General features: G+C 37.9%; 1 long non-coding RNA gene across 2 annotated transcripts; it reads right to left on the reverse strand.

The window, feature by feature from the left end:
* Positions 1–441: 441 nt before the first annotated feature.
* Positions 442–24,054, reverse strand: LOC143689497 (uncharacterized). Of its 2 annotated transcripts, XR_013178803.1 has the most exons (4): positions 23,909–24,054; positions 4,857–4,998; positions 3,086–3,481; positions 442–537 (listed from the first exon to the last, which is right to left on the reverse strand). It is a non-coding gene; the product is annotated as an uncharacterized LOC143689497 (long non-coding RNA). The 2 variants fall into 2 exon arrangements; XR_013178802.1 differs by lacking the exon at positions 442–537 and having other exon boundaries at positions 3,024–3,481.
* Between the last annotated feature and the right edge of the window lie 48,035 nt (positions 24,055–72,089).

The following is a 72,089-nucleotide window of genomic DNA, read 5'->3' on the forward strand; positions in this document are numbered from 1 at the left end:
GTAACAAAGGTACCCACTAATTAAAATTGTGAACAATAGGGGGGTTTATCAAAATACTGTGTTTTTTACATGATTTTTCTTTAAAGCTACACTTTCTATAATTACAAACATTTTTTAAAATAGGACATATTTCAAAGGCCTGTGCTTTGTGCATTTTAAATGCGGTAATCCATGTTAATTATTTCACACAATGCCTGGAACATAGAATGTTACAAAAATAGTACAACTATTAAAAATTGTTATCATCAATTCTAACATGTTCCGCACCAGTGCAATGTGATGGTATTGGGGTGGTGTATGGGAATTCTGTATTTTGTGCATGATTGCTTTGTGAACCCACGACTTCTCTAATAAAAAAATAACAATAAAAGAATTTTTGACCGCAGGCATATACTCAAACTTTATTATTTTGTTCATAACACTTATGTCTGGAAATGATTTCTGGCATGAAGTAGAGGTCTATGTAGACATTTGATTATTCTAGCATCATTTATTAAAAGGAGTTGTTCTTTTCCAACTGCTCCAATACAATGATACCTTTGTCATAAATGAAACATCAGTGTGTAAGTAGACCCATTTGGTGGTTTTCTACTCTGTCCAATTATTATATTTGTCTAGCCCTACAATAATGATCAATTGACCTAGTAACTTTTAATAAATATTTCTATCTGGTAGGAGAGGTTCTCTTCTTGTAGAATCATATTGAGAGTTCAGAAATAGACCATCATATCTATGGCCAATTGATTTTTATAGGTACTTTTTTTTAATTGTGAAAAATAATATATACAACAAAGCAATATACTTCAAAGAACACTGCAACAATTAGCTATAGAACAGATTTCAGAGTTTAGTATGGGTTACAGATCCACAATTTTAGGTTTTTCCTTCTAGCTGCTCTAATGTACTGGAGGCTAAAAGAAATATCAATTTAATGATTCAGCAGTCATACTCATTTATTAAATCCTATCTTCTCTGTTACAACTCCACCTTTTCATTTGATTTTTCTCCCAATCTTCAGGAGTATTTGGGCTATTCTAACTTTTTCAGGTTGAAAGGGGCTGTTGATAATATGGGACAATATGTCAATACTATGTTGTGAGAATGGACGATGGAACTAGTTGATGCTCTGGAGAGGCTGGCCCCCTCTGGGCTTCAGGACATATCTGGCCTAGGAGCCCATCTGGAGGTTGTAGGTTTCTGGAAAGTAATCACAGTGCATGGAAACTTCGTAGAATATCAGATGGACCTCTAGGTGTTCTTTAGGGTTGGAGGAATGGTTCTGGTTGGTGTTTGGCAGTCAGTGGTAAATAGCAATGTCTAGTGGAAGCTTATGTAAGAATAGCCTCCAGAGTAGCCTCTCAACTCTATTTGACCTCTCTTAGCCACTGATACCTTATTTTGTTACAACTCTTTTCCCCATTTTGGTCAGGAATGACCAATTATTTTTGACAAGAATGTTAAATCCACTCAATGGGAAAAGATAAAGTCTCTTTAACAAGTGGATGCTGGGAAAACTGGATATTTACACACAAAAGATTAAATGAGGACTTTATTCTTCTTGGCACATTGTACTGGATGCAAATTCCAGTAGAACGTAAAATAGTGGTGCTAATAATGGGTTCTACTGTCTTGTTTCTGATCTCAAAAGGAAAACTTTCAGTATCATCATTAAAAGTTAACTTTGCTGTAAGTTTTCTGTAGATACCCATTATCAGATTGGGAAACTTCTATTTCTTGTTTGCTAAGTGTAGAGATTTTTGTTAAAAACAAAATTGCATTTAACACTTCATTTGCATCTGATGAGATAATCATATAATCTCCCCATTCTGTCAATATGGAGAATTATAGCGATTGATTTTCTAATGTCAAACAATGATGTATTGATGGAATAAATGCAACTTGATCATAATTTATCCATATATGTTGCTAAGTTCTGTTTGCTGACCTTTTTCATTTCATTTGTGAATAAAATTTAGCTGGCATTTGTCTGCAATTCTTTTAACGTCCTTGTTGAGTTTTAGAATCAAATTTATGCTGGCTTCAAAATACATATTTGAGAGTGCCTCCCCCTTTTAAATTTTCTGGGATAATTTGTGTATTATTGACATTATTTTACCCTTCACATTTGCTGGAATTCCATAGTGAAGTTGTTTGGACCAAACTTCAACTGTGTATTTAATGTGTTTAGTCATTATCGGAATATGCAGATTTTCTATTTTTATTTATATCACCTTTGCTAAATGTGTGCTTTTCTACTAGTATTTGTTAAATTTATTTGCAGATTCAAAGGCATCGGCATAAAGTTGTTCATGTCCTCTTACTACCTCTTTAATGATTGCAGGCTATATTTATGCCTCCTAGGTTAGCAGTTATTTTCTCCGTTCATTTTCAAGGTTTAATTTCATTATGATCTGGCTTCAGCTGCTTTAGTTAGGAAACCAGATGACAGCTGTTGCTCTTTTTAAGGTAATCTGATTTGTCTGGCTGTTTTTAACATTTTTTTTTAACTTTGTTTTACTTCAATTTTACTATGATATGTCTAGATTGTGGGGGTGTATGTGTGTATATGTGCATGTGTGTGTGTGTATGCCTCTTTTGCTTGGTGGGGGGGTTGTCCCTGGGCCTTTTGTCTTTCAGAAATCTGAAGAATTCTCGTAAATATGCCCGTGCTCTATTCTTTCTCTCATTTTTTTTCAGGAACTATTATTTCATATATGTCAGACCATCAGTCTAATATACATCAATCTCCATATTTCTCTTTCTCTGTCACTCTGTATATATCTCTGGCTAAGTCTCTCTGTCTCTCTCTGTCATTCTCTTCTCTCAGGCCCCCCACCCTCACAAATTTCTCTCTCTCTGTCTCTTGTTTTTGTGTTCATTGTTTTTGTCTCCCTTTGCTCCAGCTTATTAGTTCTCTCTTTAATCATGTACAATCTGCTGTTAAATCCATTCACTGTTTTAAATTTCAGTTATTGCTTTTTTTCATTTAACTTTTCCATTTGATTATTTTTCAAATATGCTGCATCACTTTTTATTGTTTTTCATTCTTGTCAAGGATTTTCTATCTGGACAAGAGCATACTGACCTTCGTTAAAATCTGTGACATATGGTTTCAATGTCTGGAAACCCAGTGGTTCTTTCCTTTTGTTCTGGTGTTTTGTTTTCTGTTTATTCATGGTTATGTTTTCTTGTGTCCCAGATATAGCTACTGTAGGAAAATTTGAGGGCTAGGATAAATGAGCTTTGTTTTCTTCTTCCAGGCACTTGGGGTCACTCGCAATCCAGGATCACTTTGGTTTCCAGACCATGGGATAGCTGGTTTACTTCTAATTCAACCTTCTATCCAGTGTGGTGCCCTTTGGAGTTCCAGTTCCAAAATGCAGGGGATTTATCAGTTCTCCCAACAAGACTTGATCCTATTGGATATGCCACTAATCTGTGGCTGAAGAGCATCTTCAATCAATGAAAATACTAAAATTGCCTGTAAGGAAAGTAAGTATATGCTTTGGGAAAGAGAAAATAGGAGGGCATCTTAGTTTACTTGTAAAAGTAACAGAACCCACATTCTTCAGGGAAAGATATTAAAGTTAAACCTGAAATAACATTTAATAGCGTGAACATGAGGTATTAGAGGCAGAATCATAGAACAACTAAAAACACAAATGACCATAGGTTGTCAAAATGTCTTTCTCTTGAATCCCTTTCGGGTAGAAACTTCTCTATAGGTAGGGTACCACATAGTGAGAGGAGGTGTCTATAGCTGCTATGCATGGGAAGATGTCAGCAAAAAGAAGGGGCAATAGAGTTCCAGAATGACATTACACATAACAAGGAATAACTTATCAACTCTCATCAGTTGTCTTTCAGGTACGTATCTTTCCTCTGGAAACAATCTAGGAGACTTGCCCATGGCCTCTGGGAATAAGTGGTACTTATATTTGCTTGTATGGAAGGCTAGTTTCTTGGACCATAAAACTTCACATTTTTATATTATAAATGTAAGGGCATATTTCCAGTCTCCCCAGTGAGCTATAGGAACATGAAACTGTTGGAGAAGGAAGACTCATAATCTACAAACATTTTGATTTACGCTGTATACCTAACCTAAGTAAAATTTCTTTCTTTTCTTAATAGAATTCAATTTTTTTATTTCAGAAAAATCCAGAAAAGCATACATCTAAGATAATTATTGTCTATATTTGTATAACTTCCAGATTTTATTCCATGCATGTGATTATTATTTAATAATAAAACTTATTATATGAAGCAATGATACATAAGGACTTCCTTTTCACTCAGAATCATAACATGAACTGAATAAATATTTCTCTCTATAACTTAATGGCTGAAAAAAATAGTAACAATGACAACAACAAGAATAATGATGAATTTTCCTAGTACCAGGCATGTGCTAAGTAATTTACATTCTCTTTTAAAAACATGATTCTCATAATAATTCTATGAGGTTGGTATTCTAGCTGACCAAATAGATGTCCAGATCCAATAAAATATACCCCATACACATACAAAAAACGTGGAGTATAATCAGATGTGATGTATATCACTTTGTGGACAAAGCATAGAAGAATGATCTAAAATCTCCATGAACTGTCTTTCCTTCTCTGGTGAAACGTGCAAGTTGAAATTATGGCATTACAATGTGTGAATCCTCCAGCAGCCTGGCCCCTGAGCAACTGAAGGACTCAGCACCTCCATCCTTCACTGATCTGTTTTGAACCTGAGGCTTGAACAAAAAATCAAACACTTCTTTATGTGAAGTGACTGAGATATAGGTTTAAGCTGTTACCACACAAACATTTATTTATAGGAATTAGGCAAAAATTAAATCCATTTACCTTCTGACTCAGCAATGCCATTTCTCCAGCTGTGGTTTTAATTAACAAATCTGGACTGCTGAATACAAGCTCCAAACACATATAAGCAATGAACCAGCAAGAAAGGAATCTTGAGAGCTCTTTTATCAGAGAGGCAACAGGGCTGACGAAACAAACAAATAAACAAAACATAGAGCTGGGTACCAACTGTAGCCTTTGACTTGGGGGCTTGGAACTGGCTATGGAAAGAGATTTATTTATTTGTTTTTCCTTCTTATTCCACTTTTTTTTTCTGTATGGTGGGGGTTACATTTCATTCTTTTTCCATGTGAGTTTCCTGTTATTGCTGCACCATTTATTGAAATGTTTTTTTGTTTTTTTTTTTTGGAGGGGGGAATGTATTGTCTGGGAATCAAGTTCAGGTCTCCCACGTGACAAGCAAGAATACTACCACTGAACTACCCTTGTACCCCCACTTTTTTCTTTTTAAAACTATTCCAAGTAGCTTATTAGAGAGACCTCAGCATTTTCAATTGTCAGCACTGACCCAAGCAAGGGTGGAGTTAAGATAGGTCTGGGAGACAAAGTACTGAGTCAAGTGAAGGAGATAATTGCCTAAAGGTTGTATCTTCCCCAAGAAGAGGGGAGGCATCTTAAGTGGTGACCCCTATTCAGAGAATTCAGACACGATGGGCTGGAAAAGAGTAACAATCTCAGCCAACCTTCTACTTCAGCCTCTGTTTCCATCACGTACCTGGCATAGGCAGGTCTACTGAGAATTAAAGGCACCACACCACTTTGCCAGTGGAACACTGTGGGTTGAGAAGTACCACATGCTGGGTAGGATAGAAAAAGCAGAGTCTCGAGGATTCACAGGAAACTTTGACAACAAAATGGCTTCACATGTGAATTCTACCAACCATTTAAGAAAGAATTCATACCAATCCTGCTTGGATTCTTCAAGAAATTGAAGAGGAGGGAAGGATACCTAACTCATTCTATGAAACCACCATCACCCTAGTACCAAAGCCAGACAATGATATTATATTTCTTTAATGACTATAGATGTATAAATCCTCAACAAAATTAATGCAATTTGAATCCAGCAGTGCATTAAAATAATTATATGCCATGGTCAAATGGGATTTTTTCCAGATAGGCAAGGCTGGTTCAACACAAGAAAATCAATTAATGTAATACACCACATTATAAATCACAGCAGAAAAATCACATGATCATCTCAATTGAAGCAAGAAAAGTGTTGACAAAATTCAACATCCTTTCTTGATGAAAACATTTCAAAGGATAGGAATAGAAAGGAACTTCCTCAACACAATAAAAGGAATATATAAAAAACCCACAGCTAACATCATACAAAATGGGGAAAGACTGAAGGCTTTCCCTCTAATATCAGGAACAAGGTAAGGATGCCCACTGTCACCTTTGTTAATCAACATTGTGCTGGAAGTTCTAGATAGAGCATTGAGGCAAGATAAAGAAACAAAAATCATCCATATTGGAAAGGAATAAGTAAAACTTTCACTGTTTGCAGATGACATGAAACTACATGTTGAAAATCCAAAAAAACAGCAACAAAAAAACTACAGCAAAGTTATAGAGCTAATAAATGAGTACAAAAAAGTGGCAGGGTACAAGAGCAACACCCAAAAATCAGTGGTGTTTCAATAAGCTGGTTAAGAGCAACCTGAGGAGGAAATCAAGAAAAAATTCAATTTACAATAACAACCAAAAGAATCAAATATTTAGAAATAAATTTAACCATGGCTACAAAGATCTTTAATACAGAAAGCTGTAAGAAATTGCTAAAAGAAATTAAAGAAGAACTAAAATAAATGGAAGGACATACAATGTTCATGGGTAGAAAGACAAAATATAGTTAAGATGTCAATTCTACCCACATGTTTTTACCGGTTCAATGCAATACCAATTAAAGTCCCAACAACTTACTTTGCAGAAATAGAGAAACCAATAACCAATTTTATTTGGAAAGGCAGGGTGCCCCAAATAGCTAAAAATATCTTGATGAAGAGGAACAAACTGGGAGGTCTCACACTACCTGACTTTAAAGCACATAAAGCATAAAGATAGATATGTGATCAATGGAATTGAGTTGCATGTTCAGAAATAGACCCTCTCATCTATGGACAGTTGATCTTTGATAAGGCGGTCAAGTCAACTCAATAGAGACAGAGCACCCTCTTCAATAAATGGTGCTTGGAGAACTGGATATCCATACCCAAAAGAATGAAAGAGAAGGGTGGTGCTATGGTGGCTCAGTGGCAGAATTCTAGCCTGCATGCTGGAGACCTGGTTTTGGTTCCCCGAGCCTACCCATGCTGAAAAAAAAAGGGGGGGGGGGGAATGAAAGAGGACCCCATCCCACACCTTATACAAAAATTAACTCAGAATGGATCAAAGACCTAAACATTTTGGCTAAAACCATAAAAGTTTTAGAAGAAAATGAAGGGAAATATCTGCCTGTCTTGTAATAGGAGGTATTTTCCTAGACCTTACACCCAAAGTATAATCAATGAAAGAAGAAATGGATAAATAGGATTTCCTAAAAATTGAACATTTTTGTACCTCAAAGGATTTTGTCAGGAAAGTAAAAAGGCAGCCTATGCAGTGGGAGACAATACTTGGAAACCACATCTCAGATAAGGGTTTAATATCCAGAATATACAAAAAGATTCTACAATAAAAAGACAAACAGCCCAATTTAAAAATGGGCTAAAGAAATGGACAGACACTTTTCTGAAGAGGAAATACAAATAGCTCAAGAATATATGAGAAGATACTCAATCTCACTGACTATTAAGGAAATCAAATCAAAACCACAATGAGATATTGTCTTACATGTACTAGAATGGCCATTATTAAAAAAACAGAAAACCACAAGTGCTGGAGAGGATGTGGAGAAAGAAGCACAGTTATTCAGTGTTGGGAGGAAGATAGAATGGTGCATCCACTCTTGAAGGCAGTTTGGCAGTTCCTCAGGAAGCCAAGTATAGAATTTACATATTATCCAGCAATCCCATTACTAGGTGTGTATTTGGAGGAACTGAATGCAAGGACACAAATGGACATTTTCACACTGATATTTATGGCAGCATTATTCATGATTGCCAAGAGATGAAAACAGTCCAAATGTCCATCAATGGACGAGTAGCTAAACAAACTGGTATATACACGCAATGGAATATTTTGCAGCTATAAGAAAGAATAAAGTTATCATGTATGCAACATCATAAGATGAAACTTGAGGACATTTGTTAAGTGAAATTAGCCAGAAACAAAAGGGCAAATACTGTATAGTCTCACTAATATGACCTAGCATTAATGAGTGAACTTTGAGAATCAAATTTGGGAACACAGGTTATCAGGAAACAGAAGGAAGGTAGAAATAAGGCATTTGATGCTGAAGGAGTATAGAATATTTAACAGGATTGATTGTAAAGATCCAGAAATAGCACAATACTATCTGATGGTAGTGCAATGTTGTAAGTACACTGATCAAAGCTTATTGTGAGTATGATTGAGTGAGGAAGACTAGAGGCATGTACAACACTAGAAAAAAATATGTAAGAGAAAGACTGGGAAGACAAAACATAGCAAAGCCTAGACTGGACAATGATGGTGATTAAATATACAGATACAAGAATGTTTTTGCATGAGGGAGAACACATGAATATCAACATTGCAAGGTGTTGAAAATGGAAATTCAATCAATGAAAACTATGATCTATAGTAAACAGTAATATTGTAACATGCTTCCACTGAATGTAACAAAGGCAATATGCCAAAGCTAAATGTCAATAAAAGGGAGATATGTGGGAGGGGTATGGGATTCTTGTTGTTGTTTTTCCTTTTCATTTTATTTGTTTTTCTTCTTTATTTGCAAAAGAAATTGAAATATCCTCATATAAATTGTGATAGTGAATGCATGGCCATGCAATTATACCAGAAACTATTGATTGTTTACTTAGGTTAGGCTGTATGGTGTGTGAATAAAACTCTTTAAAAATGAACAAAGATACAAGTGCTGGAGAAAATATGGAGAAAGAGATGTACCTATTCACTGTTGATAGGGAAGTAGAGTGGTGCAGCCTCTCTGGAGGACAGTGTGGTGGTTCCACAGGAAACTAGGGGTGGGATTGCCATATGATCCTTTGCAACCTTATTGTTAGGAGTATAATTGGAGGAACTGAAAGCAGGGACAGGAATGTATGTTTAAACACTGGTGTTTATGGCGGCACTATTTGTGATTTGCAATGGATGGAGGTGGCATAAGGGTATACAAACTGATGAATGGAAAGAGGAACTTTGGTGTATATACACACCAGAATATTGAGTGACTACAAGAAGGAATGAAGTTGTGAGGCATGCAACTAGGTGAATGAATCTCAAGGACAGTATGTTGAGTGAAATTAACCAGAAAAAAAAGACAAATATTACAATGCCTTACTAATATGTACTAACTATAATGTGCAAAATCAGAATTGAAACTGAGAGCATAGGTTATCAGGTTGAGGTCTGTTGTAAATGTTCGTAGATTATAAACTCTTACAGCAGTCATATCTATTCCAGAGATGTAACTGTTCTTTCCAAATTCTGAGATGCTGAGCTCTTTGTGTATAGCCTGGTCGTTCCCTGGAACTCCGGGTATCTGTGTGACACCTGAGACTCAAGGCTAGAGTTCTGCAACAATGAAAGTCAGCATTACTCCATACAGCAACTGTTTAAAAGCTGAGAAAGAGATCACACTTCACTTACAGGCATGAATGAAGCTGCTCTGGTTAAGACTAAGGTAAATTGGACTAAAGGGTTATGGATGATACTGACTGTATTTTAAAACTTCAACTTCGAGTGTGAGACCAAAGGAAGAGATGTTTATTGGGTACAAAATTTATATCTTTGGTGGCATACTATCTTATTTAACTTATATGGTCAGCTTATTGAACACCATAATTACATGGGACATTGGATAGGGAGTGAGATCTGGCTGGTTTGCACAGGTTAGTGTGACGTCCAGATACATCCCAGAGTATGATGTATAGACAGAAGATAAAACAGTATTTGTGCAGTTCCCTTGAGGGACTGGGGGAAAATGTGGAAATATTAAACCTCCCCACCTGGGGAAAATCTGATACTCTCACAAGCATTAGGGACTGCCAATTTGATGGGCCAGGCCCTTGATCTTGGTACTTGTCCTTACAAAACTTATTCCTGCAAAGGATAAGCTAAGCCTCATTATGATTATGCCTAAGAGTCACCCCCCCAGAGAACCTCTTTTGTTGCTAAGATGTGGCCTCTCTCTCTAAGCCAACTCAGCAGGTGAACAGACTGCTCCCCCCATGTGGGAGGGGCCACAGGGTGTAAATCTCCCTGGCAATGTGGGACAGAAATCCTGGGGTTCACCAGATCCTGGCATCATGGGATTGAGAAAGTCCTCTTGACCAAAAGGGGGAAGAGAAATGAAACAAAGTTTCACTGGCTCAGAGATTTCAAATAGAGTTGAAATGTCATTTTGGAAGTTATTCTTATGCAGTATAGAGAGAACCTTTTCAATTTTTGGTATATTGGAGTAGCTAGAGAGAAATAAATACCTGGAACTGTTGAATTGTAATCCAGTGGCCTTGATTCTTGAAAATGACTGTATTAACTATATAACTTTTAAGATGTGAATGTGTGATTGTGAAAACTTTGTGATTGGCACTCTGTCTATTCAGTGTATGGACAGATGCATAAGAAAATAAGAACAAAAAATAAATAACGGGGGTACTGGGAGGTGCTGGGATGTTTTTGATGTTTTTTTTTTTTACTTTTACTTTTATTTTATTCTTATTTTTACTTTTTTATGGAGTAATGAAAATGTTTCAAAATCAATTCTGATGATAAATGCACAATTACATAATGATACTGTGAACCACTGATTCTACACTTTGGATGATTATATGGTATATGGAAAAAAAGTTAATTGCTGTCAGCACAAAAATAATAACAGTGTATAGTGGAGCTTATGACATATACAGAAGTAAAATATGTAACTACACTAGCATACAGATAGTGAGAAGAAAAAAATGTAGGTTGCATGATTTTTTGGTAAACCTACAACTTCTCTAATAAAAAAGGCATATGCTGAGGATTAAATAATGTTCCTTCAAAAGACATGCTCAGGGCGGGCCGCGGTGGCTCAGCGGGCAAGAGTGCTTGCCTGCCGTGCCGGAGGACCCCGGTTCGATTCCCGGCCCCAGCCCATGTAAAAAACAAACAAACAAACAAAATATAATAAAACAAGAAAATGTTTAAAAAAAAAAAAAATGTTTCCCTTTCTTCCATCCTTCCTTCCTTCTCTGTCTTTCCTTCCTTTCCTCCCTCTCTCTTAAAAAAAAAAAAAAAAAAAAAAAAAAAGACATGCTCAAATTTTAACTTGCATTCCTGCAGTGTAAACCTGTTTGCAAATAGGACCTTTGAAGGTGTTATTTTTGGTTAAGGTGTGGGCTCATTTGTGAATAAGATCTTCGAAGAGTCTATTTAGATGAGACCAAATTGAATCAGAGTGGGTGTTAATCCATATACCTGGTGTCTTTATAAGGCAGAGGAAATTTGGACATGGTCAGAAGCCAGAAGTCAGCAGAGACGAGAGGAGCACAAAAATGGAGAAGCAGATCACCCTGTGACAGAGGCAGAGAACCAAGGAACCCCAAGAATTGTGGCAATCTGGCACCAGAATGCTGCAGAGGATAAGAGAAAGCATGGCCTGAGGAGAACTTGATTTTGTACTTCTAGCCCCCCAAAGCATAAGACAGTAATTTCCTATCGTTTAAGCTTACCAGTGTGTGTTTGTCATAGCTGACCTGGGAAACTAAGACAGTACTTATTAGGTCATTAATTGCAGAAGGAATGATTTTTGAATATTTTTGAGCAAACACCTGTGAAGGACATTATCTCTTTCATTTGCTTTTCAGAAATTGCTCTGTCCTCTATTTGAAAAATGAAAATAACACCTACTGAATTTGGAGCTATGTTTTTGCAAAATTTGCAGGGATTTTTGCTTTTCCTTTTTTTTTGTTCATGCATACATGCATGCATCTTCCTGATTCTAAGAGAGATCAAGGCAATTTCCATAAAGTAATGTCTAGATGACATCAAGACCAGATGAGTTATCTGCATAGGAAGCTGTAGAATATTGAACTATCTGTGTGAAAAGCAGATTGTGTCACTGGGAACCCAGGAGTTAAAAACAGTTTGAAAAGAAAAGATGTCAGAAAACATTCATCTGAAGTGCCTTCATGCAAATGCTCAGTTGCATGCAAAGAATACATCTGAGGGTAAATGCTTAAGAGGACACAAGAGATTGCGGTGGACTGTGGGCTTTGGTTGTTAACACAAGATGAGATCCTTCTTCCAGTTTTTCACATACACAACGTTTAGTAGCTTAATTTCCTCAAGGGATTTGGCTTCATTTGCACTTGAGAGAGTCCAATTTTGAGAAATTTCTTTTCCTTTTTCCCTTTGGTTATATATTCAGAGCTAGCGTATTTCTTATCAACTCTCTGGAAGAGAAAGTGCTTTCCATATTTTCTTTCAAGGTCTCACTAAATGTAGCATCTGAGGAAATGGGAATCTATAATGACATCCACCTCCTTAAACTCATGTGTATCTGTGAACATTTTTCAGTGAACTATTGCTCTCAGGATGACGTTCTCATCAGCGCCCAAGCCTCAGCCTAGTACCACATTCACAAGGCAAGGGTAACCAGCACATGGAAATGGAAAAGTTGCCAGTGTGATGAGAATGCCTAATGGACCAGGCGCAGCCAGAGGCAGCAGAAGCCGGCCCTGACACATCTGAGCATTGCTCTGTTGTGCACGATGACGTGGAAAGTTTTTGAAGAGGGAATCTCTGCACTACGCAGTCAGAGGCTGAGGCGTGATCACAATGCACAATGAGCTGCCAGCAAGTAAGCCAGGCAGCTTCAATTACAGTAAACTGTAACTTGGTCCCTGCTGTTGTGCATCTTTTTTTTTTCAGGTGAAGCTGGAAGCAGAACTGGTAACTGCAAGGAACAGTCATCAAGAGGCAGAGAGTAAACAATAGGGCTGTAATTACTCATGTGAAAAAAATGCACTCAATTAGCTAATGACAACCATGGACAGTGTGGTAGAAATGGGGCTGGCTGGAGGAGGGAAATGCAATCTTGCAGATGGCTATAGGGGGGCTAATTTGCAGAGAATGAGGTAAGACAGGATTCCCAAAGACAAGCTTCATTGGTGAGGGAGACTCAGCCAGTTAATCATGTGGTAGTTGTCCTTTTTCTAAGAGACTGAGTGGATAGCAGGAAAGCTGTTTTTCTGTCCCAATCATACACTTGGGCAATTGAATGACTTTCTCATAGAGGAAGAAGTCACAGGATAGGTTCTCATTTACAAGTGGGATCCTGGGCCATTACAAGGTTTAAGTCCAAGAAATGGGAGTGTCATCAGTGTCAGCTGGAAAATGGGGGAGGAGAAATTACTAAGATGCATCATTTTGGACATGTCAGCTTTAAATTTGTACCTGGGCATCCTAAGGAATAAGATAAAGTGAAAAGGAGTACCTGAGCTGGAGGCACACACATGGAAGTTTATGATTCAGTGTAGCAGGCTCCTTGGTCTTAAATCTACACTGAGAGAGCAATTCTTGAGCATAGGGAAGCAAAAGTGTTGCCAAAGGAAGAAAATCAGGAAAAGGAAGTAGAGAGCCGGAGAGAATGTTGGTAGTAGAAAGGAATAGTGTATCTGTGGGAGAAAGAGGGCTGGAATTGGAGGCAGTAGAGCTTAGTGGTGGTTATACAGGCTTTGGAGATTGATGACCTATAGTCAAATAATCTAATTCTTACCAAGCCTTATTTTTCAAGAGAATAAAAATAATACCCACTACATAAAGTTTGGAAAGATAAATTGAGAAAATATATGCAAAACATTCAGCATAGTACCTGGGACATAGTAAGTCCTCAATAAACAGTTGCTACTTATTAAAACATAGAAAATAGAAATAGAAAATAATAGCTAATAGCATTTAGAGCTATAAGAAATGGAAAATAGAAATAAAAAATAATCCTTAATAGTAGTCTATTACAACTTAAAGGGGGAGATTAAGCATAAAAAAGAGAATCTGGGTAAGGTTAAATCCATGATGGAAGATATATGAATACATTAGTGGACTATGGAAGGAGACAACAAACATTTACATATATATTCTTGTCATTCTTCCTATATATGTATCTTAAAACTCCTTGAAAACATTCTGTCTTTCAAAAAAGGGAGAATTTATTTCTATGCCTTTTCTATATCCAGGCTTTGAACCAAGCTTACTGAAAGCATTGTTTCCCATAGCCAAAAATCTGCACACTGCAGATCTCGCATTCTCAATGATTTATAGAATGAAGAAGAGAAGTGTTAGGATACAAAGTTTAGGACCATGTTCCCAGGAAAATGTTGCATTATGCCTATCGGTGGACCTAGCACTGTTCCATTCTAGACTCTGCCCTTGAATAAGATTCCTTTATTGTACTATGAAACTTCATAATGCTTAGAAATGTGTCCCCAAAACTTATTTACAGCTGGTTTGAAACTGTTATGTACCACAGAAAAGCCAGTCTTGTGGGGTAGACCTATTTTTGGGTGGGACCACTTATTTGGGTTATTTCTATGGGGTTGCGATCCGCCCAGTTGTGGGTGGGACCTTTTGATTAGGTTGTTTCCATGGGGGTGCAACCCGCCAATTCAAGGTGGGTCTTAATTCATTCCTGGCACACTATATTAGAGCTCAGAGAGGACACAGAGAGCAGAAAGATGAAACCAAGTCACAGATGTCTGGAGATGCAGAAGGAGTTGAGAGAGCCATTTGAACCCATAAGCCTGGAGAGAAGGACAGTAGACATTGCCGTGTGCCTCCCCATGTGGCAAAGAAACTCCAGACACAATCAGCTTTTCTTGAGAGAAGGTATCCTCCTGTAGGTGCCTTAATTTGGACATTTTCACAGCCTTAGCATTGTAACTTGTAACTTAATAAATCCATTTTATAAGAGCCAATCCGTTTCTGGTATATTGCATTCTGGCAGATTTAGCAAACTGAAACAACAGATGATACTCTTTTCCTAGTTTATATGGAAAATTCTGATCCATGGCTGTTTGAGGCTTACTGTTCACCTACTAGATAAAAAACATCGGTCTTAACATTAAAATAAGTTGGCTTGAGACTGTATCTACAGTTTATTTGCAGTTTACAGTTTATAGGTCATAGTTTATGACCTAAAGCTTTATTTCTTCACTTTAATATGGGCATCATTTACAGTGTTGAAATGAAAATAAAATTAGATAATATATGAAAGCTTTTTATAAATTATAAAATATAATACAAATGTGATATTATTGTTACTTTGTCTTTATTAATTCTTTCTGAACCTCTCCCTGGGCACTTGTTATTCTGTTGAAGAAATGGTAACATCAAGCAATCAAGTGCCAAGGCCAAATTCATATTTAATAGCTGATTCCCAAGCTCATGAAACTGTTTCATTCTCCTAGAGGTGCAAAAATTCACATGGCTGAAATGATGAACAGAACTTTACCCCTAAACACAAACAATCACAAATATCCTTTTGCCCAACAAGTTTTGTTAGACTTGGGGTCAAATAAAAGTCCATTTACTTGATAAGTAAGTGTTGAAGTATTGAACGTTAAAAAAAAGAGAGAGAGAGAGAGAAGGGAGTGGTGCAGGGAAAAGGATAGCAAAATACTAGGCTTCTAGTAAGGTGCTGTTAAAAAGGAGATTATCATGTTCAGTTTACCCTGAAAATCTAATTTCTTAGCCGTATCAGTGTCCTAAACTTGATTCTAGTCAAAGAGATTGACTTCCATCCAGCACACTTAACAAAAGACTGAAGTATACAAACTAGATTGGTTACACATTTACAGAAGAAAGTTTTCCTTTCCTGTCATTTGGATGCCATCCTGGGCGCCATCTTCTAAAATCAGAATACCTCAAAGCCAAATTAGCAATCAAAAGGCTGCACGACGAGCATGAAATTGGAGCAAAGGGAATGGATAGTCTTGTAAGATATTCTCCCTAGGTTTGGTGAGACCCAGATAATCACCTTTTCTCTAAAACAGGGTTCATTTCCCAATGGCTGGAAAATCTGTGTTCCCAAGATTTATTGTCTCTCTTCCTAGATGGTTTTAAATGAATATTTCCAGCATCAGACTTTTGAACTTTATTCTTCTGTGTTGAACAGCCATACCTACTATTCGTACTCCTTATCCAAAGAGGGAAATTTACAACTGTGTTTCCAACTAGGAGATTATATAATTACTAGTACTGTCCCCCCTCAACTCCTGGGAACTTTTGAGTTTTGCAAAACACTTAAATTACACATTTAAACACAATCATTTGGTATGTCAGCCTTATAGCTGGCTGACTATATCCTCTATTTGTGGGTTTTACTGGTTTAACTTTTAGCAACTTTGCATTTCCTAGTAAATAATAACTGCCACCATTTATTGATGGCTTTACTTGTGCCATATTTCAGTTAGATTCTTTCAGTTGCAAGGAACAGAGATCACATAGATTAGCTCAATAAAGGAACAGGGGGTGTAGGAGAGAGAGATGGTATTGTGGATTACAGATGGAAGAGCTGTGTGGAAAGCCAAGAACAGAAACCAAAATTTTCTCTGGCCTCACACAGAAGCTGCTGCAGGGAACTCAACAAAAAATTTTGTGGCCCTTCTCTAAGGTGTTCCACCACTAAAAGTATTAAAACATTTTCAAATATTTGCCCCAGTCTCTTCTTGCTAAACTTGACTTCCTTGGCTTCTATTTTTTACATCTTTTCTCATGATTATAGCGTTTTCTTATTCTTAATTTGAACTTATGATCCTTCATGGTTTAGACTTTATCTTATTACCTTTCTCAGTTCTTTTTTCTACTGCTGATGGCTAATGCTTGTTGTCACCTCAATTCAAATTTCCAAAAGTAAGTATCTGATTGGTCCAACTCACTTTCTTTGGCATCTTTCTTTATACTGAGGCAGTCTCTGGCTGGGTACCTTGATTCAGGTGCCTGCTCATGATCCAGTAAGCCAAAGCTGATGAAGACATTGTTACATGGTAAATAATGTGGTAGTTCAAGACCAAATCATCTATAAGAATAGTGAGAACTGTTTTTCTTAGCAAAGCAAGAACCATGATTGACCAGTTTAAGTATGTATCATGCTAAAGAATTTATATGTCTTAGTTCATTTAATCCTCACCCAAACATATAGGGTAGATATTATTCCCTTTATTTTTGTAGCAAAAAGAAATTTAGGCTTATCATGATCAAATTATTTGCCCTAAGTTATTCAACATGTAGTGGCAAAATATAATTCTAATAGAAATGAGTCCCCAATGCCTAACAACCCAAGTTTTAATGAGGATAAGAGATCTGTATGCTCCAAAACAATGGAGATATGTTGTTCTTGAGGCTTTTGAGCACACAGTACTAAGAGTGCATTCTCTAACGATAGTTAAATTTTTCTAAGTGCTTTCCAGGCACTGTTCCAAATGTTTTGAATGGATTATCTCCTTGACTCCTCATGGCAACCTATGAAGTAGATGATAATACCTCCATTGTATAGATGAAAACTGAGGTGAAAAAGGAAACAGAGGGTCAGACAAAGAAAAAGACCCACTTGTTAAATGGTAGACCTGTGACTCAAATAAAAATTCAAGCTCAAACCTTATATATTTATATTAAAGGCAACAGTAATTGTGGGGGACATCTCAGATCTTGCTTCCTTTCCCATTGAACTATGGGACAAGTGACAGCATTGATCCAGGGGAGGGCAATTCAGAGATAACTTAATGACTACAAAAACCAGGCTAAATGGAATAACCCAAGAAGTCTGAAAATCTTTTCTGTACATATTCTCCCATACCTCTTATCCTTTCCACACCCAATCCCACCTCCCCCCAAAAGCTAACCATTTTTCTGGAGAAGTTTTAAGGTCCTTTATATATCTTGGGTTGACCTCTGAGACCATAAAAAAAAATTCTACTGCCCAAGAGGGACAGATATTGATCAGAAATCAGGAAAAGCACATGACTTATACAAAAGCAATCACAGCTGTTGGAGAATAGAATCCACGTGAGACTTTGGTTGAAAAGGATTCCCGTCTTCCCCCCATGCCACCTATATTCCATATTATTTGGAATGTTCATCCAATATCATCTGTAATCAGAAATTTTTAGTCAGTCAATTCAATTTTATTGATCATTAACAAGGTCCTCGGCACTTAAGTGTTTGAAAGACAGAAAGATAAATGGCTGAAAATCTGGAAAAGAGATGTTTTACTCCAGAAAAAGATCTGAGAGTTAATAGTGAAGAGTCAACCTGTCCCAGATAGGAAAAGGGGAGAAGACTGTGTTGAGTACTGTCTCCTTCTTATGGCTCCCCAAGTGATTCTCCACATCTTCAATTTAGCTCTATTGATTAGTTGAGAGTGTATCCATCATCCTCACTAGATGATGAGCTGTTCAAGACCAGCTTCCATGTGCTTAGGACAAAGCAGGTGTTCAGTGAGTGCTTTCTGAATTGCATTACTATTATTGTCCTTCAATGTATCAGTGGCAAAATCAAGATGTAGAGAAGAGCCAATTTTGATCTATGCCACCTTGCAGCCCCATATGTCACAATTCCCAGCTTTGGGAGCTGTTCTAGTTTGCTAGCTGCTGGACTGCAATATACCAGAAATGGAATAGCTTTTAAAAATGGGAATTTAATAAGCTACTAGTTTACAGTTCTTAGGCTGTGAAATTGTCCAAAGTAAAACAAGTCTATAGAAATGTCTAAACAAGGGCATCCAGGGAAAGATACCTTGGTTCAACAAGGCCGATGACATTTAGCATTTCTCTCTCAGCTGGAAAGGCACATGGCAAACATGGTGGCATCTGTGAGCTTTCTCTCCAGGCTTCTTGCTTCGTGAAGCTCCCTGGGAGGCAATTTCCTTCCTCATCTCCAAGGATTGCTGGCTGGTGGACTCTGCAGTTCTCTCATCATTCTGTCATCGTTCTGTGACTCTCTCTTCATTCTCAAAAGGAACTCTCTCCACTCTTCTTTTACAGGATTCCAGTAAACTAATCAAGGTCCATGTTGTATGAGTGGAGACACATCTCCATCTAATCAAGCTGAAAACCCACAACTGATTGAATCACATCTCTGTGGAGATAATCTGATCAAGTTTCCAACTCATAGTACTGAATAGGAATTAGAAGAAACTATTGCTCCTACAAAAATGATTAGGATTAAAACGTGGTTTTCTAGGGTACGTAAATCCTTTCAAATCAGCACAGAAGCCTAAAGTAGCTTTAATATCTCCTGAGGAGATGAGTTCAAGGCATCAGCATTTGCTGGGCTGTTTTCCAGGTTTCCTATCTCCTGATTTCCTCCCAATTCTGGTCCATAGGAAGACCTTGACCAGGAGAACCTTCCAGCTTGATCCCACACATATCTGCACTTGAACCAGCAGAGGCGTAAGTTCATACCTCCTTGGTTCCTGCTTCTCCCTTGTCCTAGGTGAGAACCTAACCAAAACGATGAGATAAATAGTTCCTGATTGAGTGAAATAATTTGCATGGATCCACATTGGTTGAAACCACAAAGCTCTCTACCTCCTTCATATTTACTCCGAGAACCAGGTGGACTTTCTGGGACAAGCTAAGGGCTTAATCCTGGTTAGAAATTCACCCCCGGTGCAGCTTCAGAGTATCATAGGGAACTGTCGGCAGTGTGATGACAACTTTCCTGGGTCTCCTTTCTCCTGTTCTTGCATTTCATTTCAGGGTCCATCCAGTAGTGGGAGCTAATGATTTCTGCCCTCAATATTTCCTCTCGTGTTATTTGCAGATCTGAATATGATCTGGGTAGGAAGGGAAAAGGAATAAAGTCAGCTGCAGTTACAAATTTTTGTTGCTTATTCTAGGCCTGCCTGAGGCATTGCTTCATTTTCCACTTCTTTTCCCATCTTCCTTTCACAATGTTTTCCAACTCTAAAAATGCAACAAAACAGATGTCGGGGACAAGATAATCATGGAGGGGTCAGTCTCGCAAGAGTTTTAGAAGGCATTATGCATCTAGTATATAACAGTAGAATAATTTATCTAATTTAATAACCTCACTTTCAAATAAGAAAGCCGAAACTCAGAAAGTTCAACAGGCCTAACCAAGACCAGGGAGAGAATTAGTGGCAGAGAAGGAGATAAATCCATTGTCTCTCATTCCCTTCTCAGTCCCTTGTTGCTATGGTACAGTTGATGTGGGAAGGAAAATGAGCAGCATCATTGCCATTTCAAGGTCAACCACACAGCTGTAAACAAATAGGCCTGCAGACAAAGAGGGCTGAAGATACAGAGAGGTTATTGTATAAAGACAATATCCCTTGTGCATCTGGAGTTTTATGCAAGACATGTTTAGGTGTCATATTTTTTGTGTCATTTCACCTCTTAGTTTCTTAAACAGCGGGAAACAGCAGGATTATTTTTTTTACATATTAAGAACCCCTTCAGCTTTCAGACCACAGAATTAATTGGTCAATGTTCTGTTCCTGAGGTTTCACAGTAAGGTTTTGATCTTTTGATACCTTGGGTTCAATAATTATCATAATAAATGATCCCCATGACTTTGCAGAGTTATCTACATATCTCCACAGCCGTACTCTGAGGAAAGGGATTTACTTACCATAAATTCAAGTAATGGACAGTTGAGCAGTAAAACCAAGTCTCAAACCACGAATGTCGTCATCGAGTGCATCTAGCAAGATGAGTTAGTGGACATATGGGATAAATAAAGTTTTACTGAGTTATGTTAACTTTGATATAGTATGTGGGCATTTTATTCACAAATATTTAGGGTACTTAGCTACAACAGACAGAATAGCATATATATTTTCACTTTCAGGCTCTCAATTTTTTTTTAGTTTGAGAAAAAATTAACCAGAAATTAAATATTATAGCACAGTTTAAATTTTTGAGTATTCTCTTACTATATTCTAAAGTCTGTCCTGAGCAGGGAGACTTGTTCTGAATTAATAGTTTTAAACTGTGTACTGCTCAGGCTAAGAGGTTGTTTGAATGGGGTGAGAGTTAGTAGGGGAAGGAGAAATGAAAGAAAGTGCTGAAATGGGTAGGGCGTCAGGTTCCAACCGGTGATTCAATTAGAGAAACTATAGCTGCTTCTCTCTTCCTCCTTCCCTCCTTCCATCTTTCCTGATTCCCTGCCTCAAATAAGGGGTTTCATTGCTAGAAATAATTTAATATAATCAAGATACGTGGGAGATTATATTTCCAGAATTTTAAAGTCGGGGTTATGGAAGTACAATATATACACAATAAATTACATCATTTTACATGTGTAATCCAATGATCTTGGACAAATATATGCAATCTGTGTAGCCCCCAACACAATCAAGACATAGAACACATCCATCATCTGAAAAAGTTTCCTCATGACTCTCAGTAGTCGATAACCTCCTCCCATCCCTAATTCCAGTCACCACTACTCTGCCATCTATTATAATGACAATTTGCCCTTGACTAGTATGTCCTTAGGAAATGGAATAAAAAAGTGTGCAGTCTTTTATGTCTGGCTTCTTTTACTTAGCATAATATGCTTTTAAGTTTCATTCATGTTGTTGCACGCATCTCAAAGTTCACTCCTTTTTATTGCTTCATAGTGTTTCATTGTAGAGATATGCTGTGATTTATTCATCATTTTCTTATTAAAGGGCAGTTGCGTTCTTTCCAGTTTTTCATCTATTATAAATAAAGCTATTCTGAGCACTTCCATTCATGCCTTTTCATTTCCTTCGAGTAAATAGTTAAGAGTATATTTGCTAGGTCTTAAAGTGTGTATTTAATTTACCTTAATGTTTTTCAAAGTGACCAACACTTGCTCCAAATTCTCACCATCACGTGATATTGCCAGTCTTTTTAATTTTAACCATTTTATTGGATGTATAATGTCATCCTATTTTGATTTTAATTTTCATTTCCCTGTTGATTAGTGATGTTGAGCATCTTTTCAGAGGCTTATTTGCTTTGGGGAAGTGTCTATTGTTATATATTTTGTTGATTTTTCAGTTGTATTATTCTAATTATAATTATTGACTTGTAAGAGTTGTCAAATATATGTATTATTGAGAATATATTTTCTTATTTTTAATTTATCTTTTCATTTTCCTAACTGTCTTTTAAAGAGGAGATTTTTAATTTTAATAAAGTTTAAAACATCACATTTTTTCTTTTATCGTTGATACTTTTTGTGTCATATCTAAGGAATCTGGTGTTTTAGTTTCCTATGCTACTCAAGCAAACACCATAACAGCGGTTGACCTAAACAACGGGAACCTATTAGCTTATGAATTGAAGCTAAAAGAAAATCCAAATCATGGCCTTAACAAGGCAATGTTCTCTCTGAAGACTGTGGCATTCTGAGGCTGGCTGCTGGTGATCCTTGGCTCCTCTGTTAAATGGCAAGGCACAGAGTGATGTCTCCTGGTCTCTCCCAGCTCTTCAGGGTTCTACTGATAATCAGCTTCTGGTTGCTCTGTCTGTGGCTTTTTTCCCCATCTATCTGAACTTCACTCTGCTTATAAAGGACCCCATTAGTAGGATAAGATCCATTCTTATTGAGTTGGCCACACTTTAACTGAAGTAACCTCATCAAAAGGTCCTACTTATAGTGGGTTCACACTCACGGGAATGGATTAAGTTTGAGAACGTATTTTTTTCTTGACTACATGCAGTTCCAAACTGCACAGGGCTGCCAACTCTGCTTCAGGGAGAGTGTTTATGTCATAGGCATTGCCTGGGGTAGGGTGGGGGGTGTGGAACAGAATAAGAGATTCTGATCTGTGAGGACTACATGGAAAGAAGTGAAGACAGTATTTAGTGTCAGCCAAGAGCCATAAGGGGCTAACTTTGACCACAGAAAGGTTAAAATGGTGCCTGCAGTCTTCTCATTCCTCACTCAGGCCCCAAGATGCGAAGCTGCTTTTTACTTCCTACTGGTGAGGGCGTTGCATGGTCGGACGTCTGTGCATGGATAGTAGATTACCCACTCCATGCCTGAGATATTGCTGAGCCACATCCAAACTGCCCTATTGTGACTTCCATTTTAGTAGCCCAGGATATTTATAGATCAGTCCCCAGAGGGGTGTAGTGTCCTTGGGGAGGTAGCATTCAGAAGGGAAAAACCTCTGTTTGCCTTGAGAAGGAGATCTTAATTTCACTTAATAGCTAAACCATGACTTTATTGGTTATTGTTTCAGTTTGCTAAAGCTGCCAGAATACAATATACCGGATATGGATTGGCTTTTACAAAGGCAATTTATTAAGTTATAAATTTACAGTTCTAAGGCCATGAAAATGTCCAAATTAAGGTATCAAAAAGAGGATCCCTTCTCAGAGGAAAGGCAGCTGGCATCCAGGGCTTCTCTGTCACGTGGGAAGGCACATGGTGATATCTGCTGTTCTTCTCTCCTGGCTTCTGGTTTCAAGTGGTTCTCTCCCTAAACATCTGTGGGTCCTCACTTAGCTTTTGCAGGGCAAACTCTGGATTTCATTTCTTAGCATCTCCAAATGTCCTGGTTTCATCTTCTGCTCTCTATGCCAGCTCTGAACTCTTTCTCTCTTGGTGAGCTCTTTTAAAGATGCCAGTAAACTAATTAAGACCCACCTTAAATCTGTGGGTTCACATGGAAAGGATCTAATCAAAAGGTCCCACCCACAATTGGGTGGGTCACATCTCTATGGAAACAAACTAATAAAAAATCCCACCCACAATGAACCTGCACCCACAAGATTGGATTAAAAGTGCATGGCTTTTCTGGGGTCCATAACAGTTTCAAACCAGCCCAGTTATCTTCTACACACAAACACCATCCCCCCCTTTACACACACAGATGTCTACCAAATAGAGATCTCTCTCACAGACAGAAGGTCTGTAAGCATATCTGTCACACCTGCCCACACACTTACTTTGCAGTTACGCACAGGCCCTACAGCAAAGCAAAGGACCATTTTAACTTGCTAGATACAGAGGGAAAAGCATTTTCTTTCACATCCCTCTTTTACTTGCTGCTAAACGAGCACAGAGCAAGTCAACATGCATTCCTACAAGCTCATTGTCCCCTCCCCTTAGAATGCGGAGACCCATGCTCATTATTACATCACTGGTTTAAAAATAGCACACTGCACAGTGTATCCAAACATGGAAAGCTTTTGCTTCAGTCCAGCTAGCTCCAGAGTAAATATGTTTACTCACTGCAGGTGGCATTAAATATTAAATAACATAGGCTCAGTGGGTTCTTTTTCAGTTTGTGTGTGTGTGTGCTCTTGTTGTTTGTTTTGTTTCCAAGATATGTCTCAGACAGCTCTAACAAACAGCATATCTAATGAACAGAGCGAGGCTAGAGCTTCAAATTGAAATAAATCTTACACTTAAATCTCCTTCTTCCGAGTGATGACTCCCTGGGGTTTGGTTTTAAGCAATGTTATAGGACAAATGCTATTGGTTTCAGGCAGGGCTCTGGGCAAAATTGTGAAGTAGGCTAAATATTCTAAAGAAAATTCCTTTGGAGACTCTCTTCTTCCCTTCAAAGGCACTGGATCCTGTACTCTCTGTTTTCTTAAAGTCACTAGCCCTGTTATGATGCTCAACTGGACTTTTCTTACTTAACATTATCCCAAGCTCAAGAGAAAATCTTGACATTTCCTGTTCCAGTCCCAACAAAATCTACTCTTATGGACCTGCCACATTACGGGCTAATTAAATTGATAAAGTAAATGGAATTGTGATATTACTGGCTGGGTCTGACCTAAATTAACCTTCTCAGGTTTTTTTTTTTTTAACATGAGGAAGCACCAGGAATCAAACCAGGGTCTCTGGCATGGCAGGCAAGAACTCTGCCTGCTGAGCTGCCATGGCCTGCCCATCAGGTGCATTTTTACAATGCATTACGGGATGCCTGTTGCCAAAGTGAGAAATATGAGCTCTCGAATGTGATTCTGGATGGGGGGATGTGAATTTTTCTCAGGGACACCACGCGTCACATCATACCCTGCAGATGTCTTTGTGCCAACCAGGTAAAAGGTGTCTCAGAGTAGGTCAGTACCTTAACTTTATTCCAAGGCCACAAATCATACTCTTAAATTAAGCTGATTTTTAAACACATGAGCATCGTTAATTACAAGAGGGACTTATAATAGTGAGTGGATAAGGAGGGACAAATCCATTGCAATGAAAGAAAAAAAATTGAAGCCCAAACTGCTATAGACAATTTATTAGCATGTTCTCTCTATATAAAATGTTTCTTTATTTAGTGTTTTCAAGAATAGAGGGGAAAATGATAAATTTGTCAAATTTTAGCCCTGGGAAAAACGTCAAAATAAGCAATGTTGTAAACAAAAATGACGTTTGTTTGTATGCTTGGGCTGCTTTTTTCTAAAAAGCACAATTTGCACAGGTAATGTGTTGTCACAGCACAGTGCAAATACTCTGGCCCTGAGGCCTTCTGCAGGGCAGTGGGAAAGAAACCAAAGAGTTCCACTTGCAGGAAAAAGAACTATATTGGCAAGGAAATGAAGAGTCACAGAATTAAGATGGAAAGGAAGAGAATTAAGAAGTAGCATTCTTTTCATACATCTACTTCAAGTCATTTACCCAAAACACTGCTGGGAATGTCAAAATATTTATACTTTATATTTTCTTTCAACTAATCTAAGGAAGAACTTGTAGAATTCTCAGATGCTTTATCTCAGTCATTAAGCAACAACCACTCTAACTTGGTAGAGGAGAGGTACATTTAATTTTACCTTAGAGATGGGAAACAGGAATATTTATTAATCCAAACATCACAAATTTAAGGCCTAGTACATAGCAGATGATTATCATGGGGATCAGAGGCAGGGGGCTGTCTAGAAATAGGAAGAAGACAATTCTTATCCTTGAGGAGCCTTTGATCTAGTGGGAGAGGGATGGACATAACCAAAGAATTCTAACAAATGAGATGAGTGCCAGGATAATGAGTGATAGAAAATGAATGGGGATACAGGCGAGAGATAGAACGTCTCTTATAAAACCACTTGGGATCTTTTATAACCAACCAGAGCTGAAGGACAGTTTCTAGAGAAGCATGTAACAGCTTGACCTCTTTGTATTGGCTGAAATGAACCCCATAGTGAGAACACAAAGAAGGAGGCCAATTCTGATGATGTCTTGACATCACCAGAATCTCCTTACTTGTCTTTTGGTTAATTGTGGAAGAATTAGTTAAATAAAGTTATTAATTTTAGTTATACCATCCATGTTCTTGTGTAACAGGATAGAAATTGATAAAAGAACTTTTCTTACTCAGATACAATTTTGCAGAATGCATAGTAACATCCATGTCTCCTTTTTCAGGACTAGTGTTCCACACATCCTGATGTCTTTTTAAATCCTGACACCAAATTAAAAAAAAACAAACAAACAGTAAACATTGGAACGAATGGGTGGAAGATGCAAGAAAAGAAAAATTTTCTGCCAGTATAACAAATTAACTTCCTATGGACTGTGTTCTTCACTGTGGAATTGGCAGGCTCTCCAGGGAGTGAGTTTCCCTTTAGTAGATGCTCCAGCCTGTGAGAGTTTCCTCTGCTGGTTAGGAGTTTGAACTCAGTGGTCTCTAAAGACCTTTCCAACTCCATGTTCTACAAAGAATTCTTATTTCTAAGTTTGCAGCTCTGGCTTAGCCTGGTGTTTTGTTTTCCTAGGATACTCATGCAAATACAATGCAAAGGAATGATTCAAACAAGGGGAATTTAGTGCCTCATGGGTTTGAGGCCAGAAAAAAGTCCAAAGCAAGGCATCATCAAGGTGGTGCTTTCTTCCTGAAGACTGCAGCGTTCTGGGGCTGGCTGTTGGTGATCCTTGGTCCCAGGCTCTTCTGCACGTGGCAGTGTACATGATGGTCTCTCCTGGCTTCTCCCCCCTCTTCAGGATTCCATTGGTTTTGGCTTCTGGCTGCTCCTTCTGTGACTTTGTCTGAATTTCAGTCTGCTTATAGAGGACTCCAGTAATAGGTTTAAGACCCATCCTGGGTCACATCTTAACTGAAGTAACCTCATCAAATGATCCTTCTAACAATGGGTTCACACTCCAGACATGGATTAAGTTTAAGAATATGTTTTTCTCGGGTAATACAGCTTCAAACTGTCACTCCTGGGTTCTATAGAAAATAAAGCCTGAAGCAAAGCTTATTTGCAAAGACTTTATTGGAAGATGCATTTTCAGAGCTGCTAGTGTGAGAGAGAAAGGGACTTTGTAGAAGAAAGAAGGGAAAGTAAAAATTCAAATTGATTTCTTCTCCAGCTGACCACAATGTCATAAGAAAGTATAGGTAGGGCTTTTATCATGCAGAATGTCTTCCAGACATGCCCAACAGAAACTTTTGTCTCACTGCAGTAAGATGAGGGAATGAAGAAGGAGAAATTTATCTGCTAACTTCTTCCCATCTCCAGTCTCTTATTGGTCAAAGTTTGCCACATGGACTGTTAACCTTCCTGTATTTCTAGGTAGTGTCTACTGACCCTGCGGGATAGTTCTTAGAGAAGCTTGATCCCATCCCATACCTTGTGGAGTGGTTCTTTACATCCAGAAATGGTTGGAGGAGCCAGAGTCTCCCCGGGTGAGGACAGGTGAGATGGAGTCTTAGCCGTGCATGATTCTCAAAGCCCAGGAGAACCAGAAGCCCCTGAGGTGCTATAGGGAGATTACTCTATAGTGGCAGCAGTCAGGGCTCCCACTGAACAAGGGGCCAAGCCCAAGGGGATGTTGGAACCAAGCAAATCTGCAGAAGCACCTAAACCAGGCCCAGGAATGTATCCTGTCTATCTGAATGCCTGTTGCAATGCAAACTCTTTCCTGAGTTTGAACTTTTTTAAAATGCAATTTTATCGAGATATATTCACATACAATATAATCATGCAAAGTGTACAACCAGGAGTTCACAGTATCATCATATAGCTGTGCATTCATCACCAAAAACAATTTTAGAACATTTTCATTCTTCCAAAAAAATAAAAACAGAAAAACAGAAAAAAACACCAAAACGTCATTACCCCCTATTTCCCTCTATTATTTGTTTTTGTACTTATTTTTAATTCATCTTTCCATACACTGGATAAAGGGAGCATCAGCCTTTGTGAAACAAGGTTTTCACAATCACACGATCACAGTGTAAAAGCTATGAGTTTGGACTTGTTACTTTACATTAGAACTTAAGCTGTGTGTTGTAAAGGTGGGAGCAAAAATATGAAAAGCAACTAATGAATTATCGAAGCACAAAGAAAGAACTATTGAGTAGAAAGACAGTTATAATGCGAAACAGAAAAAAATCTTTAGAACAAAAAGCTATTTTGAGGTATCAACTGTATCTGAACCCATTCTCTTCATTCTTCCCCATTCTCCCATAAATGTAAAATATACATGAATCTATGGAGAATGCATTTTTCATGCCCAGGGTGCCAGTGACCTTTCATTCCTGGAACTGCAGCGAAGCACAACAAATAAACAAACCCCCCTCAGGGAGGCTGACTGATTCCAGGATCACAGCACACAATCTGCATGCCCGAGGTGGGTAGGGACTCCTGAAGACCTTTCTAGGGACTGTTTAAGATGCTGTTTGCTGAGTTATGGGTGGTCAGGAAGACTCCTTGACTGGCTAAGACCTCATCTTTATCTCCTTTGAGAGTTTCTGTTTCATACTTCAGACTTGCTGTCTGCTTTCTAACAGTTACACAATTCTCTTCCACGTCTTAAATAAAAAACTGGCTATGAGGAAGGAAAAAGAAACTGAATGTTTAACATGGAGAAATAAATCATAGGGTAAGAGGCTTGAATTCGAGCAACTGGCCTCTGCCATCTCACCTCCCATTCACTCCTCACCGATGTCATTAGCTCTCCCCTCCACACAGATTGAAGTAGTTGTGTGTGAAGCCTTCCAGAACCTCCAAATTGCTGACTCTACTAACTTTTTCCCAATACTCATCTATTTCAGCTCTCATTGTCCTGGATATCTCTGCCTATTCCTTTCTTCTTTAAAGAGCCTTTTCTTTTGTTGGGTATTACCTTTCTTTTCAGACTCTCCCCTTTTCCCTTGGAAGCCCTCTTTTCACTATCTTTCTACCTGTTTTCTCCTCTTCTGACAGCTTCCCAGTGTTACTTCTGTAGAGATTGTCTATGGCCCACTTTCTCTCATCCATGGTCATGGCTTTTGATGATTCTCATACGTGTGTTTGTAGCCCAGCTCTCTCTACTGAGCTTTGTACTCCTATTTCAAACTGTTTTCTGAACACTACCTCCTAAATGCCCCAATAGGTACCGCAAATTTAAGACATACCACACCCAACTCTGACTGTGTCTTTCTTCCCAGATTTATTTCCTCTCTTATTGCTTAGTTCAGCAAATGATATCATCATTCATCTAATTTTCATCAGAACTTGAGGGTCATATTGGACTTTCCTCTCTTCTTCCCACACTCCCTGTCCCAATAGATATTGGAACCACCTGCTCCTCTCCCTGTCCCCATACTGGTGGTGCCCCACCCAGACCCTCCTAATCTCCCAACTCTATTGTCATTGCACCTTTCCCCTGATAAAGTCTGTCCAACTTCCATACTCCTGAGATCTCATTCTAAAGCTCAGATCTGATCACCATATTCCACAGTGTCTGCAGTCATGTTCTCTAAGAAGCACAGCCTGAGACAGAAATTGGGGTGCTCTTGATTTTCAGAGGGGTGATCTCAGGAAACTCCTGAAAGGAAGACAGTGAAGAGGACAGAGCTGAGGAAAGAAGGTGTCAGGTAAAGTCTAGCCTCTGCCCGACCCACAGGGAAGGGGTTCTCAGGCATAAAGCACAGCACACAATTGCTCTCCCTTAAGGTAAAGAGGCTGACCTGTTTTTCACTTGTCTATCTCCACTGGCTGTGGATTGTCCCATTGGTGGTGGGGAGTAACTGCCTGGGCAAAGTGATCCCTGGCAGCGGAGGGTAATTCTCCAAGAAAGGGAACAGCTGAAAACGTTAGTAACTGACACTTGAATTAGCTGGAATATGTACCGGTTTAGTAAAAGGGATCTAGTAGGGCTTCCACAGCAGCAACTATACTATTCTTAAAGGTGTATTTTAGCTCTGCAATATGTAGTATAAAATAAAATCAGTTAACATGGCCCTTTTCTTCTTGACTCAAAGGTTCTCTTACCAGTCCTGTATCTTGCCATTCTTTCCTCTCCCTACCACTCGTATTATAACAATCTGGCCTCATTTGATATGTTCCCTTATTGATTGAATATATTATTCATATTCACAACTCCATTCTTTGGCTCTTGCTGGTACCTCTTCACGGAACTATCTTTCTTCCTGCTCACCTGAAAAATTCCAGAGTAAATGTCACAGTTGTGAGGCCAACACTGAAATTACTAGGCAGAATCAATTACTCCTATCTCTGGGTTGCCACTGCATTATATATATATATATGTTATATATAATGCCACTGCATTATACATAACTATACACACATATATATATGTAGGAGATAGGATTAACATAGGGGTGCCAGATGTTGCTTCCTGTTGAAATGGAGCTCGAAGGATATTAAGGAATGATGAGAAAGAAAGAAAGGAAGAAGGAGAGAAAGAAAGACACAGACGGGCTCAGGGGGTCTGAAGTCTGTCTGAAGTAAACTCAAGCTTCAGACCCCCTGAGCCCGTCTGTGTCTTTCTTTCTCTCCTTCTTCCTTTCTTTCTTTCTCATCATTCCTTAATATCCTTTGAGCTCTGTTTCAACAGGAAGCAACATATATATGCAATGTTTTATATATATATATATATATATATATATATATATATATATAGCAATCATTGTATTAAATATTTGCTGGAGTTCTTGTTCTTTGCTAGATTCTCTAATGACAAAGATGTGTGTTCATTAACTGAAACACTAGGATCTGGTAAAAGGTCTAGTACTTTATTAAGGGTTCATAAATGTTGGTTGAATTGAATTGCCAATTATATAAACACCAAATGGTTCATCTCTGGGGCAGAGAAGAGTCACAGGCGTTTCAATCATGAGAATGTTGCTGATTTGATTGCATTTCAGCTTATTGTTAGGGATTCTCTTGATCCTGTAATGTTTATTGCTCTTTATCATCCTTTTACTTTCGTTCCTAGTTCTCTCACTGTCTTTACTTCACAAATGTTGAAAATAGACAATGTTCAGGTTCTAGGAAAAAACATGAAAGCTCATAGAAAACTGGTTATATAATTCCTAAAGACTCCCCCCAAAATCTTGACTATTAAAACCAAAGAAATATCCTTTCTGAAAATCATCATCTATCAGAGGTGACATTAATACTAAAAGGAAATGAGAATACATCCTCCCTTTGATTCTGTGACTCTGGGATGGCCTGGGCATCCAAATAATATCACTTTTCTTTATGGTTATTTCCATTCATTTATTTGAATTTTCTCCAGCTTATTCAAGTATAAATTATATACAATAAAGTTCATCTTTTTAAAGTGTGCTGTTTGTACACAGTTATGTACCCACAATCACCTTCCATGACCACTGTTCCAAAGTGACCACTGATCTGCTTTTCTACTTTCATATTAATGCAATAATAAAATGTGATTTTTTGAGTTTGACTTCATTCACTTAGCACAATTTTTCTTTTTTGAATCCATCTGTGTTGTTTTGTGCATAATATTTTGCTTCTTTTTTTGATTAGTAGAATTTCATTGTATGAATATTCCACAATTTATTTATCCATTCACCAGTTGATGGACATTTGGGTTATTTTCATTTTAAAAAAGATTATTATGAATCACAATGGCTATTATGAATAATGATGCTATGACATTCATGTACAAGTCTCTGTGTGAACGTACATTTTCATTTATCTTGGGTAAGTACTTAGGAGTGGCTAATTCACTTGTATGGTTACTGTATGTATAACTTTGTAAGATCTTGCCAAACTTTTCCAAAATGATTGTACCATTTTGCATCCCTCCATCAGTGTATGAAAGTTCCAGTTGTTCCATATCTTGCCAACACTTGGTATAGTCTTTCTTTTACATTTTGGTCAACCTAGTAGGTGCACAGTGGTTTCTCTTTGTGGTTTTAATTTGCATTTTCTCGGTGACTAATAATGTTGACTATTGTTTCATGTTCTTAATGGCTATTAATATATCTTCTCTTATGAAGAATCTGTTCAAACTTTGGTCCATTTTTTGTGGGATAGATGGGTTGCTTATTTTCTTATTGGGTGTTTTTCACCAACTGTTTCAGATAAAAGCCCCTTCTCAAATATGTATTTGCAAAAGTTCTCACTTTTGCTGAAACCCTTCTTTGCTGGCTTAATTCTGGCTCATGCTTTTTATTTCCTGTTTAATAAAACTTTGCTTAAGCCAATGTCACAAATATTTTCTTCTATGTTTTCCTCTAGAAATTTTATAGTTTTAGTCAAAGAATATTCCTTTTTTAATGGTCATTTCCATTGATCTGTTCTCAATTTTTAAGCGTTGTCTCTTTCAAAGGTGCCCATTATATACTAGAAAGCCATGGGATAGAAACATAAAGGGAATAATTTACCACTCATTTTATGGTTATAAAAGATATAAAGTAATATGTATATTGAGATCAGATTTTTGAAAAAAGAATCTAGAAAGTTATATATCAAAATGGAACAGTATTTATTTCGGAGTGGTAGAATTGTGAGTGAATTTTATTTTCTCACTTTTGCTTATCTATATTTTTCTGAATATTTTCAAAATGACGTCTATATAATTTATATATTAGAAAATACTACTAATATGCATTAATCTTCTGTATTCTGGATGATTGGAGAAGAAGAGTAGAGGTGGGCAACTTTACAGAAATAAGCTTGTATCTTGTTATGTCTTGTTTGTCTAGTCAATTCAGATCAAAGCTAACAATAGTTTCTAGAAAGAAGTGGGTTGTAATCAGCTCCATCTGTATTTTGCAGTTCTGTAACAGCCAGCTATGGCCCCACAAGGCTCCCTCCATTGTTAGTGGCAGGAAGGAGAAGGACCCATAGATACCTTCAGAGAAAAATAGGTGTTGGCCCATCTTGTCTCTTAGGTGCAGTCCATTGGGCAGTTCTTCATCATAGTCCAGCCTCTGGCTCTTCCTAAACACAATGTTGCTGAGACTGTTCCATTTTCAAGTCACTCATTTAGCGGCAATGAATATCACTTATTTTGAAGGCAACCTCTAATTACTCACAATGCACATTAAAGTTTATAGCAAGTGTTCATCAAATCAAATAAATTACTCCTTCCTGTTCTGCTCTACTTCTTTAAGTGTTTGTAAGCAGAGCTCATTAAGATGTCTTGAAGTTATTTATCATCTGCCTTTATCTTCAGCTTGGAACTAATGTTTTGGTTCCGTAGATTCAAGCTACTTCATTAATTTAGCATGGATTGAGTTTCTTCACTGTGTCAGGCATTTGCTAAATCCTGGGCATATGACAGTAAACAAGTGAGATGGAGTCATTGCCATCAAAATTAGCTGAGAATTTGGATATTACACAAGAAATTTTTTAATGTGACATGTGTCTTGATAATGATGTGCAGGGATACAATAGAAAGGGCCCCAACTCTAATCCAACCTGGGGGGTAGGGACTGGTCATATTGTGAGCTGGTCATGTTGTTTCTCCAGAGAAACAGAACTGACAGGATAGATGGATGGATGGATGAATGGGTGGATGGATAACAGATAGATAGATAGATAGATAGATAGATAGATAGATAGATAGATAGATGAATATGATTCATTGTAGGAATTGTCTCATATGACCACTGGAATTGCAAATCCACACTCCATAGAGCAGGCTGCAAGCTAGAAACTACAATGAAGGGAAGTTGAATCCCCCAGGACAAGTTGACTGGCTAAAGTAGAAGCAGAAATTCTTCTTTCTGACTACTGAAACCCTCATTTCTGGCCTTTAAGATTGCATGAGGAGACAACACACAATCCTGAGGACAATTTCCTTCATTGATTGTAGATGCAATCAGAGGCACAATCAACTGATTTAGAGATGAAATTTTAAATACCAAATATCCTCGCAGTAGCAACAAGGCCAGTGCTTGCTTGACCAAACAAGTGGATATCATAATCTAGCCAAGGCCACACATGAACATTGCAGTCTCCAAGAGACCCCAGGGAACAGGTCAGGTTTATACCTGAGCCCCAGATTCTGTGAGTGTGATGCGGAAATAGTCGAATCCATTGTTGTCTTTGTTAGTTTGGTTGATCTTCATGGTTGTGGTTGTGGTAGTTGTTATCATTACACTTTGTTTCATTGCATCAGCCTGCACAACAATTGTTATGAGATCCTCAGAGTCTTTCATGATATAGGGTGATGGCTGAGGTTAGATCTGGAGTTTTATCTCACACACTCTTTAAAGATACTTCTTCTTAGTCTTCCCTGTGACTTGACATCACTTAGTGAGAAACAAAACACTTATGTCTGGGTACCACCTCAGAGTTTTAGAAATTCCATTCCATGGTAAACAACCCCTCCTGCATCTCATGCTCTTCTTGGGATTCTTTTTTTTGCAAAATTCCTCAGCAATGTGGGGAGTCTACTTCTTGAACCCACAATAGCCCTCTGCCCCAACCCGGTTTACTGTTCTCCTTCTCAAAAGGTTTATGCTTATTCTTCTAAGCCCCAAGTATCATAGAGCCTATGAGGTGAGAACCTCGTATTTTAGGTTTATCCCTTCTTGATATATCACCCTTCTTCATTTCTAGCATCTTTCAACTTCTTGGTAAACTTTCCAGATGACAGGATGTTCCCTAAGTGTTCATTCTTTCATTCATTCATTCAAATAATAGTGATGAAAATTAATTGAGTGGCTATTGTGTGCCTTGTACTGTTCTAGGTACGTGGGACATGGCAGTGAACAAAACTAGCAACATTAGCTATCCTAGTAAATATCTAATATTCTAGTGAGGGGAGGACAAAACACAAAGTAAAGAAATAATATAATATGTAGGAGATGATCATAGCTCTGAAAGAAAACTGAGGGGTCCAGGAGGATTGGGAATACCAGAGGAGGGAGGCAGTTTGCATTGTTAAATAGGTGATCAGTATAGGTCTCATTTGGAAAATGTTTAAGGAAAGAGCTGCTTTCCTCCATCTTTAGTCCCATCCCTTTAGAACAGGATTTTTTTCATTTTTTTTTTAACTAAATAGACTCTTTTCAGAGCAGTTTTAAATTTACAGGAAAATTGAGCAGAAAGTATAGAAAGTTCCATAAACATCCACCTCAACACGCAGTTTCCCTCATTATTTATAAACTTGCATTAGTGTGGTACATTTGTTGCAGCTCAGGAGCCACTACTGACACATTATTCTTAACTGATATTCTGTACTGAGCCATTATTCTCAAGTCCGTAGTTTACCTTAGGGCTCGCTTTGTGGCTCAGAGCCAAGGCCACACATGAACATTGCAGTCTCCGTAGGGTTCGCTCTGTGGCTCCATGGGTTTTGAGAAAATCCTAATGGCATGCTGCCATTACGGTAACATACAGAATCATTGTATGGCCCTAAAAATCTTCTGCGCTTCACCTATTCGTTCCTTGCCTCCGTTCATCATGGTTCATGCGGCTACTGCAAGAACTGGTCCAGGTTGCTTACCTCCAGTACCACCCACTCGCATTGTTCTCCACACAGAAGCCTGCTTAAGTCCCTCCAGTCACTCCCTGTCCATAGCTCTCAAGCCCAGGACACAAGGCCTTTATTAGCCCTCTCCTGCTATCATCTTGTTCACATCTTTACTCAAAAAACCCAGTACTGCCATGCCCAGGTTGTTCCTCATTCAACCACCTCCAGCAAAGATGCTCCCCCCTCAGCTCCTTCTACTCCTCCCTTGATACTCAGCTCAGGTGCCTCTCCCAGAGGAAGGTCCCTCTGGCTCCTTCCCATCTGGATCATGTGGCCCTCACCTGTGCTCCTCCATTAACTTCTGTTTCTGCATTGTCGTATCTTCTCCTGAATCTCTGCTTCATGTCAGAATTCTCTGGGCTTTTTTCTATGGGCAGAGACCGTTCATGCTCCTCTTTGGGCTCCCAGGACCTACACAGTGCCTGGCACTCGTTTAGTGTTTGATGAACGACCATGTGGTCCCCAGGCCTGACCGCAATGCACAGCGCAGGGGGACAGATGCGAAGCAGCAGCATGCGGTAGAGAGATTAGACTCTACCAACGCCCTGTAACCAACGCCCTGCTGGCAGTAGTGCCAGCTCAGCACCACCCCAGGTGTGAGGGTCCTGCACTAAAAGAATTCAGATAAATGAAAGGGCCAGTAGGAATAAGTAGGAAAGTCTACTAACGAGAAAGAGAGAGAGTGCACCTTAGCGATAATGTCAAGGTGTTCAAGAGAGAAACATGCACTGAGTGCAGCGGGTTAGCTTGTTTTACAGGAAACTTTTACTGATGGCAGGTTTCCAAAGGAACTTTTGAATACCATGTGTCTTCTTTGTGCAAGTTCTGATAGTGAACTTTGAACATTAGGGGTTTACGTAGTTGGTATTGACCAGGTGCTTACAGGGCTAGCTTTGTTTGAGGGAAATTATTGATGCTTGTGGTCAGCCTGTCACCTATCCAAAATTTATCTTTGGGCAGATGTTCAAAAATCTTTACAACCCCAGGTTTTCTGTTATTAATTAAGAGTCTGCTTTGGGCCCATGATTTTCTAGGCTTTTATGGTTTGGGGAAGTTTTAAAGGTTTGGGGAGGTTTGGGGGCTGTAAGGAAATTTTTTTCCCCGCATAGTTTGCAGTTGAAGGTTGCAGTTTGTATTAATATCTTTGGAGCTAGATAATAAACAATGGATTTGCAGTTGTCCATTAACTCTTTTAAGAGCTGGATAGGAAACCAGGGAACTGCAGTTGTCCCATTTTATCCTGCTTTATAACCATGAGCAGTTTCAAAGGACAGGCACATATGGATTGTTGGACGTTACAAAGAGATGGATTTGGGCTTAATCACCGTTATTTTTGGATAAAATAATTGTTGTAACTAACATTAATCTAGGGTTTGCTCTGTCAAGCACTTTGCTAAGTGCTCAGAAAGCATCGTCTCACATACACCTCAGCACCACCGTATGAACTAGAAGCCTTCTTATACCTCCTATCCCTCTTTCAAAATTTTATTTTATTGTGAAATGTAACATATATATAAAAACAATAAATTTCAAAGCACACTGCAACAATTAGTTATAGAACAAATTTCAGAGTTCGGTATGGGTTACAGTTCACACAATTTTAGGTTTTTCCTTCTAGCTGCTCCAAGATACTGGCGACTAAAAGAAATATCAACATAATGATTCATCAGTCATAGGCATTTGTGAAAGCCTATGTTCTCTGTTATAACTCCACCTTCTTCTTTGATCTCTCTCTCAATCCTTAGGGATATTTAGGCTATGCCAATTCTAACTTTCTCATGTTGCAAAAGGCTGCCAATAGTATGGGATAGGGGGATGGAACTAGTTGATGTTCTGGAAAGGCTGCCACCTCTGGGTTTCAGGACTTATCTGGCCTAATAACCCATCTGGAGGTTGTATGTTTCTGGAAAGTAATCATAGTTCTTTAGGATTGGTAGGAATGGTTTTGGTTGAGGTTTGGCAAACCATGGAAAATAACAATATTTAGCTGTAACTTGCCTCAGAGTAGTCTCCAGAATAACCTCGACTTTATTTGAACTCACTCAGCCACCGATACCGTTGTTACAATTCTTTTCTCCTTTTTGGTCAGGAAGGCATTGTCAATCCCACAGTGCCAAGCCTAGGCTCATCCCTGAGAGTCATCTCCCATGTTTTCAGGGAGACTTTCACCCTTGGATGTCATGTTCCATGTAAGGAGGAGGGTAACGATCTTACTTGCAGAGTGAGTTTAGAGAGGGAGAGGTGACATCTGAGCGACAAAAGAGGTCCTCTGAAAGTAACTCTTAGGCATAGCTATAGGTAGGCTTAGCTTCTCTCCTATATAAGTAAGCTTCACAAGAGCAAACCTCAAGATCAAGGGCTTGGCCTATTAACTTGGAAGTCCCTAATGTTTGAGACAGTTTCAAGGGCTTCCCCAGTGGTAAAGTTTGGTAGTTCTATAGTTTTTCTTCCATACCTCAAGGGACTTTGCCAATATTTTTTAATTATCTGCTCAACATAATCTGTGATGTATCTGGGTATTACATTAAGCTACGTAGAACTAAAGCCCTCAGTACCATTTTTGGCTCCACGTGTTTGGGTCGTTTAAATGATCGAATCAGACAGGTTAAGTTAGATAACGTGCTACAGAAAATTTAGGTTTTGGATAAAATAAACATCTCTTCCTTTCACGGAGTACGTGAAGTCCTAAAATACAATGTCCTCCTTACCCCTGTACTCTGATTCTCCTTATTCCTGACCCAACTGGCTTCATTCTTATCTCTAAATGCAGTCTGATCTCTTTTTCCATTTATTTAACAGTTATTTTATGTGGCAGCGCTGAGTTTTAGACCTGAGGAATTCCTACTCTTGAGTCCTAAGTGTCACACAGGTGCCCAAAATGTGGTTTATACAGACGATGGAATATTATATAGAGAAATACCAGTTATACGTATGTAGCACAGCCTCTCAAAATCCAGAAATAACAATTACTGCTCTGGAGTAAACGTGACTGCTATGACAGTTTACAACCAAGGCCTCAAGTTTTTTATAAGATTTTTTCTAGAGGAGACCATGCAATATTTGCTCTTTTGTTTCTGGTTTATTTTGCATCACATAATGTCCCCCAGATTCATTCACCTCATTGCACGCCTCATGATTTCATTCTTTTCTGCAGTCAAACAATATTCGATCATACGCACACCACAATTCGCTATTCTAGTTCTTAGTCAGGACACTCTTCAGCCACTTCCATCTACTGGGCATCATGGATAATGTCCAAAGTCAACTGTCTGTGTCTCACATTGTCCTCCCTTAGTTGTATAATCATCGACACTCTTGATTTTAGGCAATTCTCATTGCTCCCAAGAGAAAAATAATCAATAAACACATCCTCACCAAATAGAAAATCCAAACCTTCCCTTAATTCTTGTCCCCCCACCCTATTATTTACCCCTGATACTGCTGTGCACTGTTGATGACTTCCTGTTAAACATAAGCCATAGCAGGCAATAGTAGTTTTCCTTTCATACCTTGGTGATATTACTCTTTGTACAACGTTCATATCTTTGTCCATGCAAGAACTTATTTACATTTGAAATCTTAATCAGTGGGATACATGGCTCTATACAACCCCTTTCAATCATGTTCACCTTCAATATGGCAATATTACTTATAGACCCACTAATGAATGGCCTTCACTTCTATCCATTCCCTTATATTTAAGTTCAACCCCATTAGCTAACTGTTCACCCATCTATAGCATCTCTGTATCTCTAGGTCCCCTATATTCCACATTACAAGCTTCTGAGTTTACCTCACCAAGATCATAATAGCAAAATCATGCAGTATCTACCCTTTTGTGCCTGGCTTATTTCACTTAGCATTGTCCTCATGGTTCATCATGTTGTCATATGCCTGAGGATGTCATTTCGTATTACGCCTGCATAATATTCCATTCTATGCATATACCACATTTTGTTTATCCATTCGTCTATTGATAGGTACTTGGATTGTTTCTGTCTTTTGGCAATTGTGAACAATGCTGCTATGAACATCGGCATGCAAATGTCTGTTTGTGTCACTGCTTTCAGTTCTTCAGGGTATATACTGAGAAGTGCTATTGCCGAGTCATAAGGCAATATTCAGTTTTCTGAGGAACTGCCAAACTATCTTCCATAACAGCTATAACATTATACATTCCCACCAGCTTTGCATAAGTGTTCCAATTTCTCCACATCCTCTCTAACATTTGTGGTTTCCTGCTTGTTCAATAGCAACCATTTTTATAGGTGTGAAATGGTATCTCATTGTAGTCTTGATCTGCATTTCCTTCATAACTAATGAAAATGAGCATCTCTTCATGTGCTTTTTAGCCACCTGTATTTGCTCTTCAGAAAAGTCTCCATTCATATCTTTAGTCCATTTTATAATTGGGTTATTTTGTTTTTGAGTTCTATGATTTCTTTATGTATAGAGGATATCAAATCTTTATCTGATATGTGATTTCCAAATACTTTCTCCTATTGAATTGACTGCCTCTTTACCTTTTTGACGGTCTTTCAAGGTGCAAAAGCATTTGATTTTGAGGAGTTTCCATTTATCTATTTTTTCTTTCACTGCTTGTGCTTTGGGTATAAAGTTTAGGAAGCTACCTTCTATCACTAGGCTTTGAAGATGTTTTCCTATATTTTCTATTAGGAATTTTATGGTAACGCTCTTATATTCAGGTCTTTGATCCTCTTTGAGTTAATTTTTGTTTAAGATGTAAGGTAAAGGACCTCTTTTATTCTTTTGGCTGTTGATATCCAGTTCTCCCAGACCCATTTATTGAAAAGACTATTTGGACCCAATTTAGTGGATTTGGGGGCCTTGTTGAAGATCAGTGGATCATAGGTTTGGTGGTCCGTTTTTGCACACTTGATTCAGTTCCATTGGTTGATACTTCTATTTTTGTGCCAATATCATGCTGGTATTTTTTTTTTTTTGTATGCTGTATGGTGTGGTCACATTTCTTTATTTTTCCATGTGAATATCCTGTTATGGAAGCACCATTTTGTTGAATTTTTGTTTGTTTGTTTTGCTTGTTTGTTTTTGGGGAAATGCATGGACTGAGAATCGAACCCAGGTCTCCCTCATGGCAGGCGAGAATTCTACCACTGAACTACCCTTGCACACCCTAACCATGCTGTTTTGACCACTACAAAGTAGGAACTGTTAACCCTCCAAATTTAAATCCTCTTTTTTAAAGTATATTTTTAGCTATTTGAAGTCTCTTTCCCATCCAAATGAATTTGATAACTAGCTTTTCCAAGTCCTGAAAGTAGGTTGTTGGAATTTTGATTGCTGTTGCATTGAATCTGTAGATCAGTTTGGGTAGAACTGACATCCTAACTACATTTAACCTTCCTATGTGCAGGGGATGTCTTTCCATTTATTTAGACCTTTGATTTCTTTTAGTAATATTATGTAGTTTTCTGTATACTGGTCCTTTACATTCCTGGTTAAGTTTATTCCTAGAAACTTGAATCTTTTAATTGCCATTTTGAATGGAATTGTTTTTCCTTAATTGTCTCCTTAGTTAGGTCATTGCTCATTTGTAGAAACATTACTGATTTTTTACAAATTAATCTAATAACCCATCACTTTGCTGAATTTTTTTATTAACTCAAGAAGCTTTGTCATAGAGTTCTCAGGATTTTCCAGGTATAGTATCATGTTATCTGTGAATAATGAAAGTTTTACTTGTTCTTTTCCAATGTGGATGACTTTTGTTTCTTTTTTCCTGCCTGATTGTTCTAGCTAGAACTTCTAGTACAATGTTGAATAATAGTGGTCACAGAGGGCACTCTGTCTCACTCTCAATCTTAGGGGAAAGGCTTTCAGTCTCTCACCATTGAGTACTATTCTGGTTTGCTAGCTGCTGGAATGCAATATACCAGAAACAGAATGGTTTTTAAAAAGGGGAATTTATTAAGTTACAAGTTTACAGTTCTAATGCCATAAAAATGTTCCAATTAAAGCAAGGCTATAGAAATGCCCAATCTAAGGCATCAGGGAAAGATACCTTGGTTCAGCAAGGCTGATGACATTCAGGGTTTCTCTCTCAACTGGAAAGGCACAGGGTGGACATGGTGATGCCTGCTAGCTTTCTCTCCAGGCTTCTTATTTCATGAAGCTCCCCTGTTTTTCTTCTTCATCTCCAAAGATCTCTGGCTGCATGTGTTTGCATGGTTCTCATGGCTCTGCTGTCTTGGAATCTCATGCCTTTTCCAAAATGCTTCCTCTTTTAAAGGATTCCAGTAAGCTAGTCAAGACCTAGTTGGAATGGGCAGAGTCACATTTCCCTCTAATCCAAGGTTAAATATATACAGTTGGGTGAGTCACATCTCCATGGGAACAATCAAAAAGTTCCCAGCCAGCAATATTGAATGAGGATTAAAGGACATGGATTTTCTGGGGTTCACCACAGATTCAAACCGGCACAAGTACCATGCTGACTGTGGGTTTTTCATATATTTCCATTATCATATTGAGGAAGTTTCCTTTGATTTCTATCAGAAAAGGATGTTGAATTTTGTTGAATGCTTTTACAGGATGAGTTGAGTTGATTATGTGATTTTTCCCTTTTGAATATTTGTTAATGTGCTATATTACATTGACTGATTTTCTTGTGTTGAACCACCCTTGCATTCCTGGTATAAACCCCACTTAGCTGTGGTGGATAATTCTTCCAATATGTCATTGAATTCAATTTGCCAGTATTTTGTTGAGAATTTTTGCATTTGTGTTCATTATTGAGATTAGCCTGTAGTTATCCTTTCTTAGTGCCTCTTTACCCAGTTTTGGTATTAAAGTGATGTTAGCTTCATAAAATGATTAGTTGGTGTGCTTTGTCACTCAATTTCTTTAAAGAATTTGAGCAGGATTGGTATTAGTTCTTTTTGGAATGCTTGATATATTTCCCCTATGAAAACATCTGGCCCTGGCTTTTCTTTGTAGGAGGATTTTTGATGATTGATTAAATCTCTTTACTTTTGATAGGTTTGATGAGATCTTCTAGTTCTTTTTTTTTAAAAATTTTTTATTAATTTTTAAATTAAAAAAATATATGACAAGAAAGAAACACAAGCATTCTTAACATATGATCATTCCATTCTACATATATAGTCACTAATTCACAATATTATCATATAGTTGCATATTCATCATCATGATCATTTCTTAGAACATTTGCATCAATTCAGAAAAAGACATAAAAAGACGACAGAAAAAGAAATAAAACAAAAACAGAGAAAAAAATAATTATACATACCATACCCCTTACCCCTCCCTTTCATTGATCACTAGCATTTCAAACTAAATTTTTTTAAACATTTGTTCCCCCATTATTTATTTTTATTCCATATGTTCTACTCATCTGTTGACAAGGTGCATAAAAGCAGCATCAGACTCAAGGTTTTCACAATCACACAGTCACATTGTGAAAGCTATATCATTATATAATCATCTTCAAGAAACATGGCTGCTGGAAGACAGCTCTACATTTTTAGGCAGTTCCCTCCAGCCTCTCCTTTTCCTCTTGGATAACAAGGTGATATCTACTTAATGTGTAAGAATAACCTCCAGGATAACCTCTTGACTCTGTTTGGAATCTCTCAGCCATTGACACTTTGTCTCATTTCACTCTTCCCCTTTTGGTCGAGAAGGTTTTCTCAATCCCTTGATGCTGAGTCTCATTCTAGGATTTCTGTCCCACGTTGCCAGGAAGGTCCACACCCCTGAGAGTCATGTCCCACATAGACAGGGGAGGGTGGTAAGTTTGCTTGTTGTGTTGGCTGGAGAGAGGGACCACATCTGAGCAACAAAAGAGGCTCTCTTGGGGGTGACTCTTAGGCCTAATTTTAAGTAGGCTTGACCTATCCTTTGTGGGGTTAAGTTTCACATGAACAAACACCAAAAGTGGGGGCTCAGCCTATAGCTTTGGTTGTCCACACTGATTGTGAGAATATCAAGAATTCAACTTGGGGAAATTGAATTTCTCCCCATTCTCACAATTCCCTAAAGGAGACTTTGCAAATACTTTTTCACTCACTGATCGAATCACTCTGGGATTCATCAGGGCATCACTCTGGACAAACCAACAAAATCTCATGGTTCCATGTACTTATGGTGTTCAACCAAGCTATCTACATAAATTATATTAGGAAATGCACTAGTCAAAATATAAATTATGTACCAAATAAACATTTTTTGCTTTAGTCCCACACATAAGTTGAAATTTTAAAATATTAATTATCATCTATATTCAGCACCCTGGAGTAATGACTTTCCTTTGTTCTTTCTCATGCAAAAACATTTCAAAAATTTGTACATTGAGTCACTGTTATTATATACTCTAGACATTCCCCAGCTTATACCATCTCAATCTTTACTGTCTATCTTTCTTTCTGATTTCATCTGTGCCCCCAGCCCTCCTCCCTCTAACATTCTCACATTCAGCTTCATTCAGCATCTTAATATAATTGTATTACAGTTAGGTAGTATTGTGCTGTCCATTTCTCAGGTTTTATATTCAGTCCTGTTGCACAATCTGTATTCCTTCAGCTCCAATTACCCAATATCTTACCCAATTTCTATTTCGTTGGTCTCTGTTACCAACGAAATGTTCCAAGCTTATTCACTAATGTCAGTTCATATCAGTGAGACCATACAGTATTTGTCCTTTTGTTTTTGGCTAATTGCACTCAGCATAGTGTCCTTAAAGTCCATCCATGCTGTTACATACTTCATAACTTTATTCTGTCTTACAGCTGCATAATACTCCATTGTATATATATACCACAGTTTGTTTAGCCACTCATCTGTTGATGGACATTTTGGCTGTTTCCATCTCTTTGCAATTGTAAATAATGCTGTTATAAACATTGGTGTGCAAACGTCTGTTTGTGTCCTTGCCCTCCTGTCCTTTGAGTAGATACCTAGCAATGGTATTGCCGGGTCATATGGCAATTCTATATTTAGTTTTTTGAGGAACTGCCAAACTGCTTTCTACAGCGTTGTACCATTTGACAGTCCCACCAACAATGGATAAGTGTGTCTCTTTCTCCACATCCTCTCCAGCAGTTGTCATTTTCTGTTTTATTGATAATGGCCATTCTGGTGGGTGTGAGATGATATCTCACTGTGGTTTTGATTTGCATTTCTCTAATGGTCAGGGACGTTGAGCATCTCTTCATGTGCCTTTTGGCCATTTGTATTTTCTCTTCTGAGAAGTGTCTGTTCACATCTTTTGCCCATTTTGTAATTGGATTGGCTGCCTTTTTGTTTTTGAGTTGAAAATTTCTTTATAAATTCTGGATACTGGACCTTTATCTGATATGTCATTTCCAAATATTGTCTCCCATTGTGTAGGCTGTCTTTTTACTTTCTTGATGAAGTTCTTTGATGCGCAAAAGTGTTTAATTTTGAGGAGTTCCCATTTCTTTCTTTCTTTCTTCAATGCTCTTGCTTTGGGTGTAAGGTCTATAGAACTGCCTCCAAGTATAAGATTTATAAGATATTTCCCTACATTTTCTTCTAACAGTTTTATAGTCTTAGATCTAATGTTTAGATCTTTGATCCATTTTGAGTTAACTTATGTATAGGGTGTGAGATATGGGTCCTTTTTCATTCTTTTTCATATGGATATCCAGTTCTCTAGGCACCATTTATTGAAGAGACTGTTCTGTCTCAGGTGAGTTGGCTTGACTCCCTTATCAAAGATGAATTGTCCATAGATGAGAAGGTCTATATCTGAGCACTCTATTCGATTCCACTGGTCAATATATCTATCTTTATGCCAATACCATGCTGTTTTGACCACTGCAGCTTCATAATATGCCTTAAAGTCAGGCAGCATGAGACCTCCAGCTTCGTTTATTTTTCCTCAAGATACTTTTAGCAATTCGGGGCACCTGCCCTTCCAGATAAATTTGCTTATTGGTTTTTCTATTTCTGAAAAGTATGTTGTTGGGATTTTGATTGGTAGTGCGTTGAATCTGTAAATCAATTTAGGTATAATTGACATCTTAATTATATTTAGTCTTCCAATCCATGAACATGGTATGCCCTTCCATCTATTTCGGTCTTCTGTGATTTCTTTTAACAGTTTCTTGTGGTTTTCTTTGTATAGGTCTTTTGTCTCTTTAGTTAAATTTATTCCTAAGTATTTTATTCTTTTAGTTGCAATTGTAAATGAAATTTGTTTCTTGATTTCCCACTCAGATTGTTCATTACTAGTGTATAGAAACACTACAGACTTTTGAATGTTGATCTTGTAACCTGCCACTTTGCTGTACTCGTTTATTAGCTCTAGTAGTTTTGCTGTGGATTTTTCAGGGTTTTCAATGTATAGTATCATATAATCTGCAAACAGTGATAGTTTCACTTCTTCCTTTCCAATTTTGATGCTTTGTGTTTCTTTTTCTTGTCTAATTGCTCTGGCTAGAACTTCCAACATGATGTTGAATAACAGTGGTGATAGTGGACATCCTTGTCTTGTTCCTGATCTTAGGGGGAAAGTTTTCAGTCTTTCCCCATTGAGGATGATATTAGCTGTGAGTTTTTCATATATTTCCTTTATCATTTTAAGGAAGTTCCCTTGTATTCCTATCCTTTGAAGTGTTTTCAACAGGAAACGATGCTGAATCTTGTCAAATGCCTTCTCTGCATCAATTGAGATGATCATGTGATTTTTCTGCTTTGATTTGTAGATATGGTATATTACATTAATTGATTTTCTTATGTTGAACCATCCTTGCATACCTGGGATGAATCCTACTTGGTCATGAAGTGTAATTCTTTTAATGTGTTGCTGGATTCGATTTGCTAGAATTTTGTTGAGGATTTTTGCATCTATATTCATTAGAGAGACTGGTCTGTAGTTTTCTTTTTTTGTAATATCTTTGCCTGGTTTTTGTATGAGGGTGATGTTGGCTTCATAGAATGAATTAGGTAGCTTTCCCTCCACTTCAATTTTTTTGAAGAGTTTGAGCAGGGTTGGTACTAATTCTTTCTGAAATGTTTGGTAGAATTCACATGTGAAGCCGTCTGGTCCTGACTTTTCTTTTTGGGAAGCTTTTGAATGACTGATTCAATTTCTTTACTTGTGATTGGTTTGTTGAGGTCATCTATTTCTTCTTGAGTCAAAGTTGGTTGTTCATGCCTTTCTAGGAACTTGTCCATTTCATCTACATTGTTGTATTTATTAGAATAAAGTTGTTCATAGTATCCTGTTATTACCTCCTTTGTTTCTGTGAGGTCAGTGGTTATGTCTCCTCTTCCATTTCTGATCTTATTTATTTGCATCCTCTCTCTTCTTCTTTTTGTCAATCTTGCTAAGGGCCCATCAATCTTATTGATTTTCTCATAGAACCAACTTCTGGTTTTATTGATTTTCTCAATTGTTTTCATATTTTCAATTTCATTTATTTCTGCTCTAATCTTTGTTATTTCTTTCCTTTTGCTTGCTTTGGGGTTAGTTTGCTGTTCTTTCTCCAGTTCTTCCAAGTGGACAGTTAATTCCCAAATTTTTGCCCTTTCTTCTTTTTTGATATAGGCATTTAGGGCAATAAATTTCCCTCTTAGCACTGCCTTTGCTGCGTCCCATAAGTTTTGATATGTTGTGTTTTCATTTTCATTTGTCTCAAGATATTTACTGATTTCTCTTGTAATTTCTTCCTTGACCCACTGGTTGTTTAAGAGTGTGTTGTTGAGCCTCCACGTATTTGTGAATTTTCTGGCACTCTGCCTATTATTGATTTCCAACTTCATTCCTTTATGATCTGAGAAAGTGTTGTGTATGATTTCGGTCTTTTTAAATTTGTTGAGACTTGCTTTGTGACCCAGCATATGGTCTATCTTTGAGAATGATCCATGAGCACTTGAGAAAAAGGTGTATCCTACTGTTGTGGGGTGTAATGTCCTATAAATGTCTGTTAAGTCTACCTCATTCATTGTAATATTCAAAATCTCTATTTCTTTATTGATCCTCTGTTTAGATGATCTGTCCATTGATGAGAGTGGGGAACTGAAGTCTCCAACTATTATGGTAGATGTGTCTATTTTCCTTTTCAGTGTTTGCAGTGTTTGCTTCACGTATTTTGGGGCATTCTGGTTTGGTGCATAAATATTTGTGATTGTTATGTCTTCTTGTTGAATTGTTCCTTTTATTAGTAGATAGTATCCTTCTTTGTCTCTTTTAACTGCTTTATATTTGAAGTCTAATTTGTTGGATATTAATATCGGTACTCCTGCTCTTTTCTGGTTTTATTTGCATGAAATATCTTTTCCCAACCTTTCACTTTCAACCTATGTTTGTCTTTGGGTCTAAGATGTGTTTCCTGTAGACAGCATATAGAAGGATCCTGTTTTTTAATCCATTCTGCCAGTCTATGTCTTTTGATTGGGGAGTTCAATCCATTAACATTTAGTGTTATTACTGTTTGAGTAGTACTTTCCTCTACCATTTTGCTTTTTGTATTTTATATGTCATATCTAATTTTCCTTCTTTCTACACTCTTTCCACACCTCTCTCTTCTGTCTTTTCGTATCTGTCTCTAGTGCTCCCTTTAGTATTTCTTGCAGAGCTGGTCTCTTGGTCACAAATCCTCTCAGTGACTTTTTGTCTGAAAATGTTTTAATTTCTCCCTCACTTTTGAAGGACAATTTTGCTGGGTATGGAATTCTTGGTTGGCAGTTTTTCTCTTTTAGTAATTTAAATATATCATCCCACTGTTTCTCGCCTCCATGGTTTCTGCTGAGAAATCTACATATAGTCTTATTGGGTTTCCCTTGTATGTGATGGATTGTTTTTCTCTTGCTGCTTTCAAGATTCTCTCTTTCTCTTTGACCTCTGACATTCTGACTAGTAAGTGTCTTGGAGAATGCCTATTTGGATCTATTCTCTTTGCGGTACACTACACTTCTTGGATCTGTAATTTTAGGTCTTTCATAAGAGTTCGGAAATTTTCAGTGATGATTTCTTCCATTAGTTTTTCTCCTTCTTTTCCCTTCTCTTCTCCTTCCGGGATACCCACAACATGTATATTTGTGCGCTTCATATTATCATTCAATTCCCTGAGTCCCTGCTCATATTTTTCCATTCTTTTCCCTATAGTTGCTGTTTCTTTTTGGATTTCAGATGTTCCATCCTCCAGTTCACTAATCCTAACCCCTGTCTCTTGAAATCTACCATTGTAGGTTTCCATTGTTTTTTTCATCTCTTCTACTTTGTCTTTCATTCCCTTAAATTCTGTGATTTGTTTTTTCAGACTTTCCATTTCTTGTTTTTGTTCATTCCTTGCCTTCTTCATATCCTCCCTCAATTCATAGATTTGGTTTTTGATGAGGTTTTCCATTTCTGTTTGTATATTCTGAATTAATTGTTTCATCACCTGTATCTCACTTGACTATTGGTTTGTTCCTTTGACTAGGCCATATCCTCACTTTTCCTCGTGTGATTTGTTATTTTTTGCTGGTGTTTAGACATTTAATTGCCTTAATTAGTTTATTCTGGAGATTGCTTTCACTTATCTTACCTAGGGTTTTCTTGCTAGATGAGTTTGTTGTCTATCTGTTCTTTGACCTTCAGTTCAGCTTTTTTGGGGCATCTAGCTTAAGTTTTGTTTAACAGAGGGTAATTTTTCAGTTCTTGTTTTCTTGTTTCTTGTCCTGCTTGTAAGGTGCCTTTTCCCTCCCCACCCTTAGGAGGGTCTACATAGGTATTACAGACTCAAGCCAGGTTTTCCCGAACTAAACTGGCCTCCTATCAGGGGGAAGGAGTCACCTGTGTCAGTTTTCCTTGAGGGTGAGACCCAGCAGGTTGAAAGACTTTCCTGTGAAGTCTCTGGGCTCTGTTTTTCTTATCCTGCCCAGTATGTGGCACCGTCTGCCTGCGGGTCCCACCAGCAAAAGATGTTGCAGCTCCTTCAACTTTGGAAGACTCTCCCTGCTGAGGGTGTGGTGGAGACAGAGGAGAGGTTGTAATCTGGTTTTAATGGCTTCAAATTTCCAAGCCCTGGGGTCTGAATTCCTTGAGAGGGGGATTCCACCTGATTTGGGCTTCACCTCTGTTTCGTCCCCTTTCCTCTTTTTTGGTTAGCTCAATAAGTGCCCTGCACCTTGACCCATTTTGCCTGAGCTGGGGGCCTATTTTTAGTAGTGAGAATTTGTTTATTAATGCCACAATTGGTGTTTGGTTGGACTCAGTCCCTGCTACTGTTAAAGTGTCTTTTCTTTCCCTCCCGGAAGCCGCTTGTGGGGGAGAGACGCTGGGTGCCGGCCGTCGTGGCTTGGGGAACTCACAGTTCCGGAGACTCGTAGCTGGTCCAGCTGGTCCAGACTGGGGTACGCTGTGTGTCCGGTCACTATCGTGGCTCCAGGAGCTGTTCTGTACCGTTTCTGGTTATTTAGTTGTTGTTCTGGAGGACAAACTGAAACATGCACATTGCTAAGCTGCCATCTTGCCTTCAGTCCTGTGTCATGGCTCTTTTTGGCCATTATCTTTTAATAAGACTTGGTGAATCTCACATCATCTTGTCAATTGCATCCATTGCATTAATATTTTGTGAAAACTATTAATTTTTTAAATATAAATATATAAGGAAATTTGTTAAGGAAAATGTTTTCTTTTGCTGCTTTTTTCCAAAGATCTTAGAGTCTGCACAGACACAAACCCCCACCCAAGTAAAAAGGAAAAATAATAACCGTTTAAAATATATTTTAAAATAACTTTATTTTGGCATTTCTTAAATATAATTTATTGGGAACCTCATAGATGAAAGTCATCCAAGTGTCTCTTGACATCAAGATGAGATGAGATTTCCATGAACAGAAGGTTTCTTGACCAGCCTTGCATTTCACTTCTCCTTGTTCTTTGCTCCTGAAACTGCTCTTATATCTTCCTGGTTCCTGGATCTTCACTTGATCCCTTGCTTCCAGGCCCATCCTGTCAATTGGAAAAATAGGTCAGGCATTCTGCTTTGAACTCTCACAGCCTCATAAGCCATAGACCAAATCATTGACCAAACCTATTCTTTAAATTTTTCTGCTTCTTCCATTCACACAGTCCTGGTCCCCTAGAAGTCTCTAGGAAGTTTGTCTGTCACTCTCCTCCACTTACCTCAGATGCAACTGGACATTCTTACTTCAAACTTGATACCCAAAAATGCCAGTTACTCTGGCAGCACGTGCTATGGTGGTTAATCAACAATCACTTCACCAGAAAATATAATGCTTAAGGAAAAAAATGCCAGCCTTCACAGGGAGGGTTAATGGGCAGGACTGAGGGGACTTAAATTCATCCCCTGTTGTAAGGCATTCCTTGCCACAATCTCCATGAGCCCTTCTGCAGCAGTTTTGCTCCTGCCCGCAGGAAACTTGAGAGATTCCAACACAACTTCTAGGCATTGTGGTGTAGTTTTGAACCCACACAGAGTCTTAGACCTTGGAATCTGGGCAAGTAACCTAAAAGGTGAGTTCCACTAAAGAGACGCATTAACTTTCTACTGCTGGATAGCATATTACCTCAAAAATAAGAGGCATGGAACAACAATGAGTATCTATTATCTCACAGTTTTGGGGGGGCCAGGAACACAGGAGCATCTTAGCTGGGTGATTTCGGTTGGGGTTTTCCCAAGAGGTTGTAGCTGAAACGTCATGTGGGGCTGCTGTCCTTTGAAGGCTGGACCCCCGGACTGGAGGATCTGCTTCCAAGATTGCTGGCAAGTTAGTGCTGGCTGCCGAAGTGCACACAAGGTGGTGGCTAGCTTCCCCAGAGTGAGTGTTCCAAAAGGGAGTAAGGTGGAAGGGACAATGTCTTTTGTGACCCAGCCACAGAAGCCACACCAGCATTTCTGCAATATCTGTTGCCTCCACCAGTCAGAACTTTTCATGGTGGGAGGAGAGGACAACCAGAGAGTGTCCATCATGAGGTATCCCCGGGACCACCTTGGAGTCTAATCACCACAGTAGGAGCAATATTAGGAGAGATGACAGCCAGCAACTCATCTGACAGTTTTCTGAATGACACATGGGATATGAACTTTTGGTAGCTTGTGATCAGACTCTGGCTTAAAACCTCTGATTGTCTGAAAGCTCCCAAGGCTTGCCATAGCCTCCCAGTTGTGCTGTGTTCACTGGCAGCCCCTGAATGAGTTAAAGCCGCTCTGAGATGGCGATTTTCTCAGCTCTTTGAGCAGCTAGGAGGGCTTGAGGTCGATGGAGCAACTGAGCAAATATTACCACTTTGTAAGCGTGCTGTGACTATGTGAAAACTACATATGCAGCTATATGTAAAATATTTACCAGAAAAGTCCCCTAGCAAGGGAACCAGGAAGAAAATCAGGCTTCAACTGTGTGGGAAATGTCCCCAAACACGAGGCAATTGACAGGTACGGTATTTAACATATATTCATTAACATATGTGTTAATAGTGCTGTTCAAATCTTTTATAACTTGCTAATCTTTAGTCTGCCTATTCTCTAAAGTACTGAAAAAAGTGTATTTTAATCCCCTACAATGATTGTAGATTTATCTACTTCTCATTTTTAGCTCTGTCAAGTTTCTCTTTGTATATTTTGATGCAATATTATTTGATGCTTACAAAGTTAGAACTATTATATCTTCATTGCCAATGGAAACTTTTAGCCTTATGAAGTAGGATGAACTTCTATTCTTTATCAGTAGGAATGTTCCTGACTTCAAGTATAGCTGCACCAACATTTTATTAGTGTTTGGTCATCTTTTTTCTATACTTTTACATTAACCTTTCTGAATGGATCTGCCTTAGTGTCATTTCTTATAAACAGCATGTTCTTAGATTTTGTTATGTTATGCTTTGTTTTAAAGTACTGTCTGATAAGCCTTTTACCTTGACATTCTATTTACATATAATTAATCAAAATACCTGTATCATCCTATTTCATATTTCCTATTTGTTCCATCTGTTCAATGTTTTTTCTAACTGTCCTTTTTCACCTTTTTCTAATTGACTGTTTTTTATCACACAATTTTTACCTCTATAAGTTTGGAAGTGATATTCTGTTCTATTATTTTAGTGGTTGCCCTAGAAATTAAAATACTGTTATTTGCTTATTCAAATTTAAGATTAATTCAGACCTTTAGCTGCTCATATGTTGCAAGGATGTTAGAACACTTTAATTATTTTTACCTTCCTTTCCATTTGTTATTTGTAATGACAGTCTTTATTTTGTTTTTGTTGCTGTGTTTTCGACTGTAGATATTATGATTGCTACTTTGTACAATTTCTCAAGAGGGCAGAGCCCTGAAGCCACATAACTTTTCAGGAACTTTCCATTTTTTTCTTTTCCTCCCTCTTTTGCTTTGCTCAGCCAAAAAGCAGTCATTTCTTATTTGCAGTCCTCTAGGACTGGAAAGTAGGGACTGACTTAGAACTAGCTTGCCCTTATCGTGCCTTTTGGGTTCCAGTTCCATGTGATAAAGTTCTCTTATAAGTCCCTGTGTGTTTGGTGAGCTCTGAGCCTTGGCTTCTGCCCTTGCCCTGCACAGCCCAGGAACAGGGTCCCAAGTTTGCTGTCAGCAAATGAACTCAAGGCCTGTGCAGCTTTGACCACCAATATTCTACTTACCTCTCCGATATCAGCCTTCAACCAAATATTAATTAGCCTGGGAGTTCTCGCTTATATTTTAAACCCTTTAAACAACTTAGCACTTCATAAGATGTTGATGATTGTTTACTAGTTGTATTCCTCTTTCATATTTAGTTGTTTTTAGCCAAAGGTTTGATCCAAATTCATGCTACTTGAATCTAAAAATGTAATAATTATTACATTTAATTTCAAAATGTATAAACAGCAAGAGCTGCCTAGATTTCCTTTTAATACTCTTACTAATAATGTACAAAAATAGTTAAAATATACTGAGCATGTACTTATGTCACAGCGGCCTGTTGGATATGTATTAATTTATTTAAGCCTCAAAATTTAGATCAATGCCTTGAATACATTATGCATTCAATAAATACTAGTTGCTATAGTTATTTTTATGCTCACTTCTCAGGTGGAAATGTTTGCACATCTTCCTCTGCTCTCTTGTGCCATAAAGCCCCTGTCTAAAGTCCTATTCTTGCAGAGTTTGCTTGACTTCTTTTTCAGATTACTTAGGTCAATAAAGTATGTGTTCTGGTTTGCTAGCTGCCGGAATGTAATACACCAGAGACAGATTGGCTTTTAATTAAAGGGGATTTATTTCATTAGTTCTTCACAGGAAAAGCAGCTAACTTTCATCTGAGGTTCTTTCTTACATGGGAAGGCTCAGGGTGATCTCTGCTGGTCTTCTCTCCAGGCCTCTGGGTTCCAACAACCTTCCCCAGGGTGATTTCTTTCTGCATCTCCAAAGGCCTGGGCTGAGAGTGCTGAGATGAGGTATGCTGAGCTGCTTGGGCTGTGCTACGTTGACCTCTCTCATTTAAGCACCAGCCAATTAAATCAAACATCATTCATTGCAGCAGGCACACCTCCTAGCTGACCGCAGATGTAATGAGCAACAGATGAGGTTTTCGTATCATTGGCTCATGTCCACAGCAACATAACTAGTCACCTTCACCTGGCCAAGTTGACAACGGAATCTAACTACCACAGTATGCTACAGTATTATAGAATGACTGCTTAATGGGTTGCCTCCCAAATAAGAAGATGACATCTTAGTGTTTAAGGTATAATTATGGGATATATATACCCTCAAGTTACACCATGTGCCACTGCCCAAAAGAAAAAGTCACTTTTTCAATGCCTTCCCAAAGAAGGAGGATTCCTCTCTGACCCTCAGTTTTCTCTCTTCTTCCTTGCAGACTACTCCTTCTCCCAGTAATGCACTAAAGACCAAATCAAATGTTTGCCTTGGATTATAACTTGGGGTTTCTTACTTCTATTTCTATTGTAGATCTTTGCAGGTATCTTAAAATTTAATTTTAGCAGGTGCAACCAACAGCATCAAGAAAACACACCCTTGATTTTGATTCTGTTTGTTTAAGCTAAATTTTCAATGTCATTTTAATAGACCTGGACTGTAAGTAGCTGAGGTTTTGGTGCCAAGAACCAATTATCTACAGCGAGTAAAAACCAAATGATTTTATGCAGAATGAATCACGCAGGGAGTTTCTAAATTCTCAGCAGGCAAATTGGCTCAGATGATATAATATTGATGCTTGATTAGAGAAGAAGCTTCCAATTTAAGGCAGCTGATTTTAGGAACTGAGGAGGATAAAAATCTGGGAGAAAAAATATGTAGAATTTCCCAAATTTTAATCATGATGCAGGGATTCCATGTGCTTCTCTGATTTGGGCCTAACTGATCATTATTCTCAAATATACTTTTTTCTTACCACTCTGTATAATATTTTGTAGCTTTTCTAATTAGCCATGACTACTTACAATAGTGCTAATGCTGAGTCTAAGAGATCTGAGCACTATCTGAGTCTAAAAGACCAAAAATTATACTCACAAACAATGGCTATTTTTTCTGAACCCATAATTTCTACAACCCCATAAGTTGGGACCCTTCACTGCTCCTTTGTTTTCATTAACTCTCGATTCATATGCCAAAAAATCCACATAATATGATTTTTAAACATATTAGAAACTTTCTTAGTTTATATGCAAAAATTCTACATAATGTGGTTTGTAAATGTATTAAAATCATTAACTCTTTTAGAAATGATGAAATTATTATCCATCTTTTAGGAAACTCCCTCTTATAACATTACACAAATCTACATATTCATATACAACTTTGCATAGACTTTTAAGGAGTTTTCAACTCTCTCTAAAGCCCAGTTGACTTAGAGGATACACAGATCTGAGATTGAGAACTTTGTCATAAATCTACTCTGAGAGCTCCTAGAAATTGTTACTCTTTACACCCAGGACCTATAACAGTGAAGTTGATAGGTTCAAAATAAATATTTATTTAATGGAGATAAGTAATCTAAGCTTTTGATGAGAACCACAGAATTAAACTGACGTTGGAAGTTGATGCAGCCAAGGATTTCCCAACTTTTTCCAGTCCATGACACATCTGTAGATTTGACAGCATACACTGGAGTTCATCTTCCCTCATTCCATTCACTTTCTAACAGACCAGCCACCTTTTATACATTCATATACCAGCTTCTCCTCAATTTCGTTTTGTATATTTTTGTATTACAACTGCCTCCACTTTGACTCTCCAGTTGAAATCAAGCAACTATGGATTTGACACTTCAAGCGCATATTTTCATGGCCAAATGGCTTAATATGGTAATGGAAAACAGTGGTCTCAGGGCATTCCTTAAACGTGCTTAAGAATCCTCTTTGCTGCTAGTTAAGATAGTATCCAGTTTTACTTAATTGGTACATATTATTGAACACATTTTAATTATTTCAATTTCTTAGCTCTGTTTTTATTTTTCATTTGCTTCAGTGGATCAATAAACACTTTAAAGCATCAGTTTTCTGCAATGAACATTATTTCTGATTTCTGTAATCTATGTCGTGTGACCTAGGTTTTCCACCCAAGAAGAGAGCTTGAATTGAACATGGGAAAATTATTTCCTGTGTCTCATCCCTTTTCCAACATGGCCATGCCCAGTTCTTACTGGTATAGTTCCACTGCTCTGTAGAGTTGCCTCATGCTGCTGTGGGAGCTGCTCAATCATAGGATCATGAATGTTTGCTGCTGAAGTTTGGCTAAGAAACTGAACGTTGGCACTGGCCTTCTCCTCTGTATGACTGCCCTGGTAGCAAACTTGTGTTCTGCTTCCTAGAAAGAACCTGATAGAGATTGTTAGCCCAAGACTTGAGGCTGATTTCAGTTTTTCTAACTGACTACTTATCTATTATAACTTAAAATAATGCATTTACACCAAAAAAGAGGGCACTTTCCTTTTTCATTTTTCTTTAAGATCCTTTAGTGAACAATTAGACAGATTAAGGGAACTTAAGTGTGACTTAAAAAAAAAAAACCTGCAGCATTTCATAAACCTGGTGACATTTATTCATAAAAATGAAATGTCCTCGTTGTCCATTCTTTAATATTTCTAAAAAAGGTTGTTGACTATCAGCTCAGAATACTGTGATTGAAAGATGCTGCCTGTCTGATAAATTGTCCACCCAAACTGCATAAAGGTGGAACTCTCCAAATGCCCAAATGAAAAGCTAGAATGCAGAGAAGACACCTAATCATCTCCAATTGTCTTTAGCATTAATTTGGCTTCAATGCAGCTAATCTTATGTTCTTGTTCTTAATAGTTAATGATTTGACTTTCCCTCTGTGGGGAAGGTTATGGTTAAAGCATTTGTAAGCTTGCTCTGTGTTTGCACATCCTCATGCAGTAGAAAATCACTGCACTTGTCTGCTCATTTGTCTGCTTATAGACTTGATGCTGAAAACAGCTCAAGATGTCTGACTGCTTTCCTTATCTGTGTCATTTGCATATCTGTCTGCTTTGCTTATCTGTGGCATTTGCTTACCTGGGACATCTCCTCCTACACATGGAAAAATTTCTGTTTTGTCTTAAAATTAAAGATACCTCCTCAAGGCAATCAGGAACCTCCCCTGGTGATCGAATGATAACTTAACTCCAAATAGCCTCTATGCCCCATAAATAGCAAACAAAAACTAAACTCGGGAGTCTGGCTGGAGGCAGAGTCTTCATTGCTTTCTGACTTTCTGTCAAAGGTTTTTTCTCCCTGTGCTGATTCTTTGCAGGACAGAGAATAACTGCCACACCTTTAAGGTGTGCCATCTTTAAAGACTTAAACTAATATTCAGTTAAACTGGCTTTTCTCCAGTCATGGCTTCTTGTGGAAAAGAAGTGCCTTATCAAGCATGTGCTTTGAATTAGGACAATTGGGGGTTAATCTCCAATCTGCTGTTTACTATCTATGTGATTTAGGGCAAATTACTTAACATCTGAGCCTCAGTTTCCTCCCCTGTGAAAATCCACTTACAGGGCTGCTATGAGATAATGCATAGAGGGCAGGGGGTAGGTGCAATTAGAACATATGGTGTTCAGTGATGGACACCCCTATGGAAAGACTAGAATTTTTTGACCAAATTGTACATGAGATGAGCAGGATAGGACTAAATTGGTAAAAACTTGACTTTACAACACGGAGATTCTAGAAACCCTTCTACGGACTGAAGTCCAAGTATGGGTCATTTCAATGTTTCCAGATCTCAGAAAGACTAAACCTTATTGCAATTTAATCCATATTTACACCTGTGAAAGATAATGGGCAAGTGAAAAATTCATCATTATATGGCAATTAGATCGTTATTTAGTCATGACTTTTGCCTTGTGGTACTTAAGATGGAATTTCAGGGCTCCATGTAAGATGCCTGGGGATGAATGGTGGTACAGAGTTTCTTGAATTTCTCCCAGTATTTCAGGGAGGGGCTTAATAGAAAGTGAATCGAACCCAAAGGAATCATTAATCTCATCACTAATTACTATCTTCAGAGCACCCCATGGTTTGATTTACACCTGAAGAGTGATTTAGAGGCATCATTAAGATGACTCTAATCAAAGAATTTTTTTACTTCAATTAAGATACTTTTTTTTGTGTCTGTGATTAATCTAATATTGAAAGATAAAATGAAGACGACTCCCACATACCTCCCCTAATTTAATCCATTTCTTTGCAGCACTAATTTAGTTGCTTTGAAAATCTTGGCTTGATGCTGGGGGAACATTGAAGATTCATTAGTGAATGTTTAGATAGTGACACACACATACATGCACACAAACACACACAGAAAGATGCTGCTGTCCGTGATAAGAAAGAACAATTAACCAATTTACAGTTAAAGGTTCTATTTATATGTGTGGTGTCAAGGCAAGTTATTTTGTTTGCTTTTATTAAAAATAAATGATAATGTATTTGGACTTCTCCCCAAACCGTGTTTTGTACTAAAAATTCAGTATTAATTCACACTGAGAAATGTTAATATCAATAATTGAAGTAATGGATATGCTTGTCTTGTAGAATAAAATACAGTCTCAATGGTAGAAATATCTTCATTCATTTACAAATATTTATAGGTGCCAACTATTGCTGCACACTTTTTTAGGCATAGGGCATAAGGGATTGTGAATAACCTAATAAACACAATCCCTGCCAGTATGAAGCTTGTCATCTTATGATATATTATACACAAATTAGCTATTTATTTTTACTAAAGTTGCAATCCCCCAGCATATCTATTGGGGATATGAGTTTAAATTTAGCCTTCATTATTTGTTAAACCTTTCTCAAGTTTTTGATAGAGCTGTGTGATCTAAACCATCAGGGAACTTGAATACAGTGACCACATAAATAACCACTGCAGCCTTACCCTGGGATTAGAGTAATGAGTATATATGGTTTCTGGTGACCTGGAGTGGAAGAAATAGATTAATTTATAAACTCCAGTACTATTTAGTACTTGGAGTTTATATAGCTCCAAGTTTTTCTTTCCAAAAGTTTTTTTTATACTTAAATCGAAAGCCTATTGTACATTATGAAGATGCCCCTAATTGAAAGTAATCAGGAAAAGTGTGAAATTTGAATTAATTTAAAGCCACGTATGGAATGGCCAACCAAAAAAGCAATATTAGTCAGACGAACTGTCACTTTATGGATCAATTAAAAACAAAAGACAGTGCTTTCTAGTGAAAACAAGGGGATAAAAACATTTCTAAAAGCATTAAGTGAAATCCAATCAGAGTAATTTAAGAAATACTTATCACTCCCCATAATATGCACTGCCACCCTTAGCAATTCATTAAGAATTACTTTAGATAAAAAAAGACTTTTAAAAATAAATTTCTCATCCTGTTCAATAAAAAATGTACATCATTGTGCATTTTTTGACATTTTTCTTCTAAAGAGGTCTCAAATGTTCTCACATTCTTACAAAATTTTTTCAAGTTTAACTGATACATTTTTGCATGAGTTTAATATATAAACCTATATTTTATAAATAACAGAAGATAAATTTTAAGAGACACACTTTGGAAAGCCATTTCATAAATCCTATTCTAAATTCTAATTTTAAGAACGTATTTGTGCTAGTTTTAGAAGACTTCTCTTGAAAGTACACTAATCTGCCAGTATATTTGTCCATGTCATACATTAACATTTTAACATGAAGTTTCTCTCTGTATAAGTTACCTATCTTTTCAACTTATTTCCAGTAAAAATTAAAATGAAGGACAAATTTTACTCCAGTTACTCCTACATCAAATGAGAAACAGCTTAATGTCCCAAGGAGATTATGCTGATGAATCTCTTTGGAAGATGGTCAGTAGTTGTCAGTTTGGATCATGGAGGAAAGGATGTCAATAAACAGCAATTATAATGGATAATATGATGAGCATTTCATATTTAGAATTGTTTTCCACCCTCAGGTAATCTTAAGTAGCAAATGTTATCCCCTTCTATGGGCAAGGAAACAGGCTTAAAGAGATTGTCCTGAGTTATTGGTCAGAGAAAGGATTTAAACACAGGCGATCTGTCTCCAAAACCTGTACTCACTACAGAATATATGTGGGTGCAGTTGCGTATGGAGGGGAGGGTGTGTGTGTATCTTATCTCAACTGAAGTCTCTTTTAAACAAAAGAGATAACACTCATTTGGTTAAAGAACCATATTTATCTATAAACACATGATGAATAAGTGATACCACTCTGGGCAAGAAGAAAGTCTTAATGTTAGTTGAGATTAAGTTTTCCATTAGTAGGAAATGGGTGGATGTACACTGAGGATAGTAACTCATAGAAGGGTCTAGAGGGTTTTTTTTTTAATCCTCACAGTTGTCACCAAATAATCATGCTGGACAAATTACTTAAAATAAGAAATACTCTGTAGATATGGCTTGCATGTTTGAGCCCATCCTTCCACAAAAACTGATGCTTGACTTTTCGTGAAAATCCCATAGAGCTGCTCTTGTCCCAGATACTCAATGCTAACACTTCTTCCTCCACTTCTCTCGAGGATTCTAATGTCATAGAATCTTAGGGCTGGAGGGACCTCGAGGGACCATAGGTTATCAGCCTATGTTTAAATGTAACACACCATGGAATGCGGTATGGAAACACATTAAGATTCCCTTTGCTTTATTCCCAGATGAGATGAATTAACAGTGGTTCTTCACTTGCCAAATATTGGAAGTGTGAGACTTTCCACACATTCATGCATATTTGTACCTAAACAAAAACCTGATCATAATAGTAAAGCAATGCTTTATTGATCAGTCATGGTCAAAACATTTGTCTGTGTTTTCATGAATACGCTCCCCATCCTTTGTTTTAAGCATCACTGGTCAGGAGCTTTGGGCTGATGCTTAGAATTTTAAATTGAGTTACCCTGGATCCATGGACCTTATGGCAATCCATTGTCTGGACAGCTCCCTATATATTTGTAGCCCAAAAGAGTGCTGTTAAATTCACCTCTTGAGACTTTACCTTTCCCCAATTTTGAAAATATTTTATTAGAGTATATATTCTAGATATCACATATTGAGGATCTGAACATCAGAAGATAGTCAAATTTTAACATAGAAGAATCTCCATGAATTTTTTCAAACCAGTTGTTTTCCTTTGATAGCTATATTTGGTCTGAAAGTCATCTAAAATTATTCTATGCCCATCAGCTATTTGCCTGCTTCTTAGCTAGTACAGGGAGGCAGGTTACATGGATAAAAAGCCACACTAGCAAATACTGCTTAAATGCTTTACAGGGTGTGTGTGTGATGGACAGAGAGCAGGGGAAAGAAAGAGTCAGGACACAATGGCATCTAAAAACCAAGTACCAATATCAACAGGAACCGCCTTGTATACTGCAACCATACATAGCAGTGGCAACAGCTAGGCTCCCAGTAGAATATCTTGCCATCTAATGTAAAGAATGAGGCGGGGAGGAAGGAAGGGAAAGAAGCAAGTTTAAAAATCAGTTTCAGGTATTCATATGAAGAAGAAAAATACTGAGATAAACAAAGAGAATAGAATGACGATGTAAGAGAGAAAGGAGAATCGTGTATCTGCAAATACTTGACTTAGTCCTCAAGAATGAGTGTTGGACATATTTAATGCCACACCAGAAAATGAAAGAGAGTTCTGAGAGCTGCATCAGAGTGATCCCTTAGAGGAGTCCCAATTTCTTGCATCCAGTTTTTCTTCCTTACCTAGCTAGAGCCTCAGGGCCAGTGACATCTGTTAACCTGCAGTCAACTCACACACTCCTTCCTGCTATCTTGGTTCTGAATTCTTTCAGAATAGATTTATAAAGTTGCTGATGGTTTACAAATGGAGCCGCAGGGAACCTTAACAAGCCCTCACAGCAAATAGGCTAAATAAAAACCAAAAATTTACTCATTTAATCTGACCAATTGACAGAGCAGACATCCATCAGCACTGCTTACATTACTGGGCTCTCAGCAAAATAGACAATCCTTGAATTTCTTGACTTGACATTCTTGTGTCCTTTTGTGTGGAGATGTTCTTTGTGTTAAACCAACCAGACATTCAGCAAAGCTATTATAAAGCATTGGACATCAGCCTCATCTGGGCTCTGAACACTCTCTGACAATCATTTTATAGTTCCTAATTCAGCTTCTGCATCTAATTCTGTGGCAACCCTCCAATCCTCACCAATTTCTCAAGCCCCTCATTTCTCCCAGTACCAATTCTCCAAAGTCCCTATGGTGAAACTCTTGCCTTTTTCTCTTATGTTTCAGAGGAGCCTTAGGTCTCGGGTGTAAATGCCCCTTGTTTTCTGCTTCACTACTTACAGACATCACACAGACTGCTGTTTACTTTCCTTATCTCCTTCTTTCTTTTCTCCAACTAACTTGTTATTTCGTGGGAGGGCTCTGTCCATCCATTCCAGGTACAAAAAATGTTTTTTTTCTCCATCTGTCTGAAGATCTCCCACTCACTCTTTAAACACCAATTCAGTGGGCCACAGTGCCTCAGCAGGCAGAGTTCTCACCTGCCATGCCAGAGACCCAGGTTCAATTCCCGGTGCCTGCCCATGCAGAAAAAAACTCCAATTCAGCGGTGCCTCCCTAATGAGCTAAGCAGTGATATCTCTCACAGTTGAGACTCCATGTGCAAAATATTTTACAGTCTTATTCTTCCTTTCTTCACTTTTAAATGTAGAGCCTACTATCTTGATTGAAGAAAAATGGAAGCAAGTAATTGCTAAGTGATTCTGCAATCTCTTAGTTACTTATTTACAGTTTATCCATTAGCAGTGAGTCTCTCTCCTTTTACCCTTGCTGTTTTTGGAGGGATGGTGGTGGTGGTGGTGATGCATGGTCTGGGAATCGAACCCGGCTCTCCCGCATGGAAAGTGAGCATTCTACCACTGAACCACCCATGCACCCCATTCTTGCTTTTGTCTTTAAGTTTTACAAAATGCTTACCTTGAGTTTTTAGCTTTTGTCATGATTTCAATTCATTTGAAGCTTAAGTCTTCATGATACTTAAAAAATGTGTTTCACCCTTTTAGGTCATAGAACCTTTACACTTCTTTTGTAATTGTCTTTTTAAGACACGGCGTCCCCATGACTACCAGTGTGAATTCTTTTGATGGCTTTTTGATTGTCAGAAGTACATTTTTTGGTAATTCCATCCTTTGTGGGTCGTATTACCTTTTTAGAATTTTGTCTATGGAAAGAAAACTTTAATTTTTCAAAATAGTATTAACGTTTTCTTCTCAACGTATAGATAATATGTCTATTTATCTGTGCCTAGTGTCCCAACCCCATATACGATGAACTTTAGGAATATTTTTTCTAATTTAAAAAATTTCCAAGTTACTAATAATTTTGGTGAATAAAAAAGGAACTTAAGTATGGAGTAGATGCTTTCTTGCCATGCCCTATTAATTGAGATAGTGTGACCAGGGCCAACCAAGAATTTGTAATGAGATGTAGCGTCTTTCAGAGAATAAATGCCAACTTAGTTGAAGTCTAACACTGCTGCATAAACTCTCCTTTAAGTTTACATTTGAGCCTTTGCCCACTTTCTTGGCTTGGTTGAGTGTACTGTATAGTCACTTTCCAGTATCACTTCTCTCTTTCTCCCCTTTCATTTTCACTCACATGCCCTCCATCTATACTCATTCATTAATCCTACACCTACTTATTCATAAACTACTGTGTACCAGGAAGATGCCATTCTAGATATGATATTCAAAGATGTAAGAGCATTCCTTATATAAAGAAAACTTTCATTCAACAACTATTTAGAATCCCTACTAAGTACTAGGCAATTTGCCAGGTTCTTTCTCTTTCTCCCTTTTAATATATGTTTGTCTGGAAAAAATACCTAACTAACTATTTATGTCTCTGGCATACATCTCACCAATGCTCTGGAATACTTACCAGGTCTTTCTCTTATTCTTTGCAAGTTAGAATGTAAGAATTTGAAATCATAAACATTTAACACAATAGATGATTTTTAAGTCTCCTAACCATAAGATTTTTCTAGAATGCTTAATGCATTCACATCTTCTTATCTTGTGGGTTTGTCTTAGTATCTTTCTTTCTTACCCTAAAAGTTCTGTGAAAAGTTGTTTATTTTTATTTTTATTTATTTATTTTTATGTCCCCAGCCCTCCTCCCTCTATGATTCTCACATGCAGCTTCATTCAGTGTTTTAACATAATTATATTACAGTTAGGTAGTATTGTGCTGTCCATTTCTGATTTTTTGTATCCAGTCCTGTTGCACAGTCTGTGTCCCTTCAGCTCCAATTACCCAGTATCTTACCCTATTTCTATCTCCTGATGGTCTCTGTTATCAACAAAATATTCCAAGTTTATTCGCTAATGTCAGTTCATATCAGTGAGATCGTACAGTATTTGTCCTTTAGTTTTTGGCTAGTCTCACTCAGCATAATGTTCTCAAGGTCCATCCATGTTGTTACATACTTCATAAGTTTATTCTGTCTTAAAGCTGCATAATATTCCATCGTATGTATATACCACAGTTTGTTTAGCCACTCATCTGTTGATGGACATTTTGGCTGTTTCCATCTACTTGCAATTGTAAATAATGCTGCTATAAACATTTGTGTCTTTGCCTTTATGTCCTCTGAGTAGATACCTAGCAATGGTATTGCTGGGTCATATGGCAATTCTATATTCAGCTTTTTGAGGAACTGCCAAACTGCCTTCCACAGTGGTTACACCATTTGACATTCCCACCAACAGTGAATAAGTGTGCCTCTTTCTCCACATCCTCTCCAGCACCTGTCATTTTCTGTTTTGTTGATAATGGCCATTCTGGTGGGTGTGAGATGATATCTCATTGTGGTTTTGATTTGCATTTCTCTAATGGCCAGGGATGTTGAGCATCTCTTCATGTGCCTTTTGGCCATTTGTATTTCCTCTTCTGAGAAGTGTCTGTTCAAATCTTTTTCCCATTTTGTAATTGAATTGGCTGTCTTTTTGTTGTTGAGTTGAACAATCTGTTTATAAATTCTGGATACTAGACCTTTATCTGATGTGTCGTTTCCAAATATTGTCTCCCATTGTGTAGGCTGTCTTTTTACTTTCTTAATCAAGTTCTTTGATGCACAAAAGTGTTTAATTTTGAGGAGTTCCCATTTGTTTATTTATTTCTTCAGTGCTCTTGCTTTAGGTGTAAGGTCTATAAAACCGCCTCCTAGTGTAAGATTTATAAGATATTTCCCTACATTTTCCTCTAACTGTTTTATGGTCTTAGACCTGATGTTTAGATCTTTGATCCATTTTGAGTTTACTTTTGTATAGGGTGTGAGATACGGGTCTTCTTTCATTCTTTTGCATATGGATATCCAGTTCTCTAGGCACCATTTATTGAAGAGACTGTTCTGTCCCAGGTGAGTTGGCTTGACTGCCTTATCAAAGATCAAATGTCCATAGATGAGCGGGTCTATATCTGAGCACTCTATTCGATTCCATTGGTCAATATATCTATCTTTATGCCAGTACCATGCTGTTTTGACCACTGTGGCTTCATAATATAAATTTTTTTCTTTTTCTTTAAATCATTTTCAAAGCTAAAATTGTTCTTCTCAGCATTTGTTACTTAGAACTCAAGCCCTGTTAGGTCCAGAAGTTTGGAGATCATTTCTGATGCCCACCAAATATTTCTGTTCTCTGCCTTTGGTGTACACGTGACTGGGTCTGGCCAATATGTGATGCATGGTAGTGATGCGCGTGTCACTTTTAAACAGAACAGTTAATTGCCAGTGGAAAATCCTCCAAAACTCTCTTTTCCTTTGTCATAGAAGCAGTCATATTTTAGAATATGGCTGCTCTGATGTTAGTTCTGGAATGCAGAGACAAAAAGAAGAGCTCTCACAACAGAACTGAACCATGAGAGAAAAATAATCCACCAAGGTTTGGAGGGTTGTTTTTCTTTTTATTTGACCACAGCACAACCTAGCTTATCAAAAGAATCTATCATGCTAGCATATAGTCACAGACCTGGAAATGAAAATCTGGCAGGTAGGCAAGTAAACACAGGCTCTGTTCTGTCTCTATTATAAACAGAGCCATTAATTTTAAAATAAGTAGAAATAAAACTTGAGTTCCAGATCTTGAGTTTCAAAATTAGAGCTTCAAGGTCACCCAGGATATCTCCTGAGTTTCATCTATCACTGTTTTCTTACAAAATAGCAAACACCAGAGTGATTTTTGGGGCTACTGAATCTTGGCATGGTTTCTTTAACATCTGAAACTTTAATTATATTTCAATTATTTAATAGCATTTTACAGAGCCAAATTTGAGGCTATGTTTCACTTTTTGCATTACTAGATCAGAGGATGTTTGCAGCAAAATGATTACATTGGTAATATAAATGAGAAATATTGTATTTGTGTGGCCTTAAATTCTACTTTGGGAAGTTTTGTTTCTCTTTATAAGTTTCTGTTTACAAGACCAGCATGCTAGAAGCAATCTTGCTTTACTCCCCCTCGCACCCCTGTACATAAAATTTGGATTAACTGTCCATCATTCATAGGCATGAACATTTAGGGAATTTAATACCCAGTTCCATTTAAAATTTTTTCTTTAAATTAAAATGGGTAATAATAATATCTTTAAATATATATAATTAGACATATTTAAAAGGATGATATAAATTCAGACCAGTATTTAGAAAATAAACCTCTTGATATATTTAGGTTGCAAGTAACTATCATTATTTTTTTTCCAAACAAGAAAAGTCTAACTATCCCATAATTTCCTATGTCAAAGGTAGAGTCTTTGTTGAAACTGTCCGTAATTCATGGTTTTGCTTTCTTCTCTCTCTCTTTTTTTGGTCTAAAAACCTTTTAGTAGGAGAAACTTTGACTACCCCCTATTCCAAGAAAGCAATCATCTCTTTGAGAAATTTCTCTGACTACACTGCACATTACCAGTTCTCTAGAGAGAGCAGAGGTAGAAGAAACTAACTTCAGGGTGATGCTCTTGATGCGTGTCTTAAATCTTGAGTCAACTTGGATCCTGCTGAGTGAAGCATTGGTAGGGAATTCGAGGGCCATCTTGTTAGAACTGACAGCACATCATCTCCACCTTGGTATCTGAAAGTGTTCTGCACACTGACAAAGAAGAGCAGTGATTTCCTTCTCAGTCTTCACTCAGAGTCTATTTCAAGGTATAATGGCTGTGCTGGTTTGAAGCTATTTTGTACCCCAGAAAAGCCATGTCCTTTAATCCTCATTCAATATTTCTGGGTGAAATCTTTTTGGATTGTTTCCATGGAGATGTGACCCACCTAATTGTGGGTGGTGCTTTTTGATTAGATGGTTTCCCTGGAGATGTGTCTCCACCCACTCAAGGTGGGGTTGCTTACTGGAGCCCTTGAAGAGGGAACTATTTCGGAAAAAAGCTTTAGAGTTACCAGAACCAATAGAGCCCAAGCAGCCAGAGACCTTTGGAGTAGAAGGAAAATGCCCCTGAAATGAGGAGAAAGCCTTATGAAATGAGGGGAAAAGCTAGGAGGATTCACCATGTGCCCTCGCAGCTGAGCGAGAAACCCTGAACTTCATCGACCCTTTGTTTGGAATTAAAGCACCTTCCCTTCAATGCCTTAATGTGGACATTTTCACGGCCTTAGAACTGTAAACTTGCAACTTAATAAATCCTTTTTTTAAAAAAAGCCATTCCAGTTCTGGTATATCACATTCTGGCAGCTTCAGCAAGCTAACACAGTGGCCAAGATAAGTTTGATTATTTGGTTTAAATCCCTTTCCAAGCCATGTGTGCTGGTTTGAAACGATGTATGTCCCCTAGAAAAGACATGTTTTAATATAAATCCCATTTCACAAAAAAATCCCATTTCAATATTGTATGTTTGAAACTGTAATCAGGTCATCTCTCTGGAGATGTGATGTAATTGAAAGCGGTTGTTAAACTGGATTAGGTGAAGACATGTCTCCACCCATTCGGATGGGTCTTGATTAGTTCCTGAAGTACTATAAAAGAGGAAGCATTTTGGAGAATGAGAGATTCAGAGAGAGCAGAGCAGATTACAGCCACGAAGCAGGGACCATCGGTCAGTGACCTTCAGAAATGAAGAAGGAAAACGCCTCCCGGGGAGCTTCATGAAACAGGAAGCCAGGAGAAGAAGCTAGCAGATGACACTGTGTTCACCATATGCCCTTCCAGCTGAGAGAGGAACCCTAACCATGTTCACCATGTGCCTTCTCACTTGAGAGAGAAACCCTGAACTTCATTGGCCTTCTTAAACCAAGCTTTCCCTGGATGCCTTTAATCAGACATTTCTATAGGCTTGTTTTAATTGGGACAATTTTCTTGGCCTTAAACTAGCAACTCATTAAGTTCCTCTTTTTAAAAGCCATTCTATTTCTGGTATATTGCATTCTGGCAGCTAGCAAACTAGAAAACCATGTGAATAAAGTTTTTCTTTGGTTGAAATAGACTAACCTTCTAGACACAGAAGAACTTAGAAGAAAAACAGATACGAATATGAGATGGAGAAAGGCAGGTGCTTTCTTAACAGTATAAGTGGGAGATCCCTTGGCTGGTACCTCCTCCGCTGGACACCCTCCAAAGAGTCCAATTTGCTTGCTCCCAGTACATTACTAAACTTGTTTACTTATGTTTTTAGTAGGTCCCCACCAGAGAATGATCATTAGGAGAAGCCATGCTTTAGGAAAGTGGAAGACTGGAATTTTATGACTTCTGGGGAGTAACAACCCTAAATGTCCAGAAGTTTGGAAGAGGTTGTTCTTGAGCTACACAGCTGAATGGACACAGGTATATCTATCCACCAATCACTGAATATCCTTCAGAATCCCCCAACATGCAAGAAAATATTCAAACATTTTCTGTAAAGGGGATGAGGGAGAATAAAAAAGGATGAGCTTGCTCATCAGCACAGTTTGTGACTATGTTTTCCAATCAGTGATTTCTCTGACAGTTTCTAAATTGCTTCAGGTTCTCCTCCTCCATTTATTTCTAGCTGTTAGATGTTTACTCATTAAGTAGTATTGCCTATAATTTATCTTTAAGAGCCCTAAAGCTAAAAGAAGAACACAGGCTCCGGAGCTCACCAATCATTGGCTTAGTAATCTGGGGTAAGTTGCTAAAGCACCTTAAGCTTTAGTATTTTCACCAATTAGCTTGACCTATCCTCTCTGGGTCATGGGGCCAATAATATATTCTATATGTTAAAATATAGAATATAGAACCTATGGAATGGTTTATTTGTAGATGAAATAAAAAGTTTTACAAATGGCATTATAGGTATAGCTTGGCCACATTATTTGACCTTTCAGAAATTTACATTTTAGTAATTTATGCATTTATTCACAAACATTTCATGAGTGTTTACTATGTGCCAGGTCCTGTGTTAGGTGCTTTAGGAGACTAGAAGTTCCCATAAAAGAAAATGATTTTTTTAAAAGAAGCTCCAAACAAAGCAGTGACAGTTTCATGTGAGAATCATTTGGTTCACAAACATAGAATATTGAGAACAAAATACTAAGCCATCCTATAACTGTTACCACAAATAAACAGACATTGACAAATCAGTTCCTCTTATTAAAGCAACAGCATGGCAGTACTGCAGCCACAGCTGTTATGTCTAATTGAGCTGTATTTACATTTCAAAAATCAACACCTCAGGCCACTTTTAAATTATTCTGCCACAGTTTACTGTAGGGAATTTGAACTTTGGTAGATAATTTATAGAATAATTTCTCTATCACTTCATCAACACGGATAATTCAATGAACAACAAATTTAGTAACTTTCTTTGAAAATCTGTATGAACGGGTTATATGATCATTCTCAACATAAGCATATTGTTGCAACATGTTCTATTCTAGAAAAAATGTTTGGATATTTGAGTTTGAGAAGAACCACAATAAACATTCCATCAAACTTCAAACTGAGGGCGGGCCGCGGTGGCTCAGCGGGCAAGAGTGCTTGCCTGCCGTGCCGGAGGACCCCGGTTCGATTCCCGGCCCCAGCCCATGTAAAAAACAAACAAACAAACAAAATATAATAAAAACAAGAAAATGTTTAAAAATGTTTCCCTTTCTTCCTTCCATCCTTCCTTCCTTCTCTGTCTTTCCTTCCTTTCCTCCCTCTCTCTTTAAAAAAAAAAAAAAAAAAACTTCAAACTGATATTGCCTTTAAAATTATGCCTACACAAGTAATTTCAGTTAAAACTAAACTCAGTCTGTGATGTATATACATACACAAAAGTGACACGTGAGATGCGTAAGTGCGTGGTGTGGATTCACACCTAAGTTGTCCATGAATGTTGTCCAGACATATTGAAACCATGGGTGAGATAGTCTGGAGTCCTGAATTATTATCATAACTAAAAGTCAGAATTCAGGCCAACACCTCCTTATCAGGATCCCTGCCTTCCCGTAACTAAAACTTTTCTTGACCCTGTTTTACAGGTAGTCAAACATGGCCACAAGCTGTGCATCAGAATAAGCAGAGAAACATAGATTCTTGTCCCTTGCATGACCCTTAAGACACCAGGAACAAAAAAATCACCTTCCTCAGAACCAAAATTACAAGGATGAGGAGACAATGGAAGCAAATAAAATGTGAGGGTTTCCTCAACAAGGAAAATCTGGTCCACGGGCAGACTTCTACTATATATGGACAATGCCATATACAACCAATCAGAATATGCCAGCCCAAATTCCCATCACTATCCCCATCTCCCTTTGTTCCCATCCATAAAATGTCCTTAATTCTCAGATCGAAGAGACAGATTTGAGCCTGCCTCCTATCTCCGTGCTGGTTGACCTCACAACAAAACTTTTCACAAAATCCTAGGGTCTCAGTGTTGGCTTCTGAGTGCATTGGGCAGCAAGCCTATTGTTCAATAACAACATCTAATGAACTTACGGGGCAGTTAGCCAACATTAATTTGTACAGAGGACTTCTAAGTCTCCTAGGAAAGAAATCTTCAAGGAATAATGCTAGTTAACACTGATGCAGCCTCATGATAATCTAGCCTTGTATCAAGCACACTCTGTGCATTAACTCACTGAATGCTCACAACTCCATGAGGCAGGTACCACTATAATTCCTGTTTTACAGATAGGGGAACAGAGGTTCAGAAAGGTCAAATAACTTGCCTTAATAAGTGGTGGGCCCAAGGATAAATCCACACAGTCTGACATCAAAGTCTTGCTTTTAACCACCGTGCTATAATCTACTAAACTTGGCTCAACAACGAAGCTTAAGTCATCAGAACAAAGGATTCACCAGGATGGAAGATCCATAAATGGCAAGAATTTTTATCTGTTTTGGTCACTGTGCTGATAAGCAGGACTGGATTGTCCATGCAGACTCAAATGAATCAGAGCTCTTACCCAGCATCAGGATTTGCTATGTAATTCAAAGATGCAATCAATCAAGAAGCACAGATAAAGCAAGAGAGATCTGGAATACCTCAGGTCCTAGGTTCTTCCTTCCCCATTGGACATGCTTTTCCTGGCCCAGAATAATAGATGAGGTCTGCAATGTCGTTTATCTCCAAAGGCCACTGTGGGTGCAGGTGGAGTTGCTTGTGTGTCAAGTGACTGGTGCACAAGTTTGAGCCAGTCCAGACACGTTCCCAGACTGAAATGACATTCCTATCCAGCCATCACACTATTGACCTTGCTCAAATTTTTCCAGAAGCTTTCCAAAGAACCTCAGCATTTTAAAGCAGAATTCCATCTTATCCTCCCACTCTATTTATTTATGCTCTTTACTATTGATATCTGAGCAACATAACCAATGCATAATAATCTTTTCAAAAGCTGGTAAGAAATGCATCATCTGATTTGTCTATTTCCATTCTATTTCAACCAACTTTCTAAAAATAATTTTACCAAGACATCAGAAATCAGAGTCTCAAGTTTAATGAAGTGACAGATA

Source organism: Tamandua tetradactyla, chromosome 7 (genome assembly GCF_023851605.1).
Source record: "Tamandua tetradactyla isolate mTamTet1 chromosome 7, mTamTet1.pri, whole genome shotgun sequence".
Classification (NCBI taxonomy): Eukaryota; Metazoa; Chordata; class Mammalia; order Pilosa; family Myrmecophagidae; genus Tamandua; species Tamandua tetradactyla.